We start from the raw sequence: 72089 nt of genomic DNA on the forward strand, positions 1-72089 counted from the left end.
TTCCAAAAACAGAAAGTCGCGTTGACGAAGAGGCCTCTCAGGGGCATACATATTTAGCTGAGCCAGCAGTGTTGGACAGTCAATGTCTCCCGTAAGCAGCTTTCCAGCGAACATAGCTTGAGCGACCGTCCGTCTCACCTCTAATGGTTCGATTCCCAGGAGACGGCAACGTTTGTTGGGTCACGCCAGTTGAGGAAACGAAGAGCATATCTCACAAACTTGCGTTGAACGGATTCAATTCCAGCTAGCATGGAAAGGGCACCAAACAACTAAACTTGACTCCAATAAGGATCGCACAAGCGAGCAGTAAAGTGACCTGAGGCATAGCGGGTCACGGAGCTCGTCGGCAATTTTGAAAATAAAGCCCAATTGTCGATTAGCTGATTCTGAAAGTGAGTCTGCAGTCCAAGGTAACGCCAAGATCCTTTATGTGTTTACACGAGCAAGACAGCTTCCGTAGAGAACATAGTAAAACAAGATTGGTTTGATTTTTCGATTATAGGAAATAATGTTACATTTTTCGATGCTTATAGCGAATTCGTTTATTATCGAGGTTGGAACCAGTTCCAACCCAGTGCGAAACCGAACTTTTCGTCAGTGCGAACCTCAACCTGAGCTAGGTTTTAAAAACAAACGAGCAAACTGACGTTTGTCAGAAAACAAGCAAACCCAATCCTGATACCCGATCCAGGTTGGAACTGAATAATAAACGAATTCGCTATTAGACTCATCAAATTTCTTGAGCACCAGTCAGCAAAAAATATCTACCATATTCTGGAGATCCTAACTGTCCGAGAGACTTTTCATAATTTTGTAGATTTTCGTATCGTCTGCATAGAAAACGTGGCATCCTGATGGCAAGTCGAAGGCAGAAATTGACTACACAACGTTTTAGAACTGATGACGGAATGCCGTCAGGTCAGGCGGCGAACGAGAGCTTCAGTTTGCGTGTTGCGGCTATCACCATGTCTTCTGAAATGCGCGGAATATCGAAACTAAACACATCACGTGGAATCCCAACAGTAGCATCCAGCGCTTGTATCGACGAAGCGGAGAAGTCGTGGAACACTTGCTTGAAATGACGAGCAAACAAGTCGTCTTTTTCTCTTTCGCTATTAGCCGAGTCATTCCCGAGAAACATGGAACACGGCAACCCGGATTCCTTACGTTTGGAGTTGACAAACGACCAAAAACTTTTCGGATTCGTACGAAGGTTCGCTTCAGTGCGTCTCACGTGTCGATTATAGAGAAAACGATTGTAATTTCGATAACTACGACAAAGTTGCGATGAGTAAATTCGGTCGTCCAGCCACGTTTCGGTCAGCACAATCAAATCATGGTCGGCTTCCGCAACAGCCAGGAAAAACGAGTCGATTTTAGTCAGCCCACGCACGTTCTGGTAGTAGATCCGGAAACCATTCGAGGAACAATCACTGGAAATCGAAAGGACATCAGGTACCGAAAGCTATATACTCGCCTGACGTTGCAGGCCGGAAGCCCCCGATACCATCAGCGACCACAGGACCGGGACGATGAAGATGGCGGATGTTTGCAGCAAGCGTGACTGGGTCGGGAGGTTATAAAGCTTCCTCAGTGCCTGTTTTAGGGTGTCCCGGATCCGAGGAAGAGCAGGTGGGCAGTTGTAAAAATCTTTAGTGTGAAGTCAGAAACGCTTATATGAGAAGAAACTTCCAAGCGCACCGGTAGACGCTTTCGGGGAAATTTTGAACAGACTTCGAGGAAAAGTTGAAAGGTGTTTCTGGGAGTCAGAAGACATTAGCAAAGGCGGTTACATAGATTTCGGGGGAAGCTGGAAGAAAGTTTTAGAAGAATTGAGACTAGATGAGACTCACCCTGGTGGCTCAACCAAGACTCCCGGGTAACTAGCTCAGTAGCATGAGACCCCTGAACGGTGTCACAGAGCCGGCATGTTACTGGGTAATCGGAGGGGCTACACGGAGCAAATTGTGCAGAAACTGTGGGATTTCTATAGTGATAGTGAAATTAATTGAAAGCGAAAGTGTGGGTGGAAAAAGTCTAGTAATTTATTTAACTGGAATTATGGTGTGGATTTTGAGTTTTATTGGGCTATTGTAGGGTGTGTTCTATGGGTTTCTGCTGCTTTGGTACATACCGGTAGTGTTTGCTGGACGATGGCGAGCGCTCGCGGATGGTGCTTTTGTTGAGGCCGATGTTGTTTGACCGCGATGGCGGTCCGTGGCTTGATCAGTCCGTCGACAATGGCGGATCGGTGGCTTCAACTGGTCTGGAAGATGGCTCCTGGTGACTGGAGCTGTGGTAAGAAAAATGGCATATTGGAAGGCTTGGGTGATCCCTGTGCAGCTACCGAAGCAGCCTTTTCTGTGTCAACGGGGTCTGCCATCGTTGGCAAATATCGGCTGACAGTGACAAGGCCACCTTGGTCGAACCGAGAAGGGTCTTCCACCTTTTCCAATCCCAGTTAGGACCGCGTCCGAGGATGCTCTCCTGTCTGACGATTATCAAGCCGGAGAGTGGAAGGTCCTTGATTTTTAGACCAAGACAGTCGTGACTGACTTGGTCGAAACGTGCCGATCGTGAGGATCTGTACGTGAAACATAAAAAAGGTCCTGAAGGACAAATGGTTGTTTAAAACCAAGCCATAATCAGAATTTGGTCATACTTAGTTACCTAAACGAACACCAGGAATAGAAAAAGGTCGTTCACTGCACTTTGTTCGGTTCACTTTTGTACTTAAGACTTACTATCCACTCACGTCTTGTAAGACTTTTCCAATCCAGTTTTCCATCTGTTCCTTATTTCCTCCATTTTCCTTCCTTTTAGCTTATCACCACCCATCCATATCATCTCCTTCTCCTATTCAGTTTTCCTACTACAGTTCATCACAACACCCTTTCGATCCTGTCTCGTCCAATTATGGTTATAAAAAATATCGATTTCAAACTAATCCAAACTAACACAAATTTATACACTTTTCCGTTACAACAATTGTACCAACAATCCTATTAATCCTACTAACCCATCACTGTCACTAAAACAAACTACAGTTTCCTAAAACAACATGTACACATTGAAATCTAGGACATTGTTACTAAACGGTTACAGAATTCAGAAGAAACTTCCGTGGGAAGTCAGAGGGAACTTTCGGGTGAAATGGGAAATAATATCCGCTTCCAGGGGAAGCTAGTAGGACTTCTAAGGGGATGTTAGAATATATTGTTGGAGTGTTGAACTGTTGACTGTTGAAAATTTTATCGGGTAAATATGGAAGATTTTTACAGAGCAAGTTGATAAAACTTCCGGGGGATGTTGGAAGAAATTTCCGAGAGAAATCGATCAAATTCTTCTAGGGAGGGATGAGTTGGATGAAACCTCAAAAATATGTAAATTGCAGAAATTGACTCCCAATTTAATATGTGCCTTAAGGCTATGGAGGAGGGGGGGAGGATTTGCATGTGATCCAAATCCAGTTCACACCTTGGAATAATGCCCAGGACAGATTCAATTACAGAAATTCCCCGAATAGCGTTGTGGGTGGCGTCGTCCATCCACCGTAATTTCTCGACTGTCTTCCAACCAATTGGGATAATTCACACTGAAGAAGATTGCAAATTAAGTGGAATTAAATGGAGGATAATTTTTATTTTTGCTGTTGTCGCATTTCGCGCCAAATCGTATTCGGACCTGGCAGCACCCTCTCAGATGTCAATGAAACTTTCTGGATGTGTGGACCTTGACTTAATAAGCCACTTTGCATATACTTAGTTTTTTTCCAAAATTTATCTAGACTAACCTTTGAGAAGGGCCAAACTTCTTCTGCCGATTTTCAATCAAGTTAAATATTTTTGGTTCATCATCTGAATTATACATCAATTATACATTTTTGCCGTTAGTTTGTCATCAGTTATAGGCACACAACTGTGGAATTTATGTGTGCCAGATATTGTCTCTGTGCTATTATATTGTTCTTCGAGTTCTTATGACATTTCGATGTACTCTTCAGTGGATATGTACTCGAAACGTTGTTTTGTGATATTTTTATCTGTTTGTTCAACTGCCCAGTTATATAATTCTCCTGGAGTTGTTATGGTGTTTCCATAATCTCGAGCAAGACTTTCGCTTGAGAGAGCCACCAATGGCATCACAGGGACCTTTTCCATGAGACGTTGCCAAAAAAAAAATGCCATTCTACTTCTTATCTATGCTTTGACTGAAATCTGCACAGGCTAGCAAAGTCTGACATAAAAGTAATTTTAGAAAAATCTATCGATTGTTTAATAAAATCTATCATTTTTGAGATGAACAACTGAACTGCAACTGTTTCGGGAGTCATTACTTCTGATATGATAATGAAGCTAACATTTTCAAGTTTATTGTATTTCTTATAATAAACTTCAAATGGATCTATTGTAGCTTGAGAATTATTCCAGTGATATCCTTGAGCAGCGTTTTGGATAATGAATGAATAATTTTCAGAAAAATCACAAATTGCTAGGATTCCCCCTTCCTTTGATGATTCTTTTTTTTTCTTAGAGAAGATGACTGTTGTTTGTTAATAAAGTCATGAGTTATAAGTTTGTTAATTTTATCAACGAGATATGGAACAAATACATCAACAGGCTTGATATTCGTTTCCAAATTACAGCAATCAGTATTCAGCCACTGTTGAAACACAACATCTTGTTTGTAATTTGATTCTAATAGCACAGTAAGTTCCTCTTCAATATGTTCATTGGAAGCAGCACACTTTTCGCAAGCATGGAAAAAGCAATCAGTTATTCTAGTTGAAATATTACAAAGCATTTTTTTTATTATTGCATCTTGTGACAGCGAGTTTGCGTTTGGCTTTCAACGTTAGCAGTTAAGCTCGTGCCGTGTTCTGTGTGTGTACATTTTGTCTTCCATTTGTTTGTGCGTGCTGGCGTTCCGCCTCGCGGACGAATGTTGTCATGGTCGTGTTTGTGCGTTGAGGTTGTGTTTCAGAAATGCAATCGAAGTGTGCCGTGGCCGCTATTAGACGCGTGGGTTTTCGGTCGCTGAAGTGTATGGTTCTGATTTCGGCGTTGGTCGCGAGTTGATTCGGCCGGTGAGGAGTGGAAAGTGGATGCAGTCCTTGTTTTCTCTGATGAGATCCCTCTAGTTGGAGCAGCAAGAGTGTGTTTCGTGGTTGATGGGGTTTGCGCTGCTGTGTGAGAACCGAAAGGTGAGAGTGCTGTTTTTATTATCGGTTGAAGAAGTAGCGGCAGCATATCTATTGGAACTCTTCGAAATCATCGTGACGTCATGGATTCCTTTGCAACATATCGGGTGAGATCTTTCCTTTATTTTTCTCGTAATCCCATTTTATTGTCAGTCATGTTAGTTATACATCACACTTTACACTTTACATTTACATCCTTACATTATTTTATTTATCCTACCGATTCGATTGTGGTAGTGTGAATTCTACTTCGACAGTTTGAGTGAGATTCACGCGCCCTTCTTTACAAACCATCCTGTAGGAAGCTTAATAAGTATTGTGAATTGTGTTATTCGATCTGTTGGATCGTATCCATTTTGGCCCTTCATTCATATTGTGGATTCAGATCGGTAGCTCAAATTGATCTTGCTATTAAGTGGAGCTGCATACAAGACAAGATCTTTGAAGGGATGGTGGCTACTGTAGGGTTCATGGTGAAATACATTCATAATTTTAAGCTAGCACAACTTATACATTAATCTTGTGAGAGTCTTGAACTCGCTATACCTGCGAATACGGATCCTTGGTGATGGAGGGCTGATTGGATGGGAGAGTGAAGAAGACTGCGAGTGAGAAAGGAGTTAGAAAATATCTGGGAAAGAAATGATTAGTTTTGTCTGCGGGATCGAGAAGTTTGAGAAGGCAAAACCCTATAGCTACCTTACATACATTATTGCATCTTGCGACATAATTTTTAAACTGTTGATCATTAATTTTACATTTTCATGATAATAATCCATGCTCCTCATGTCCCTCGATGAAATTGGAGATAAATTCAACGTTTCCATAAGGCCATTAAACTTCTCAACACTGTATTGGCGTTGCAGATCATCTGCTGATGAAACTGACTCCAATGATGGAACCGATCGTACAGTATCTGATGGAAAGAAGAAAATTTAAAAAAAATAATTAGTGCAATTAGGATGTTGCAGTTAAAAGTTGATAGAATCATCAGGATGACTGATCTTACCTAGCTCATCTACGGATTGATGGCCACTCGTTGATGGACCTGGATCATCACTATGCTGCTGCCCACTAGTTGACGGTTGGATATTTACTTCATTTCCAACCGGTCGGTGTTTTTTTTTTCATAACTGGACTTCTATTATGAGATATCACGCTACGGCATGACTCAAAAATGCTCATCGTTTCATCAATTTCGTGGTTATATCCCATAGAATGTATTTTTCTACCATCGTTGACGATATGGCCCGTAACTTATTTCAGTTGCATCTCGGATTATTAATATTTGCACAACATTTCAATCCTTTGAGCCTTAATTTACTACTGTCGTCTATGATAATAATTTTACTAAAACTTGTCTTCACAACTGTCGTTATCAGATTGGCTGCTGCTTGTATGAAATCAACCTTAGTTTTATAGTGCTCATAGGTAGAATGATGTGGTGGGGTTAATGGTTAAGGTATAAATAACAGAAGGTTCTATAGAATTATAATGCGATAGGTTGGCTTCCCAAATCGTCGTTGGTACGAATAAAAATCTAAATTTAAATTTTATTCATACCTAATTCTTTATGGATAATTTCAGCTAAGAATGTTAAATTGCTATAGAAGTATCGGATTTTGCCTCAGTAGCAGACAATATAATCAATTATATTATTTTCTAATGATATAAGCCCTTTTGATATGGAACTCTCGATTGATCCAAAGGATTAGTTGCTGATTAGACAAAATTGAATCACAAATTGAGCCTCATTGGGTTCTGAGATGATTTTGAGCTTCACTGGTTTAGTTTTGTGTGAAAATGGTACACAGCAAAAAAAAAAATCTGAATTATAATTTTGATGAAACCAATCATTCACGGAAACTTATATTTCATTTCACGCAAACGAGGAACTTTTAAGCAATGTTGTTTGCATACATGGGCTTTTGTATACAATATTTGATGAGATGTCTCAGAACTTTACATGATTTATAATGTAAATTTAGATGAGATGTGACGCTCCTTTTATGTGCACCATCTTGAATAGAAATTTACACTGCTTTTTCAAACTGTGTACGTTAAAAAAATCAGTTCAGTTTTTCCTTAAAAGTGCCCATCTCGCGATGTATGGACGGATGGTAGTAAACATACTTACCTATCTTGATGCAAAGTTTCATCCAAATCGAACAAGGCCATTTTTAATCGGCTTTAAATTTTAAAAATCGATTTTTTTTCAGTGTAGGTCTCAAATGGAATTTTTTTTCAGTATTTTTGTTTTGGAAAACTTGGACGATTTCCTAATAGTCATCAATAGAACACAGTTGTCTTTTTCCCATAATATTTTTTTTTAAACAATCGGCGGAAAATGTTTGGCCCTTCTTAAATGTTAGTCTAGATAAATTTTGGAAAAACTGAGCATGCAAAAGTGCTTATTTAGTCAAAGTCTATACATCCAGAAAATTTCATTGAAATCTGAGAGTGTGTTGCCAGCTTCGATTCGATTTGACGCGAAAGGCGTCTGTTGTGAGTATTCCACGAGGGGTGAGACAGCTTTACTCTGAGTGCCGTTTTTGCTGCGAGTAACTCACGAGTAACTCAATGTACCTCGAAATTAAATCGACGTTCATCGATTTACTGTCTGTTTACTCCTCGGCTTACTCCGTTTACCGCCTTCATTTCGACAGTGAGCATGCCGTATACGGTACGATCAATTCGCTTCATCGATTTCCTCTTTGCATTGCTACAGTTAAGCGAAACAATTTTATAGAATTAGTTCAATACAGAGTTGTAACAGGTTGTATTGGCTATCAAAAGCAACAGCAAACGCATCGAAAAACGTTAAATCTAGCGAGATATTAACAAAATAGAAAATCGATGAAGAGAATCAATCATCGCGTTTACGCCCTTATGCATGCTCACTGTCGAGTTATTTACGAAAGAGAGAGTCAATGAAGAGAATTGAGAATTGAGAGAATGCAGATTTGTATATTTGAAATCGTAAGGTTAGGTAACCAGAATGACACGACGGGGCCGGGTACTTAGGTAGCTGGTTAGTCTAGTTAAGACAGCAGCCAGAAAGCCTCCATCGCGCGATTTTCGACTGTGCAGGGAATATCGGTCACTTGAAGACGGAATAAAGTGATCTGAAGTTGCGATGAATAGATCATCATAACAACCCAATTTAACAAATTGAGTTCTCCAAGCAGGATCTCACGAACACTACACTAATCATATAATTTTACACACACTAGCGTATACTATCACGTGCACGATAAGAATCAAACTTGCATTTATGAGTAAAAGTGAACCCATTGTCAGTCAAAGTGGCACTACTAATAAATGAGTAACTTATTATACCAATTAGGTAGTAACTGTTAGGTACTGTTAGCAGAAACTCATTGTTGTTAAAATAATTTACTCATTAATGAGTAAAGCCACTTTGATTAAAAATGGGTTAACTTTTACTCGTAAAAGGGTATTTGACTGTTACCGTGCAAGCGTAGGGTTTTTGTTTTGTTTTGTTGTTTATTTTTACTTTAGAATGACAGAATATATCTCACAGCTAACAAAAAAATTCATCTCACTAACACACGCAAATCGCACCAATACGAACCCGTCTGGAGAGGACTATTCATAAAATAAATTTATTTTAATGCTGAGTTAAGGGAGGGGTACCCTGAACAATAAAATTGTGTCCTTAGGTGGCGCGTATTACCTCATCTTCCCAAACATATTTACAAGTCTGAGAACATTAAAAAAATGCAATGTTCTGTCATCAACTCGCGATTCTCTTCGTCGACTTTCTCTTTCGTTAATAACTTGAGCACATAACCGTTTCGTGTTGTGTTTGTCGTATTAGAGGCTGGATAACAGCTTCTTTTATCGATCTGTGTGCTGAAAACACCTGACAATGTATCTACATGGCCGTGGGGATACAAAGAAAAAGTCGACGAAGAGAATCTGTCAATGTTACTTAGGACCTAATGCAATGTTCAGCTTGATATTTTGTCAATGGTGCCTCCTTCCATGTTCGCATGTTCTCCTTTGAATTTAAATTGTCCTTCTTTGTGAAGCACTTCAAGCCTTCATCGAGTCATTAGCGACAAATTTCCACTTTCAAATTACCTCCAAATTTGATTGGTTTCGCTCAACCCATCGTCGTCGTTGGCCAAACCTCTCACCTAAGCCAATCACGAAATCGTGCATGTGCAATCTGCAAAACCTACATCCCAAAACCCAGAAACAAAACACCCAACTGTGAGAGGCTCGACTGCAACATATAGGCAGCATTGACGACGACGACGACGACGACGGACGACGACGACGAAGGAAACCTATAAAATTATGTCATAATAAAAGTACCATTTAAAATAAGATAAACATAAGTTTTATTTTTCGTTGTTGTTGTTGTTGCTCTCCACTGGGACCACCACATGCTGTGATGAGAAGAAGGAGGTGAAGATGAGTTCGTTTTCCTCTACTCGTTGTCCCATCACAATCTGCCTTCACCTACAACGATCGATGACGTGGGCAACAGGTGACGACATCTCGTAAAATTTGCCAAGAACCCACATTTGTTATAAAAAAAAATCAATTATTGCTTATTATTACAACTTCGTCGGAGTCGACGGTAATTATATGTTGAAAAACGTGCTCCTTCCGCCAGGAGGGTAGGCACTTAAACCGAGATGACAATCTGCAAACAATGGACAGTTTTAATTATAACCCCCTTGGGACCGTTCCATCTTATGGTGAGCTGCAATTGACAGAGCCCACGAGGCGAAGAACGATGGGGGAGGGCTAAAGGGTTCCAGTCAGATCGAAGACATCTTTTACAACTGCATCTAGTTTATGGACGTCCTTATCGGAATCGGGATTTATGTTCTCCACTGTTTTGTGTAATTTTTTAGCTCGGGTGTCCTCTCTGAACACATTTACTATTATACACTCTCGGAAGAGTCGTTGTCGCCGTCGTCGTCGTCGTCGTCGGTTGTTGTCGTATGCTTTACGAGCTGATGGTGTTATCTTATCTCTAAAAGTGCAATTTTCCTTGTCAGCACCGAGCAGGGAGGTTTATAAATTGCACTTCACCTTTACCACCGTCCCCTCGCAGGCTGCTGATGCTGGTGCCAAAACCTGGAATCGGACAAAAAAAAAATACCCGGTAATTTAAGCTTCTTCTGCGGTTGGCTGCCTGCCTACCATCGTCAATAGTTGTAAGAAAATCAACAGCAACAAAAAAATCTGCTACAACACCGTCGTCGTCGTCGTCGTCGTCGTCGAGAGCAACAAAGGCCATAAATCGGAAACAAAAAACCATAAACAGTAAGGTGGAGGATAAGTCAGCATTCTTTTTCCTGAGCTGGGTGGAGAGGATCGACTTGCGCTTTGAAGTTTGTTCTGAGCAGCAGAAACAAAAACAAAAAGTTTGATTCGACCACAAACCGGTGCCGATCAGTTGGGGAATAGGGTTTTCTTCGTTCAGCTTTTTAAAATTGAAAAGGTATAAAAAAAAGCGCCAACACCCGTTCTCTCACTTATAAATTCTGAGCATTCTAGCACCAACAAACCGACATGACACTTAATTCTGACTTATGCCCGAAAATTGTAACGGCCGATTTAAATGTACGGTGATCCGAACTGTCAAAACCATAGGATTTTTTGATCTCTATAAAAATGATTCGTCCAGAATAGATCAGGCACGAACCAATTCAAAACTTTTACATGCGGATTAACGGCTTAGCTAAATATTTCCCGGGAACACGGAGTCAGATGTTAGTAGTGTGCTTTGGTCAGAAATTTGATTGTTTTTGCTATGGTCATTCATGTCGGTTTGTCAGTGATTCTAGGGCCAACGTTTTGTCGCCTCGCTTGATTTCTTAGGATTTTGAACTGGGTCCATGCTCAGGCAACACAGAAAATATAATCAATTTATTATTTTTTATTTAATTTGCTCAGAAATCCCTGAAATGGTATAATAAATGCATCTTGATACAAAAATGTTTTAAGTTTGTTGCTTGATTTACTTTAGGTCTCATTAACGCAACTCAACTGTTTCAATGTACTGCTTGAATGACCTCGCAAATCATGCATCAGGGGCTTACACTCAAGTTGGTATGAAGTTATATGCTATGTGATATTTTATGAAACACTTGAGTAACAAATCTAACTTGTGGAGTGAATTGTTTACATGAGCAACATTTCTTAACAATCGGTTCAGTGGTTATTGAGATGTCATCGAAACAAGAAGAAAATCGCCGGAGAATTTTGCGCACCGTCATGGAAAATCCGACTGTGACCATAAGATGGATCGGAAGACAACTGGGAATCACCCATACAACTGTGTCTCGGGTGGTAAAATCGTTTAAGGAGTCCCAGACGACCGAGCGGCGGGCTGGAAGTGGAAGAAAATCGAAGACAGCTGACCCTGTGAAGGCCCGGAAGGTGTTGGATTTTTTCAAGCGTGATCCGAACCTTTCGATTTGCGACGCGGCTCTGAAGGCAAAGTGTTCCGCCTGGTTCGTTCAGAAAACCATGAAACGAGCTGGACTTCGTGTATTCAAGGTTCGGAAGACACAGAACGTGATCAACAAAACACGGCGGCCAAATCCCGCGCAAGGAAGTTGTATCGAGAGTGGTTAACGAAACCGATGTGTGTGGTTATGGATGACGAAACCTACATCAAGGCAGACGCAAAGCAGATACCGGGGCTGGAATTCTACGTTGCCAAATCACGGTTTGATGTTCCAGGAGACATAAGGAAGAAGAAAGTGGACAAATTCGCCAAAAAATACTTGCTCTGGCAGGCCATATGCCAATGCGGTAAACTGAGTAAACCGTACATCACAATGGGTACCATCAACAGCGAAATTTACCGCATCGAGTGCCTACAGAAGTGTCTGTTGAGGCAAGACATTATTTTGGCCGGATCTGGCATCATGTCATTACGCGCGATCGACGTTGGATTGGTACAGAGACAATAACGTTGTTTTTGTACCAAAAACCGCCAACCCCCAAAATTCACCATAGATTCGTCCGGTGGAAAGATTTTGGGCCATAATGAAGGCCAAAGTTCGAAAATCTTCCAAGGTGTTTAACAACGAGCTGGAGTTGAAGAAAGAACGGATGAAAGTGACCAAAAAGGTCGGCTCCACCATTGCACAAAATTTAATGGGGCGTCTTAAGGGAAAGGGGCGGGCTTTCAGCGATGGAAAGGAAATTGAATAAAGTAATTATGCCGAAACATAATCCATATGTATTCCCTGAAAGTTTCAAGAAAATCCGACTAGAAATAATTTTTTGGCGAACACTTTTGTCTGGTGCATTTTTTTCGAGTACAGGCCTTAGCTTAATATGTTTAAATTGTTTGAATTAAATTCCTTAGTGTAGGCAGTAGGAAGACACAAGCATTTTTGCTGAAATCTTTCCTAAGAGTGGACCCCTTAATTTATGGATAAGGTAGGAAAGGGACAACCGCACGATTACACGTGTGTCAAGTCAAGTTATTTTCGTGTCTTTAGATTCACGATAGGACACTAAGGGTTTCGGGAAATGATGGACTTCCGGTTCGTCCGAGCTTCACTTTTTTTTTTAATCTGAGGATTCCTGGTCTCGATCATTTCGTCCGTGACTTCCCAACAAACTTGAAGTGTGCGCTTTTGTTCGTGGTTGTTGATTTTCAAATTAAAGTATGTAATTTAAAGTAATGTCAAGTGTTTAAATTGATTAAATAAGGCCGCCACTGAGTTATTTTTGCCAGTCTAAGCCTGAAGAGCAAATAGCGCCGAGTTTCCATGACACGCTTTTCCGGAACTTGTGATGTGGCATCCGCCTGTAAAATATGTGCGCGTAAGATTTCCAATTTTGTATTCTGTGCCTTTGTACGATATTTCTCTACAGGCATGGAAAAAAGTAGATGGCAAGTTTACTGGTGACTTTATTGAAGTGTAGTATGGCAATTCCGAAACATTCAAACGTATAGCGTTCTTAAATGAAATGTGTTGTTCAGACCAGTTTTTCATATTGTGCATGAAGAAGAGATTAGCTTTAATACATAAAGTCAAGCATATATTTCGGCGTGATGTTATGTTTCGACAGTACTGTTTGAATAACTGATGCATAGCCTCGAACCGAAAACTCCAAGTATACCTAGGAGGTCCTACTTTCTTGATTACTTCGATGTAATGTAATAATATATGATATTTTGGTTTCAAGGTCGTGTTAAATAGCTTCTGATATAGTGTATGGTGATATTTAATTTGCTCTGCTAATACATCCAACATCGCAAAATCATAGCTTGGAAATGTAACCATATCAGCCAATTCTACTAATGACAACATAAAATTTCAGACTCTATCATTTTGTGGAACTAAATCTCCAAATATTAAAGGGAAATAGCGAACAAGGAGCATCATTTCTCTAGCAGTAATTTTAAATGATGATGATTTTAGTTGATGTTTAGTAATAGCCTTAAAAGTATTTCGTTTCTCAGTATTCCCGTAATTGAACATTTTTAAACGATAATTAATTACATCCAAAGAAATTTTTAGCGTTAGAGTCATATAATCAAAAACAAATGAAAGGTCGTAGGCGCAGATACCATGCGAATAAAAATCATGCATCACATCAACTATAGCAAACTCTCCAGCATGGTAGTTCTGTAATCTATTAAAACCACATGCTTCTTTAATTCCCGTATCTTTACAACTTTTAGTTAAATCTTTTTCATACGTTTCCTTTGTTCGATTCAAATTTGAGTTTAATTTGATGGATTTCTGAAAATCGTACTTATTTAGGCTGCAAAATCGGCAGTAGAAAAGGGCACTGAATGACGTTACGTATCCCATCAACATGTTGATACCTAAATTATCTCCCAGAATTCCCATCAGCACAAAATAGACCCTTACTACACGATTTTCTACGTTCAAATCCACGCCATTTTGTTCAAGATCAATTAAAATATTAATTAGTTCAACCAAAGCCTCGATGGTCCTCGTTCTAGAATGTCGGACGCTTTTATAAATCCTGCGATGAATATGCAACTCAAACGTGACAGATAATGAGAAGGAATAGTCGGAAAACTCCACATACTTTGTGTGTTCCCGGATGAGCACCGATTGCGTCGTTCATTTCTGCTTCATCAGAAAATAAAAAATATGGAATAACTATTTGATTGGCGTACGTTGGTTTTACTGTTTGCCACAGGGTGCCATTAACAACATTTGATATCTCATCGTTCTGTTCTAATCTGGTCATATTCTGCATTGTTTCCTTAAAAATTGTTCCAGTTTCAAAAAACGTTTTGATTTGAAATTTGATAGGTGTAAGACACCCTTTCGATACAATATTGGAGTCATTGTCCTTAAAAGTTATAACTTGAGGAGCCTGTCTAAGATTCAAATGTTGAAGCTGACTATTGAATCTTTGCTCTGTGCATATGAAATTAAATGGATCACGGATGTCGTTGACTAAATCTAGATACTGTGGATCATCGGGTATACATGCTATTTTGCATAGAGTGTTAATGATTGGCATAACAATATGTTCAGTAATATTATACTGTAATTCAATTACATCTTTCCTGCTCAAATTTTTCTTACTGTATAAATTCATAGTAAAGCTTAGAAAATCTTCTCTTAACCTACTTCTTATATCTAAAATGTCTTCTTCTCTACAACTAGCTTTCTCAAGTTTTTCGATACTGCTACCCGCATTATTGAATGTATCTTCAGTTGTTTCTCTTTGCAAACAACGTTCCTCTGGAATCGTGCTGGATTCGTTGTTATGGATTTCCTCGTGTGTTTCAATTGGTGTGCTGGGGTTTTCAAATAAGGCAGAATGTCGAAATTTGACATGCCGTTTGAACCGGTAGATATCCTTGAACTGAGCGGCTGGTTTGCATGCTGTACACTTGAAATTAGAAATGGAAGGAGCCCCATGCTCTATCCGAATGTGGTGTAATAGGATATCGATTGCAGGAAACGAGTTATGGCACAGATGACAATCCATTATCTCCAGTTTCCAGATAGGCGATCAATTGTAGAAGTTGATTGTTTTTCGATTTTCTTTTGTAGTCGATATTGTAAAAGAATCTGGTCACGAAGCACCAGAATAACTCACAGCTCTCAGGAAATTGGTAGTTCAGCACGTACTTCAGCTTAACAATGACATCCAGGCAACGAAGAAACGTTGGAAGTTTGTACTCAATCTTTCCTGTCACAACGTAGAATCCTTCAATTTCGTCGAAACTTCCAACAATGAAGATACGAGGTGGGAGTTGAAGTTTTGCTGTCTCAAACTCTCGACGTAGTGAACGCCACTCACTTACGTATTCCTCGTGGGTTGCGCATATACAACAGACATCAGTTTGCGCCTGCAATATTGTGGGTAATTTACGTGTGGAAGTCCGTGTTGGTTTGATGAGTGCTTGGAATACCATACATACGATAAAATCCCGGCCGTCTATAATGAAACAATATTATTAGTTATTTTCGTCCTATGTACGTTGCTAAGTTACTTCATACCTTGAACAATAGCGGATTCGTCCAGTGCAGTTAGTAATTGTCTTGAAAAATCATCTTTGATTTCGTTGTTTCGAACGTAGTCAAGGAATTTTTGTGAAAAAAAATCCCAGTTGTTGAATAACTTATCTGGATTACCAAACAGTTCAGCAAAATCCGAATCGATCTGTGGACATATAATAAGACAGGTATACTATCTCGCGAATACAACACATAGTTGTTATGAGACAGGTAACAAAATAATGTAATTTAAAACTGGTACAGTATAATTTTCCTTACCAACAAGTACCCATTATCGTCCAGGATTCTTGGCCACTCGCTAAGCACACCACCTTTGTCGACATCAATCTCATTTAAAATTGATCGTAGTCGCAATGAAATTGTTTCTTTCCACTTCTGTTGAACTTCTTCTGCTGGGGCAGAATTGTTACGAAGCCAGTTTTTTACTAAAGTAAGCTTTTCGATTTCTGTAATTTAAAATATCAAGTGTTTAAGATTTTGCTGATATCACTAAAATCTTTTAAACCCGAAACAAACATGTGAAATGGGAAATCGGCATTTGAAGCGGATGTCTACATGTGGCTCATTGGCCCTTTTCACTTGCTTGTCGAGAAATACGGTTTACTTACCATCGTGAGAAAGTTTTAGAGCTACCGATTTTGCATAAAAAAACGTTGTTTCCTTGTCACTTGATGATCTGGATTGGACGAACTTCTTCTTGTTCCGATTGTGGAAACGGTCATAAATTAAACCAGTAGGGTGTTTCTTATGTACCTTCACGTCTCTGGGATTAAAGAACGTTTCCTGCACGAAAGATGAAAAAACGTATAAGAAGTGTGTTAAAATGGTTGAAATGGTTGGAGCAACGAACTTAATTTACGATTAGCTCGTTTGGAAATCTTTCCGCAATTAACTGAGCAAATTTTGACATATCCGGAAGAGGAAAATATAAGTCGTTGGCTATATAATAGTCGACGACCGTATGGGCCAAGTATTTCCGGTGAGCAGCATCGAGCTTCTTATTCTGTAAAAAATGTCAATTGAGGATGTCATCCAGTACCGCAGCTGTCACGGAGGTGGGAAGCAATCGATGCTTGAGTGGATTCTGTTTGCATAGCACCGTAGCTGGAGGAGCTGTAACTTCGGTCGGAATAGAATTGATGGTTTTCGATGTTGTTGCTGTATGATATAGAACACTTTCCGGCCACGAAACTAATTTTTGCCGCAGCGCATATTTGTGACCAGTCCATCTCGCTACGGAAAAAATATCATCCAAGGCTCTGTCTTCCACTAGCTTGAGATATTGGACACAAATTCCATGCTCTAAATTAAGATTTTGCACATTCAATATAGTATTATTTGTTTACACATACTCATACTTACGGACAAGGATAGCATTAATGGCCGGATCAAGTTTCCATTCAGAAATGATTTCTTCCAGTTCCGGAATGTGATCTCTTTCTGCAAAGAAAAAAAAAAAAGCATCGCGGATATCCCAATCGGAAACGTTTTAGATTAACGCTTTACCGTCAATATTGTTTGGGTCATCCAGTCTGTTATCCACGATAATACTAATTTCCTCGATCGGATCATCATTTATCATTATGAAACACTTTTAATTTTCCACAAAAACAAGCAAAACTGAAAAAAATCTCAACCACGCGCGGACCTCTTCGGAATAAATTTGATGCTATCAAAATGGCGAAGTGCAAGTTTTCGATGTACACTGAAAATTACTATGCAGATGGTAATCCTAACATAAAATGTAGTTGGTAAAAAATTGTCGGTGACATGTTTTTATTTTAACTGCGTGTATGGTAAAATGAGATGTTGGATGAAAATTGTGCATCCACTATGTTTAGATAATGTTGTTGAAGTTACCATATCAATAGTAATTTGACCATAATAATTTATTTGTAAGGACTACAAAAAATGCTGAAATCTACTATGACATTTTTGCTATTGGCTTAAGATTTTCTACTATAATACGATTATAATAACAGTATGGTCAGTGGATTTTACCATTATATGGCATGGTAGAAATAAACGCTGGATTTAAGAACAATTTACTACATAATTAATTTCAGTGTAGGGTAAGTACACGGCGAATGAGAACGACCCAAATTTGAGTTTAGTTCACTCAAAATCGCCAAAAGTGCAGGAACTCAGCGATGAGTAAAATTTGTCTTGGTGTTGGTTTGCGTAGGTGGCGTTTGCTTTGTTAGGAAAGGGCTTTAGAACGATTTGTTTACAAATACTGAAGTTACAGTAAATACAAAGTTTGACAGATAAAATGAGGGGTTCGTGGATTTTCCTATGTTTCGAGGGGTGCATCGATTAGCTTGGGACCGAAGATAGTACCAGAGCTGAGCCAAAAACTTGAGCACGTTTCTTCGGGACTTTATGGTTACCTCTATGATAGCATAGGTTCCGAAGAAAAATGCTCAATTTTTTGGCTCAGCTCTGGTACTATCTTCGGTCCCAAGCTCGATCGATGCACTCCTCGAAACATGGGAAAATCAACGAACACCTCATTTTATCTGCCAAACTATCATAAATAATCAAAACAAACATAGTTTAGTACTAGAATTCCGACTATAATTTGATACGTTAATCGTTTGCTTGGGACCAATAGGCTAGTCAAGTAGTGAACCAATTTCAAATCGATAGTTTCGTATTGATTGTTGATAGTACGGTGATAGAAGAAATGTTTCACCAAACCCGAGCGTGTGTTCACCATGGAGGTGCGGCTCAAAACAGCGTCTGATCTCCATGATGATGATGGTCCCACCTCTAACCCCTACAATGGTTCGAGCTGGACGATTTATCTCTAAGATAGTTAAATATGACAATTTAACCAGGTTTCCAAACAAAATCGAACTGGTTACAGTTACAGATATAAATTCCCTCTAGAGTTTACAGTTGCTTCACAGCGATATAAATGTGGAAAAGCTCAGGCGTCCACCTCTTAGTTAGCCTTTTTGTCCACCTAAAATATTCATAAGTATTACAAGCAATCAAGAGTTGATGGACAATCAACAAAGCATCCTATTACACTAGTAACCCCGCAATCTGATGCTATCATAATTTTCAGCAATGTCAGGAATGCTCACGAACCCCTAACATTTGCCAGAAAACTTACTACTAACTCAAGGTATCTTTCAAATAAGCTTCAAAATTGCATTTTTTTTTATCAAATGTTAAATTCAGTCCTCTATATCCGTAATACGCGCGCGAGGCTCAAACCTTTGTAGACTACTTTTTTTTATTAATCTACTATTAAATAAAATATTAAAAATCCATCATCGCCCTCGTGGCGAACAGAAATAGTTTTTGCAGTGCTACAATAATTATTAAAAAGTCGTTATGACAGCTATCCATGTAAAATAATCCGTTAGAGATAACTTCGTCAAGATACATAATTTGTCAATTCATAAAAAAAAACACTGGATAACTGTTCAAAAGACAGTTTTAACGTGTGAAATGCAGTGTCTTTTAAATACAAGTAAGTAAGTGTTGCTGAACGTTTGATATGTCTAGGCATCGAATTGAAAACATTTATTCCTTTATAATATAATGAATTTTGTGAAGCACAAGTCAAGAAATGTGGTGTTCTTATTTCAACCGCGTTTCTAGTATTATATCTATGAAAGTCACTTCCTCTTTCAATTCGATCACACAAATATCGAGGCAGCAAACCGTTAACTACTTTAAAAATGAACACCATAGTCAAATATACGATTGTTTGCTTCACCGACAACCATTGTAAGGCGTCTAACATCAAAGTTGAGGAAGTGAATCTATTACATCTCAAAATCAAACGCATTATTTTACTCTGCAAGCGCTGTAATCTCGATATTTGTGTTGCATTGGCCAGAAATAAAATGGAAGGGCAAAAGTCAAGATGAGGAGAGACGATTGATTTGTATAGCTGTATTTTACTGGCAATAGTTAAATCGTTTTTCAGTCGACATAAAATTCCATACTTCTTGGCAATTTTTTTGATGACATTGTCAATGTGAGAGTTGAACTTAAGTGTGTCATCAATAATCACGCCAAGATATTTAATCTCCCGAACGCGATCAATAGTCTCATCATCAATTACAACAGAGACGTTCTCATTTGCTCGATTCTGCGAAATTACCATAAATTTAGTTTTACTTGTATTCAATTTTAACTGCTTATACTTCAACCATCTACTTAGAGAACGCAAATCTTCATTCAAGTGTAAAACGGCATCATCTAAATCCTTAGCTGCAATGAATAGCACAGTATCATCTGCAAAAAGATTAATGCCGCAAAATCGTAAAACACGTCGCAAGTCATTAATATAAATAATAAATAACAGGGGCCCTAATACACTTCCCTGGGGCACTCCAAGGTTATTCCCCACGGGACTGGAAACAGAATCATTGAAGACAGTCCGTTGAGTTCTGTCAGACAAATAGTTTTCAAACCATTTATATGCTGTACTCGTAATTCCAAAGCGCTTAATTGGTCTAACAAAACGGGCCTAGAAATTGTTTCAAAAGCGCGTTTTAGATCCAAAAAACAGCAACAATCGTATCCTTTCACTCAAAGTTATTTTTCCACTTCGCTAATATCAGATTCAACGCGATTTCACAAGAATGACCTTCCCGATATCCCGATTGTTCTGGTATCAATAAACTTTTACTATTTAAATACTCCAACAGCTGGCATTTAACAACAAGTTCAAAAAATTTTCTCTAATGTGTGCAACATGTTGATGGGACGAAACTCTTGCTTTAATCGTTCCAGCAACTTTTTGAACAGGGACCACTAAGGATTCCTTCCAAATTTGTGGCACATGTCCAGTTTGCAATGGTTCATTAATAAGGCCCAGCAAAATGTGGCCAATGACATGAAAGCAATCTTGAATAACTCTAGCATTAACATTGTCTACTCCAGCCGCTTTTCCTAATGAAAACACAAATAATTCTAAGTTCATGTAATGTAATGGGCTACAAAATGGTGAGTTGACAACCTGGAAGGAGTGGAATACCTAGCCCTGGTCCTCACAAGATCCTATTTCATTATCATTGATAACAAAAGACTACCAGCTGAAACATGGACACTAAACTGATGCGAAATCTGAAATTTTCGCTCCACAGTGCTCAAACGGTTCCAAATTGGGTCCTGATTAGCCTCCCAAAATTTGAACTACTTTAGTAAGAAACTGACTTGGCACAAACCATTTCAAGTTTATATGGGAATTACTATGGGAAAACTTATGTTTTTGTTGATATCTATCTAACAATTCACCACATCACTATGCTTTTAAAAATGATAGCAAATTTTCCCAGCTACAATTTTGTCGAAAACCACTTTTCAATTAAATATAAGGAACAAAAGTTATTAATGATTCAAGTCACTGATGTCTTATGATTATGCTAATTCAACTGTTCATCAGGCAACATTGGTGTTTCTGGTGCAAAGAATAGAGCACAAATATCATGGTTACTATGTCACACTGCAGAATACAGTGTTGCCTACAGAACAGCTGCTTGATCATGCCATAAGATTATCAATCTCTTAAACAATTAATAACAATTTAATTTGACATTTGGCTGAAAAACAATATTCCGTAAAGTTGTAGCTTAGAAAATTTCCCGTAATAATAGTTATAGAAATTTTCGAAAAAGCAATATGGAAAGTGGGTAGAAGCCAATGAACAAAAAGTTTGGTTTTCCTATAGTAATTTCCATATAAACATTGAATAGTTTGTGCCAAGTCAGTTTCTAACCAAATGAGTTTAAATTTTGGGGGCTAATCAAGACATGATTTGAAACCGTTTGAGAACTGTGGAGCGAAAATTTCAAATTTTGCATATCAGTCTAATGGACACAGCTGGGTGGCGTAGCCTGGGCAATGTTGCCAGTCCAGCAATAGCAAAGTGAAGAGGTGCGACGCGAACACTGGCGCGGTAACCATAGTACGGTGATAGAGGAAATGCTTCACCAAACCCGAGCGTCTGTTTATCATGGAGGTGTGGCTTAAAACGGCGTCTGTTCTCCATGTTAGGAGCGGCTGATCACCGTCCTAGTGCCAGCGTGGGACTCTAAACAGAGCTGTTCACGATGGTCCCCCGGCGAGACAGGGGGATGGGGCAGGCTCAACAAACCACCCTTGAAAAAAACATAAAGTTGCAAATACTGAAGAAAGAAATACGGATCTGAACAATCGGCACAGACCTACGCGACGGAAACGGAATAGGAGATATTTGGAAGGAGAAAGAGACTAAGGAGAGAGAGATTTCATATTTAGGAGAGAGTAGTTGTACAGCTACTTGCGTAGAGCACAGTCGAGTAGTGCACGGTGTTATGACGGGAGTAGCACTTTTCAATCGGGAGAGACGTGGCTTAGAGATTTACAAGAACGGCTGCATATTTTAGGCTGGGTGCAGAGTATTTTTACACTCACATAATATATGTTGCAGTGACTGTATGGTATTCAAACGCGAAGGAAAATGCAAATTTTGATGCTTTTCCTAAAGAGATTTTTTTAAGATCGATGTGTAATTTTCTTCACAAGGGGGTTAGCTCTGGTCGACATTCCGGCGAAAAATCTAAGCCAACCCGACACCAACCTGACTTCTATCAACCCCCAAGCTGATGTTGACCCGACATTGACCCGACATAAACCACAAATTGACCCGACAACAACAGGACATTGGGTTGACATCGACCTTAAATTAGCCTTACATTGATCCGACATCGGGTCGACTTTTCTGTTCGGGACCATGAGAAAGGGGCTCTTCAAATGATGGGTACGATAGAATTTTTTTCACAGAATCAATTTAATAGTTGTATTAGTTCATCTTCAATCGAATGATATGAAAATTAAAAGCACTGATGCTAGCTGTCCTACAACGCTCAGTTATAGAGGAAGTACACTGTCGGAGAAACAAAGAGAGAGAGAAAGAGATTTAACACCGTTGGAGCGGCAGCTCTACAACACAAAAAGAATGAAATGTGCTGCACGATTTAAAATGCTCTTTCACTCTCTTTGGAAATGAAAGTGCAGTCTCGCAACAGCGTGTATTTTACTCGCAAACAAATTGAGTAGCACCCGATCCCTGCCCGGGAGGCAATGAAAATCAACACCGAAAAATGGAACTGAATCTGCGCTGTATATTTTGGAGGTTAGATTCAAGTTCAACCGAGCCACTCAAGGCAAACACAGGCAAAACACTAATGATAACTTGCAACTAAATTTCAGCACACAAATCAACAAATTTAAAGCCAAAATGTGTTTAATTTACTTCCGAAAAATACGCAGCAAAAGAAAAACGCGTTAGCTTTCAAGCGCGGCCTACTGCGATCTCCATGAGACGTAAGCAAACATGTCATGTCAGATTAAGTGCTCCGAGACTGAAAAGTTCGAAAAAACGTTTGATAGAGCTGAATTTCGTGTCTATTATGACTCAATTTTATGTCAATCTCAGAGCACCTAAATTTACATAATTTTTTCTAAGTGTGTATTAAAATACAGTGGTGAAGCACTGACCCAAATTTTGGCAATTACCCAGAGCGCTGCACTGGATAATTGCCAAGATTTGGTAGGAGGATATATTAATGGAAGAGTGGATGGAAGGTGTCGTATGCCCAATCTACAAAAAGGGCGACAAGTTGGATTGCTGCAACTACCGTGCGATCACACTGCTGAGCGCCGCCTCTCCCAAATTCTATGCCGCCGCCTGTCACCATTTGCAAGAGAGTTCGTGGGGCAATACCAGGCGGGATTCATGGGTGCCCGTACTACCACGGACCAAATTTTGGCGATTCGGCAGGTTCTGCAGAAATGCCGCGAATACAACGTGCCCACACATCATTTGTTCATCGATTTCCAATCCGCATACGACACAATCGATCGAGATCAGCTATGGCAGATTATGCACGAGTACGGATTTCCGGATAAACTGACGCCATTGGTCAAGGCAACGATGGATCGAGTGATGTGCGTTGTTCGAGTATCGGGGACACTCTCGAGTCCCTTTGAATCTCGAAGGGGGTTACGGCAAGGTGGTGGACTTTCGTATCTGCTATTCAACATCGCGTTAAAAGGTGTGATCAGAAGAGCTGAGATAGATCGATAGACGAGTGGCACGATCTTCAGGAAGTCCATCCAGCTCCTTGGCTTCGCCGATGACATTGACATCATGGCACGGAACTTTGAGACGATGGCGGAAACGTACATCAGACTGAAGGCTGAAGCTAGGCGGAGTGGACTTGCCATCAACGCAGCAAAGACAAAATAACTACATGAAAGGAAGAGGTTCTATGGAAGGCAATATTAGCCTCCCACCCCGAGTTCAGATTAACGGTGACGAAATCGAGGTGGTCGATGAGTTCGTGTATTTGGGATCACTGGTGACCGCCAAAAATGATACCAGCAGAGAAATTCAAAGAAGCATTATGGCAGGGAATCGTGCCTACTTTGGAATAAAATTCGCCGCCACACGAAGTTGACTATCTACAAAACGCTGATTAGACACGTGTTCCTCTACAGCCACGAGACCTGGACGCGCCCTTGGTGATTTCGAACGGAAGGTGTTGCATACCATCTACGGTGGAGTGCAGATGGATGACGGAACGTGGAGGAGGCGAATGAACCACGAATAGCACCAGCTGCTGTCCACATTGCAAAAATTGGGCGACTACGGTGGGCTGGGCAAGTCGTAAGAATGCCACACGACAACCCTGGAAAAATGGTTCTCGAAAGCGACCCAATAGGAACAAGAAGAAGAGGCGCGCAGCGGGCTACGTGGATCGACCAAGTAGAAGGCGACCTGCGGACCCTTCGCAGACTACGAGGCTGACGAAGTGTGGCCATGGATTGAGTAGAGTGGAAATTACTTCTTCGGACAGCATCATATGGATATGTCCTTGGAATATGGCTATGTCCTTGATTAGGCTAGAAATTAATCATTGAAATCCCATAAGATGCAGACGCATTTGCCAAGCAGCTAAAATTCCCAAATACAATCGACCCTATTATCACCCTTCCAGCAGCAGTAGCAGCAGCAGCAGCAGCAGCAGCAGCAGCAGCAGTAGTGAGTGTGTAAGTGGTTTTTGTGTCCACCCGGGGACGACTGCCAGCCAGCACCGCGTCCGACATCATCGATATGTTTTGTATGAGCGCGCTCATGTTCTTTTCAGAAGTCGAAGAAACAGTTCGGCTTTGGATTTGCTAAATCTCCTCTTGCTTGCAGTTGCAGTTCGAAGCACACCGTTTTTGCGTTGTCTCCTGATGGTCCTGCTGATGGTTGATGCTAGTGCAAAACATAACCCACTGCTTCTGCTTCTTCTGCTTCTTATATGTATGTGCAGTGTTATAGCTGTAGGGACATGGAAGGCGAAGGCGGCGATGGTGGTGCACAATTCCCGCTTCTTGCAACCGCGCGCGGCTTTAATGTCAGCACAATAAATTGAATCAGATAAGTGACATGAGCTTGAATTAAATTGTCACTCAATAAAAGTTCTTCGATTTGCAAGCGCGAGCACGGGGGGATCCTTGTGCTTTGCTGGGGTTGTTGGTCGTTTTTTTCTTCTTTTTCCGCCGTTGTCATTCGTGGCTGTGGTTGAGGTTAGGACCTGAAGGGGTGGTGGAATCGCGTCTATCGCGAACATGTTCATAAGCGAAAAGGTAGAGAAGTTGGGTTTGCGAAATTAAACGGTATGTGTCGCAATAATATGAATATGCAATGCTGCACGGGGCATGCATAAATTCCTTTATTAAAGTGGTTTGATCTGGTCAGGTGGGACTGCCGCTGCTGCAAGAATGTTGTTGTTGTACCGGTGGAATCGTGTTGTGCGGGTCAGGTGGTATATGATGACTTGATTAGGTTGGAAAAGTGCACTTTTTTTTTTGAAGTCGAATTCCACTCCCACCATTCGGTGACATTTTCTTCACCACACGACACAGTGCGATACATGTTCGGTCAATAAAAACCTCAGTGAAGGTTGTAAAAACGGCCACAACATTTAGGAACCGTTTATTACTGCAGAACCGACCTGCAATCTCTTATTGGTACACCAAATTTGCATGTTTCCCCCCGGGCCTGTCCGATTCTCTCACCCGCCAAAACCATCTTCACATCTTGAACCGCAGCCATCGAAACGACAACTTTATTTCAGCTAATTTAGCGAGTGCAACACGCAAAAACACTGCACGACATGTTTTTCACTGCAATAAACGATAATAAAATATGACCGGAGCATCCGGGCGGTTACAGGAGAAGTTGAATCGTGGTCGCAGCAGTGTTGCCAAATTCACGGGGAAAATTTGGTCAGCTCCCACATGCAACCTTCTGGCAGCCCGTAAGAATCTGATATCTTTATGAAACCGACGGCCATGTCCCACTCGCACCGGGGAGACGGCCCACGAGGTTGTGGCTGTTGCCATCCCATCCGCGTCATAACCGAATGGCGGCATTCCGAAACCATCATCGCCGCAACGGATATCATCTGCTGCTGCTGCACCAGCACCAGCACCGTCGTCGTTTTCTGTGATATAAAAATGATTTTACGAGTGCGGTCAGTCGTCGTCGTCGTCGTTTCATTTATGAACTGCGGAGGAAACCCAAAACTTTTCGTTATTGTAGGTGAAACGAAAAAGCATCAGACAGTCCCTGCGGGATGCGGAGTTTGTGTATGTGTGTGTGTGTGTGCATGATGCGACCATTACTTCGGTTGGATTTCCGGAGGAAAATTGAACAAACATCAGACAAACCAAGCCGGAGAAAGAGACGATGATGCGTTTTTGCATGGCCCCTTGGCGTTCCGGAGAGCACTTTGCGGTTAGCGTTCTGATGGCTTTTGGGCTTCTTTACGGGGAGCTATGGTTTTATGGCTTTGTCGGAGTAACGTTTTTGTTTGCTTTTGTTCGCTTGTATCCGGAAGATTACCCAAAGAGTGGATTGTTTTCCAGCGGGTTCACCGATGTGGATTATTACGCAAGTCGGGTTCTGCACTGCTCCTTTCTAATTCGTCTTTGCTTCTTCAATACTCCCGACATTTGCTTTTATCGTACAGCTCACTTTTTTTTAGATGACTGAATTAATTTAGGTCCATCCAGATGAAGTTTATTTTTTTAATTTTTGACTGGTAAATCGCGGGATTTTCCGGGATCATAAAAATCCTGGATTTAGGAATTTTTCCAAAACTTCTGGGATTTCCCGAAAATTGAGAAATTAATTCTGTAAGAACCGGATGGAATTGCACAATGATAAACAAAATGCTGGAGCGTTTTATCAAACTATAATCATTTAGTTAAGGAAGAACACAATGAGAGAATATTTTTCACTGGACGAATATTCTTCTTCGATGCTTTTTTATTTATTTTCTAGCTGAGTGTGCCTCTGCCGAGCACTTATTTGTACCTACCAAGTTAATCCGCTACTGCTTCTGTCGATAATGATGCTATTACCCTCTACTACCAAAGCACACTGACTACTATACACACTATCGTATCCGTGATAATGTTTGCACCATCGTACAAATAAGGTTCCCGTTTCACCTGTGCATACAATGCCTTGGTTTTCTTTGCATGCACGTAACCTATAGCTCATACCGTAGTAGGCTGTGCATAAAAGAAAATGATTTACTTAGTTTGACAGTTGCACCCTGACGAAGTGGCAGCGTATTCGTGATTTGCCCTACGCGCAAATGTCGCAAAAAGACATTTCAATCGCCGTGGGAGTGTCCCGGTGGACCATCAAAAGGGTTTTAGACCGAGAAAAGAAAGGACAACAACAGGTCGTCCGAGGTCAGCTCGGGTTCCAAGGGTTATCGCTGCTATCAAAAGGAAGATTCGGGTGAATCCAGGGAGTTGAATAAGGAAAATGGCAAAGGAACACGGGATCAGTGACTTTACGGCACGGAAGATCGTAAAGGAAGATTGCGGGGCGAAGTCGAGCGCACGGCAAAAAAACTCACATGATTACCAACCGCATCCGGGAGCTACGAGTCGAACGATGCAAGAAAATCTTGAACATCCTTAAGCGAAAAAATCCTGTACTCCTGTTCACCGACGAGAGCATGTTTACCGTCGATCCCGTATCAAATTCCAGAACCGACCGGTATATTAGTTCTCTTCCGGTAAAAGACGTGGCCGACGTGCACAAGAACGTCTATCTGACCAAGCATCCTGCTAGCGTTATGGTGTTTGGATTGATGGCCTCCGATGGCAAAAAAAAATGGACCCGGTGAAGGCGACAAGGTCAACACGGAGGTCTACATCGGGATTTTAAGTAAGTATGTTCTTCCGTGGATCAAAGAACAGTACGGTCCGAAGCCAAATGTTGTATTTCAACAAGATGGGGCTCCGTGCCACACCTCGAACCGCACTCAGAAGTGGTTGCAGGAACATCTTTCGTTCAGGGCGAAGGATATGTGGCCACCATCCAGCGCCGACCTTAATCCGCTAGATTACTCAATATGGCGCGTCATGAAGGCCAAGGCCTGTTCTAAACGCCACCTGAGTACAGCAAGCCTCAGACAAACATTGACCCGTACCTGGAGAGAAATGGATCCAGACTACATTATTAGAACCTGCCGTGCATTCCGGAAGTGCGTGGAGGCCGTGATTGCAGCAAGTGGAAACTCGATCGATCATTAACATAGTTTAAGACTCTGAGAAACATCCCCTCTTTGAATAAATAAAAAAAAAAAACCGAAAACGAAATTTTTGAGCATTTTTTAAATTTTGACATTGTTCAATGGTGCAAAAATTATCACGCATACGGTAAGTGTATGCACGAGAAACACACCAAATCAAAGAAACGTTCTTATCATGGTGGGAATAGCATCTCAAGTAACATTGTAAGTTTTATCGAGGATTTAAAGCATTCTACAAGTCTGAATCATGGTCTACAGAACCTTCATAAAACCAAAATTGTTGCTCGGGATGGTGATGCAGCTTTGTTAATATATGGGCGAAGAGATCGCGGGAGGAAATAGGGTGGTTTTAGAGCAAATTGTAAACAAACTCGGTCACTCCTCCATACAGAAATTCAACATGACTGAATATGACTCATTTAAGCGTCCCTCTGAACGACTTTTCAATTTCGAAAAAACTATAAGGGACAGCCGTATTGGGTTGTACGGAATGGTGACGTAGGACTACGTGGTCTTATGTAATAAATCTTATTTGTTAACTGCAGCAGAAGCTTGTGTTTTGTGTAGGAATAGGAATTTGGCCGGGGTTATCTCTGTTTATACTCTTTAGTATAACGCGCTTGGCATAGATGCCCCACAGCGACTCACGAAGAGCTACTGATTTCGATCAATAGCGGTGTGGCTTCTTCCTCCTTCTATGAATGCTCATGAGGGCTGTAGCTCGCTGCTTGCAGATAGCCTTTCGTTGTGTACTGGACAACAATGTTCAACGCCACACACCGAAAGCACTGCTGCTGCTGATGATGCCGACGACTGGATACCACCACACACGATTATTGGAACTGAATCCCATAAGTGGTTGAGGCCAGCCTTGGTAGCTAGCTGCTAGAAGGAGCCTTTCGTTGTGTACTGGAGAACACCACCACTCACCATGGGGTGATTTAATAAACACCGTTTGGTGAGACCGGATGGAATTAAAATTTGAAATCTGTGTTAGGGAAATCACTTTTCCTAAAGTGATAATAATTAAAGCAACAGTTGCACACTCGTGCCATTTTCAATAGTGACATTTCGAAAAATGATAAGTTCTTAAATTAAACAGATGCGTAGGAATATATCTGATCAATTGGTGATAAAATTATTAAAATTGGTCCAGGGGCAGCTGAGTTATTAACGTTTAAAATCTTTCATAATTTTGTTACATGTTCCATTTTCGGTTTTCACAAAGTGTACCCCCATATAGAAATCACAGACGTAGACCTACGTCAAAATAAAAACAGTAGGTTCACTACTAGAGGTAACTTTCCGGAAAGAGCACTTCATTCTCTGCTTGACCATCAATCTGTACAGTCCGATTTTCTTTTCGCTCGCTCTCTCGAGTCGTTCGGTGTTTTAAGTCGGTTGTTTGGTCGTGGTACCCGTCGCGAGTTTCCGCTTTGGCTAGAAACGTGCCGTCAGTTCTCGTCTCTCTTGTGGCAGTCGCTAAATCAGGGGAAGTGGAGCAACAATTGAATGCCTTCACTCACCCGTTGAAAAAACAAAGTTTGGATGCAACCGCATCCGTTCAAGATGCCCCAAAAAGGCCTCGCAAGCAAGCTGGTGCCAGCAACCACATGGAAAGGTTGCTTCAGAGTAATCCGAATCAGATATAGATCCAGTTTAGAAACGGAAAAAAGCTCTCCCACTGTTCACCTCGACGAAGGAACTCGCGTTGCTTAGGAATGAGCTGGCTAAAAATCAAATCCATCCGCTGTTCAAGCTGTGCCGCACGGGGATCAAAATCTTGTGTCAACGCTGGCGGACTACAAAGCCGTTGGCTTATTTCTTCAGCTGAACACGTTTGAGTTCTACACTCACGACGCCCCTGGAAGCAAACCACTGAAAATGGTGATCCGTGGTCTTCCAAATCTCCCTGTTGCGGAGATTAAAGCTGAATTGGAGCACCCTCATCTGCAACCAATCAACATTGTTCCCATTGCGAGACGTGATTAAACAAATGCATTCCGGGACCAGTTGTACCTGGCAGTGTGGCTGCTCTGCGGCAGATTCACGTGCTGTTCAGCATCGTGATTCAGTGGGAGCATCGGCACCGTGAAGGCTCGTTGTGGCAAATGTGCTGGGGCTAACAATACTACCGCCTGCAAGAAGGAAGAAAAAGCTGAACCTAAGTGCGTGAACTATGATTCCAACCACCTGGGCAGCGATAGGAAATATCCCAAGCTAGCGGCCTTCATCCAGATCCTACAACAGGCTTCCACGAGGAACCTGGTCACCACCGCAATAATTGTGCTCATATTGTCAACATGGACACGTTTCCAATACTTCAGGCTCGCCGTATGGTTCCGAATCTAGCACCGCTTCCACTAAACCAGCGCCCCCCCCCCCCCATGTTGCGAATCCACCATCAGATCAAGCAAGTCCCAGCCACCGTTCAGTTCAGCATCGCCTCAGCACTGCTCATGGCTCTACTGCCCCGGGATTATCGTAAGGCCGTGCTGTGTCAGGTAAGTAAGAAGACAATTCTCCACTCACAAGTGACGAACTAGTGATCCTCGTGACTGAGGTGATCATAATCTTGCGCACCACCAAGACACTACTTGAACAGCTTCGTGCAGTTATGTCCCTCGTGCAAAAGTATGGACCGTGAAGCCAGCAATATAGCCAACTGGAATGCTTGCTCGTTCAAGAGCAAAATCATTGAGTTCGTTGATTTCCTCAATAGACATAGCTCGTCAGTTGGGATCAGTTCCAACACTGTGTCGACTCCACTGTCGACTACGGTGTCCTTCCGGAGACACCCGACGACGTTGACCGGTGTCTGCGTTCCATCGAGGAGGTGATATCCCGGGCCAGGGAACAAGGTGAGCAATACTCTGATCTGAACCTTGATAAAATTACCAAAAATCTCATTAGACACCGTAACTCCATTTGAAGGCAATACCAGCGTTCTGGCTTGCCTGTCTTGAAGACCCACTGTAATGGCCTAACAAAAATCATCCAAGCCAGGATAGTGGACCCCACAAATCAGAACTTTGCTAACAAGATCCGCTCTCTCCCAGATTATGGAAAACCCTTTTGGAAACTAACCAAAATCCTTAAATATAAGCCAAGACCCATTTCACCACTGACTCCACTGGATAGTCCCGGTGACCCAGTGGTTTATCTGATAACTCCTGAAGAGTAGGCTGCCCCGATAGGTCAACACTTCGCCAGCTCCCATAATCTCGGACAAAAGCTGAAAACGCAACCAACCTCCATCAGATTCCCAATCTTTTCCCGAGAAATCCGAGATTACGGCTGACGAACTGTTGGCCTATATCAAATTATCTAAAAACATGAAGGTCCCAGGTTTCGACAACATCCTGAATATGGAACTCAAACACTTGAGTTCCACATTCTACAACCATCTGGCACTGATTTTTAATCAGTGCCTCAGACTTGGCTACTTCCCCTCGTGTTGGAAGTCAGCTAAAGTCATACCCATCCGGAAACCTGGGAAGGATCCGACCTCTCCTTCAAGTTATCGACTAATAAGCCTTCTCTCAGGGTTATCAAAACTGTTCGAAAGAGCAGTCTATCAACGGCTCCTAACATCTACCAAACAGAACAACATCTTACTCGAGGAACAGTTTGGTTTTCGGGAAGGTCGTTCGACCGTCCACCAGCTGACTCGAGTAACAAACATTCTCAGACGGAACAAGCCTGTTTCGAAAACATCTGCCATGGCGTTGTTGGACGTTGGCCTGGTGTTCAAATTGCAGCAGTACGGTCTTGCAATCTTCCTAGTGAAGATAATGAACAACTATCTATCGGACAGGACGTTCCGAGTCTCTCTGAATAGCATCACATCGGATGCTTTCAACATCGGTGCCGGGGTTCCACAAGGAAGCATCCTTGGCCCCATTCTATTCAACCTGTTCACCTCCGATATGCCGGCTTTCCCTGATGGTGGATCGTTGTCTCTGTTCGCAGAAGACACATCCATCGTCTAAAAGGGTAGGGTCATCGGAGCTCTGACTGCCAAACTTCAGAGAGGCCTGGACGTCCTGTCTGTATATTTCAACAGCTGGAAGATCCGTATCAACGCGGCAAAGACCCAGGTTATTATATTTCCACACTCTAAATCTCCCAGACTTGTTCCGTCGATGAATAATAAGATCTGCCTAAACGGCACAATCTACCTTGGCTCAACACTAGACAGCAAGCTGATTTTCAGGGAGCACGTTGACAAAACGAAAACCAAGTGTAACATCTTGATAAGATCACTGTATCCACTCATCAACAGGAGGTCCACTCTATCCCTGAAAAACCGAGCTTGCTGTCTACAAACAAATCATTCTTCCCGTAATAGAATACGGGATGCCAATCTAGGAGAGTTGCGCCAAATGCCATCACCTCAAACTCCAACGCCGGAAAACGGGTACTGCAAGCAAACCAGTATGCGGTACTCCCGGAAGAAAATGGCGATGGTGACGCCGTTCCCATTTCTAGAAGAGAGCGGTTTCCCCCGCATTTCACATCTCTCAACATATAACATCTCTCAACCTGTCGCTTATCAGGAACTGAGCCTCGGCCAATAGGTTTCCCAGATTGTGCAAAACCATTTTGGAAGCTGACCAAAATTTTGAAAAATAAGCCGAGACCGGAGCTGTTGACCAGCATTTTGGACGCTGAGATTTGATGATTTGCGAGAGTGATTCGGTAATGAAGCAACATTCACTACCGGAAACGATAAGCGATCTGGCAACGTGTTCAGTACCGTTGTCATCCACTAGTTTGACGACTGTCGGAACGGGCCTCCATTAGCTCAGTCGGTAAAGGCGCAGCTACAAACCATGAGGTGGCTGGGTACAATTCTCGGTCCGGTCTAGGAATTTTTCGGGTTGGACTTCCCTGGGCATGGAGCATGATTGTACTTGCCACACAATTATACTAATGCAAAAATGGTACAGGCATCGAAAGCTCTCAATTAATAACTGTGAAAGTGTCTAGAACACTAAGTTGAGAGCTCGCAATAAGCTAATGTGCGATAAGCAATACTTAAGCGCTTGACCGGTGTTTGCATGGCTTGAAGATCCGGTGACGGTAGCGGATACAGATGCTTTCGGCTGTTCACGTGTTGCAGACGATGCTGTAGATGTTGATTGAGGACTTTGTTGCCTGGAGTTCGCAGTGGCAGAATTCACCCCGGAACAGAGCTGTATGTGGTGATGACCTCGACACTTTCGGCAGGAACTAGATGACGAACAGTCTCGAGTTTGGTGACCCGTGCGCAGGTAGTTGTGGTATAGTTGATGGCGGTGAGTTTCCTTTTCCTTCGCTTTGATCACAGAGAACAGACGTCCAACTTAGGTCAGAAACTTGTGACTCTGGCATGACCAAACACTCCCGGGTAACTAGCGCAGTAGCATGAGACCCCTGAACTGTGTCGCAGGGCCGGCATGTTACTGGGTATTCGGAGGGGCTACGCGGAAAAAGTATGAAATCAGGAATATTCACATTTTCTAAAACCATTTATTTGCCCTTTACTGTGGCGTGTGGGTGTGGGGTTTCACAAATATGTGGCGTGTATGCGAGAGTTTATGAACGGTACGGTACTCACTGTTGCAGCAGAATCTCTTTCGGCGTCGCGACGGTAGCGTTGGCCCACATGGCAGCTCAGCCACATACGGCTCAGCAGGCGTTGCTGGCTCGTTTGGCTGGCAGGCGTCTTCCGTCGTTGACAAAATCGGCTGACCGTGGCATGGCCACCTTGGTCGAGCCGAGACGGGACCCTCCTTGGCAATTAAGGCCAGCGGCCTGAGTGAATCGTCCCTGATGGACGATCGAGGATCATTAGCGATAAGGCTCGGAAGCCATCTTGACTTCCAAGCCGAGCCGTGTGAGACCGTTTTTTTTTACGGTACGAGGTCCTGCGAATTATTACAATTCAGTCAGGGAAATTTCCGTCATGATAATAAAAATCAATTTCCTGAACGGAGGCAGGCTTTCCAGCCCAAACCCCACAAGGGGGAGGGGGTGTTATATTATATTTGCACTGCACTTCACACTCAACTGGTCTACACGGACGCCTGATTACTTCTGCTCATTAGAAGGTTTTTGTTTTAGAAGATGGTCACTCGCATGTCTTTTTCCGATCATTCTCCATTTTTAGTTTAAGGCTACGATTTTTCTCTCTTTAGTATCGTTCGAGTGTTTTTGCAGCGGTACTAAGCCTCTCGCTGCTGTGTGTTGCCTTCTGGGTTTGTTCTTAAAATACGTGAATTTTCCAAACAACAACAACTCATACAGACGAAAATCCACGGATTGTAACCAACTGGTTACAAACTTGTGTAAAGATAAGTGGGAACATCGCCGTTACGTGGCGCTGGCATCTCCTCAACGTCTGTCCTCTGTGCTTCGACGTCATGTTTCAACAACGGCTGGCACATATAGAGTGGGTGATGATCCGAACAAACGATGCATTTCCAAGTTCCGTTGAACTTGGCTGGCCCCATGACTAGCGTTGACTGGACCTTTTCAGGTGCGTAGGGATTTGATAATGCTCAACTGGCAGATTCCAGGCCACGTGGTAGTTGGTGGCACTGATGGTAATCGTTTGAACCAGATTTAAGGCCTCTGCAGCCGGAGAGGAATGAAGGTAGTAAAACTTCTGAATGTTAGATAATTCGACAGAAGAGTTAACCAGATAAACATACAGATCATGGATTGTTGAAATAATTAACTTCTTTGGAAATCTCCAACCGAGTTGTTAAATATCCAATTAGATTCAATTAGGAAATCTCCGACTAATGTATCCAACATGAATCCAAACCTGAAAGAGAAGTCTTTATGTTACGCAGGACGGCGGCACTACCGCTATAAGTTAGAGAGCTGGTTTTAACAAATGTTGTCGAAGATTCGACCGTATATTCACACTATTTCTCAGTACACGGAATAATAAATTTGACACCAACTTTCTCTATTCTTTCCTACTCTACCGGGTCCGATTGCAATACATACGCTACAATTTGTTTTTCTGTTTATGTTCTGCATTCACTCTCTTCCCTCTTTCAAACTCGGCTCTCCTCTTTTAAGCTCCTGTCAAATTCAGCACACCCAGTGCAAAAACAATGCGTCCTATAGTTTATGCACTCGCGCAAATTGTCACTTTCAAGAGATATCTAGGATATCCTGCCAGGAGTCGATGTTTCCACTGAACGTATGGTGTCGGGCAAGCGCACATGCGAACGCGAACCATGGACTTGTGAGATCGAAGAAGAAGACGTAGTCATGGACGAGGATAGTGGAGATTTATTTTTGAAGAGCAGCAGGACTTTCACCCGGTAGTAGGCAGCTTCAAAGTCGACCCGTTCATTAATGCTGCTTCAGTGTTCACTCGGCTGTCGACAAAAGTGAGTGTGTGAGTGCTGACCACGTTTTGCGTCCATTGCTGCAATGGACGCGCTCTGACCCTCGTTGGCGTACAACAATGTGCCATACAATGAAACTACTGGAAGCGGCTTCAGTTCTGATGGAGGAGACTTTTTGGATAGCGGAAGAAAAAGTGTTTATTGTGTTGTACCTTTTGACTATAGTTTTAAGATGTATTGTATAGTGACCAAGAATCCTCGGCTCTGTAAAGTTAATTCGGTTGAGCCTTATCAAATAAATCAATAAAAAAAAAAAAAAATTAATGCTGCTTGTCGACCGGCTGGATTCGAGCTTCGATTGAGTGCTCTGAACGTAAGCCCACACTTTGTCGAGGCTCGCAATGCATACCGGTATCTCGATGACATCTCTTTCTTCCTGGTAATTGTTAACGAACGTTTTGATCAGGTTGAATGAGACGGTCAGGCTCATCTGCTTGGTCTTCAATCCCTTGATGCGATGTTCCGTTGATATGATGAACGGCGACAGTGGTCTGCAAAGCGAGAGACCGCGCAGATCAGATGAGAAAGGATTGAGGAAATAGGACATCTAATTACCTTTGAAAAGGCCAAATGTGCCTTGTATAGTTATTCAATTAGCGAAAGTGATGCCGGTTTCTCGGACTATAATGGCGGACCGTTCGCGAGGTGACTCGTAGTAGCAATGGCGGTTGTCTCACAACGGAAAGGTACCGGCATGGACGGAGTTAGACGGCCGTGATCCGGCTCGAGTCACACAGTATAAAAACGCGTTTCTGTGCTCAATTCTGTATTCACCGTGATGCGAATAAATAGAATCGTAGTTTTGTCAAAAGGTGTTTTCAGATCGATTTGCAGAAAACCCCACATGAATGCATCCATCCAGCCGATATTGAAGAGCAGTTTTCAAAACAAAAGCCAACACCTCTCCATTTGAAATCGAACTCAAACCCGCCGACTGTCAAATTGTGGTTGCTGAGCCTATGGTTTGCGCTGTTTGCTGTCACACATTCCAAGCGATTTCCACTTAACACTCCTGCGCTGTAAAGAGGTGGGACGGCAGTCAACAGCAGTGCAATCGGTTACTTCTCTGTTCAGATTCACTAGAGGTGCCTGATTCGTTTTCCACATCCGTTCCATTCCGGGATTATTGGGTGGTTGGGTTTGGGAGTGTACACACAAAAGCAGTCTACACATCATGATTTGCACAAATTTTACACCCGTTTGTTTGTAAACAAATTGGACATTCTGTCAAATAGATGCACAATGGCTGACAAATACTATACACGCTTACTTGCAAGTACTCATTAATGGGTGAAAGTTCAAAAATTTACCCATTTAGTGAGTAACTGAGTAACTGATACCCATTTAATGGGTGAAGATTTTACCCATATGAGCTAAGCCACTTTTCATCAAAATGGGTGAAATTTCACTCAATTATAGGTTCTTTCAACTTAGCGTGTACGAAACCTGGCGATCTGTAGAATGACGACAGATTGATTCCGGGTGCTCTGAATAGGGGGTACAAAATCGGTTGACTGAAAAAACAGATAAATATTTGCTAATCAAAGTGAAAATTTATCATATCGGTAAAAGCGGTAGTGCAACCGATGATATTTCGCTGGAAAAAGGATCCAACAGGACAGCGTCAGATAGAGCGCGCGCGCGCAAGGGTGAAACTGTTTTTCTTGCCCAAGTTGACGTCGTGAGTGATTTCCTAACCTTTTTCAACCGGTGACTGTCCGGATAGTAGCAAGAACTGCAACCGATGTGCTATGATTGTTGGTAGATGCGGGTAGCAGCAGCATCAGCTGTTGGAACAGAAAACATTCACCATTTGCCGGAACAAGTTGATGCTGATGCTGGGGGGGCTGGGTTGGGGGTTCCGGGTAGGAATGCTTCCGCAGCAGTGAACAAGCTTCAAACCAAAGATAAATGTTTGAAGAACATGGTTTCGAGGTTGTGCGGCTGTGGTAGCTACCTCTGCATACCTATAGCCTCTGTGTACGGTGATGCATGCTATTGGGCAGGTGGGTTGCATTCTTGGAAATGGAAAAATATGCCATGGTTATGATGGGGATTGCTAAATCGGTTGTGTGTGAAATTTTTAGCTGGTGCGCTGTGTTCAGGTGAATAGGAGTAATCCGTCAAAAGGGTTGCTTTATTGCAGCTGCAGTAGCGTCGAGTAGTCAACGAGGCCAAGGATGATGGACCTGATGAGCTTTATGGAATTTGAGGTATTCTTTGGATTACTCCCGAATGATTTCCAGGCATAATCTTGGATTCTATGGATAGCTTTAGTGCACATCAACATCACTGATTGGGAACTGCACGATGCATTTTCACCAAGCCCCTTGAAACAGGAGAGATAACTTCGAGAGACACCACACGCTCGGAAGGATTTCGTGGCCCAATTCCCGTTCGTGTGTATTTATTTATAACCGCAGCCATAAATCTCGATCGCGTCTACTCGTGTGTCTCCTTTTACGAATTCGACATTTATTAGCTCTCTGATGGCACAAATTTCGTTTCATGTGATGGTAACCAGAGCTCGCTCGCAGAGATAACCGTTGTGACACGTCTTCGTCTTCTTCTTCTTGCCAGGAGACGGAGGGAGGGACGAAGTCGGTACTTCACGTTGCCCAAACGGAGTTTTACTGACGGAGTTAAACAAAAAAGTGTCAAAGTGTATATCTTTGCACTGATATATGGCAGCTAATTTACGGTTCGGTGGTGAACGGAGCGCGATTTACTTTCTCCCCTCTTGTGGAAAAGGCAGTTGGTTTCTACCTTGGTTTTGTTTTATTATCCTCGCTTTCGTATTTTTTTTTATCATCTCGATGGTTGGTTCCGGTCGTCCATAGGGAAGTGGATTTCTGTCTGGTAAGGATCGGGGCGTGGTTGACTGCCAGACGCGGGAGATAAAGTGAGAAAGAATGGAAGTAATTTATTAATTTGACTGTTTTCAGCAAATTAAACGTTGCCTGATTCCTGTGTTGAACAGGAAACTCTCTTTCTCCCTAGGAGATAAGTGCCGTAATGAAAGTTGATACGACTTATCCGTTACGGTTGGCGTGGTGTAAATTTATGTCGACTTCAGTCATTTTAGTCCCGCATTGTAGGAAGATGTTTACAAAAGGAAATCCAAATCATGATCATACTTTCGTCCGAGTTCTCAGAATTCTCCTAAGGATTCATATTTTTCATAAGAGTTCTCTTATGGGATTCCCTTGATTCTATTCATGAATTGACGTCATAAATCGTTTCCCTTGGTACTTATATCAGAATTCTTGGAATTTCTTCAGAATTCACTTGGAATTATTCTTAGATCTTGATGGAATCATTTCATGGCCTCTGCCATTTGAGCAATCCTTATAATTGGAATTACATACATTCCAAATTTTCATGAAGCTATCCTGTGAGATCATTTTGACTTATCCCCAGAATTTTATTAGAACTCATTGCAGATTTTTCATTAACTATTCCTAACTAACTCGTAACACTGCCTGAAATCCCTTGAATTCTGCTTCAAATTTGCCCTACAACCCATGCTATCGGTTGTATTGGAATACTCCTAAGAATACCCGGAAAATTATACTCAGAACCAGACCAGAAAATTTAGACCTGTTTGGCATAACTTTCAGGTCTTTTATTTTAAATGCGTTTTAAAGAGTTCGCGCGCGTATGGACTTTGGACTTTCTTTACTTGATGCGAATCCAGCAGGGTCGCAGAGAAAGAATTGAACTTGATTTCAAAGAGTCGATAGGCTGCATCAGTGTCTGTTTTTATCATTTACCATCACACGCAAGGAGTTGCGCTTCAACCCAGTGTAGATTTTTTAACCAGTATGTTTATTTGGAAGGCTCAATCACGTTAGCTTTACGGAGCCGATAGTTCATTGTTCTTTGTTTGTAACAAAATTCACTTAATTCTATGTCTAGTAGGAGTTGGGCCGAATACTCGCGGCTTACTCGAGGTTAGAGAGGTACATTGTCGAAGGATAGGATCAGGGGAGGAGCTTGGGGGTAAGGTTTCGTTGTCTCATCAGAGCGTTGTCGCCAGTATGAATGGTTGTGCGGTTCTAGTTTCGTCTGGAGTTCGACCGGCTATGGTGGGTGACCAGTGGGTGACGATGAGACTCATCGAGACGGGGGGACAATACAAACAAAAACTAATAAAGAGAGACAAAAGACAAAGGAATTAAATTCTTATACTAGACATTTGAAGAAATACATAAACCGACTGCATATAGCAGATATCGCGAGTTCCCAACACGTCTCTGATAGGAACATAGGGTTGTCTTCCTTGGGCCTCAAGGGTATTCAAAAGTCGCTCTCTGGCGGCGTAATTATCCGTAACCCAGTGTAGATGAATTGCGTTCGTTTTGAATATCTTCGCTGTGAAGTACGAGCGAAACGAACTAATGAGTTCAATATACATCAACGAATACGCGTTTCTTGATATTAACCACTGTTTGATTATTCGACCCAAAGTGGTCAAAATCAGAAGCGATCCTCAAAAGCAAAATAATCAAATTCATTTTGGGCGACATTATTATTGTGAATATTGTCGAATCCAGAGCCTTAAACTTCGATATTATCATCAATTCAGCACTAGGCAATAATTTCCCATCAATCTGTGTCTACAAATCATCACAACACGTTCTACAGCGCTATATTTGTCTAAAATGAAAATAATCATTTTGCATTTGATTCTCAAAAAATCATTCCCACAGAATATTAATATTGACAAGAACAGATGCAATAATGATTAGCCACGAATGAAGAAAAACAAATGTTAGATGCATGAATTGACGGCATAATTCGTTTCCCTTGGTACTTATTGTTGAGATAGTAGTGTAATTGTGTTAATTGAACTTCCTGGAGAAGACGAAAGAAACTTCCAGGAGACACTAGGAGAAACTTCCTAAGGTAGATTGGAAGAAACTTCTGGAAAAAGTCGGACTCCAGAGGGCCAAGTCGAAAGATTCTTCAAGGAGAAGATGGGAAAAAATCTGGAAGAAATAGATTTCTCGAGGATGTTAGCACAATATTCCCTGAAGTTCCTCACATGCTCTATTGATCCAGCAATGTTCCTGGTATTCATAAAACATCCCTGAAAACCCCTCAATGTCCCTGAAGTTTTCGGAACATTCCTGAATTGCTTTTCGGTATCTCTCATAATTCCTCGAAACTCCTTGAAAGTTCTTGCAATTTCCTTTAAGTTCTCTGATCATCCTCGAACTACTCGAGACTTCCCTTATTATTATGAAATTACCGAAAAATCTCTTATCTTCTTTAAAAGTCCCTTGATCTTCTTTAGCGGTTTCATTTTTTTTTGTTCATTAACGTAAGCATTAATGTTCTCTGATCCCCCTTTTTCAAGTTCTCGAAACTGCCTATAAACAACGCAGAACTACCCTTAAAATGTTCTCACAATTTTCTAATGTTCATGTAATATCCCTTGCGTTTCCAAAATTGGACTTCTCGGAACTTTACTGAAGTTTTAGGAAATTTCCTGAGTTTATCGGAATTCATTTAAGGGTTCAGAAATTTCCTTGAATGTATATGTCGTGATGTTCTTAGAGCTTCTTAAAGATATCTAAATTCTCCTGAAACAAATTAAACTATCGTGAAAACCATTTGTTTGCGAGTAACATAAATAATAAAGGATGCAGCCAGCCGAAAACGCACCTGCTGGGTTTTAGGTACTCCAAGGTGCTACCATTCGATTGAGTGTTAGTGGCTAGTGGTAGTGAACCGGTTCGCCACGGTAATTCACTATTACCTACGAGTTGCACGGAGCGGGAGAGGGATCGTCGTCGTACAGTGTGGGAGTAGGAATAAGTAATAGAAATGTAAACATTAGGAAATTAAAATTAGTCTAAAAGGTACACCGTCGCGAGTAGTCGACCGGGGGCGAAATTATTGTCTAGTTTTTAGTAAGAATAAATGTAGTGTTGTTGTAAATAAAATCAATGTTGTGCTTTTGTAAAATAAACGGTATTTTGTGAATAAGGGTGTAGTGTTCTGTATGCGGTGAAGGAAGGTCTGCGGATGACAGAAGGATTTGGTCGAGGAAAGGATACAGATTCTACAAGGAAGGAAGGAAGGGATACGTTCGCCGGGCAAGTAGAAGTCACCATCAAACGGTCGGGACGGTCCCCGACATAAATTGTTTTTTTTTTTAAGTTTTAAAAACGGTTCGTGATTCTAAAAACGAAACATTATACACATTTGCCAGGGTAAATTTTACAATATCCCACGATTGGTGGATATCGCTACTTTCGAGCTTAGAATATGTAGGTCTCATCGACCCACCGAAACTTGTCCCGTTGCGTTTTGATGAAGATTTTTTCGATCGGGACGTTGAACTTCTTGCACCATGCTACGGAAATACGGGGATCGAGATAGTTCAACTTGGACGTGCCGAGGGCAATCGTCTTGTTCTCGTCCCTATCAGTCTCTTGTAGTTCGAGCTTCTGTAATTGCTCCTTCAGGCGTTCCAGCTGTTTCTGCTTCTTATCGCGGGTGACCTTGTCCTGAACCGAGCTCTTCTTTTAGTCCTTCAATTCCCGCTCGCAGGTATCTAAAGGGTGTCCACGATAAAATTGCCACACTATGAAATTGCTCTAACTTTTTAACCGTTGGGTAGAATTTAATGAAAATTTGGGTGGATTTAGTTCATAGTGCATTATTTACATCCTGCAAGTTTTAAAGTCCTGTGATCAAAACTCGCGGAAATGGAGTCGAAAGAACAGCTCGTGCGTGATAAAATCTTGCGCATTCATCACGAGAACAAGGATCTCTCGCATCGTTCCATCGCTAAAACGTTGGGAATCGCGAATTCCACGGTGTCGCGAGTGATTAAGCGGTTCGAGGAACGGTTGACCACCGATCGGAAGCCCAGAAGTGAAGGAAAAAGTATTCCGTACAACACCAAAAATCACAACCGCGTAGTTGGGGCCTTCAACCGAAATCCGAACGCCTCCGTTAGGGATGTGGCTAAGAAGCTGCACCTAAGCCGAAGTTTTGTCCAGAAGGCCAAAACTAAGGCTGGGCTTCGAACGTTCAAGGTACAAAAGGCCCCTAATCGCGACGAGAAGCAGAACAAGTCCGCCAAAACCCGTGCCAGGAAGTTGTACCTCAACATGCTGACGAAAGTTGAATGCTGCATCATGGACGACGAAACATATGTGAAGACCGACTTCAAACAGATCCCCGGCAACCTGTTTTTCACGGCCAAGGATAAGTTCAGCGTTCCGGAGCATGTCCGCACTCAGAAGATGTCCAAATTTGCGAAGAAATTCCTGGTTTGGCAACCCATCTGCACGTGCGGGAAGCAGAGTGCACCTTTCGTGACCCAGGACACGATGAACGGACAGGTGTACATAAAAGAGTGCCTCCAGAAGCGGCTGCTTCCTCTCCTGAAGGCCCACAACGTCCCAACAATCTTCTGGCCGGATTTGGCCTCATGCCACTACTCCAAGGACGTGCTGAAGTGGTATGTGGACAATAAGGTCAATTTCGTGCCGAAAATGTTCAACCCTCCCAACACTCCGGAGCTCCGCCCCATCGAGAAGTACTGGGCGATTATGAAGCAGCACCTTCTTAAACGACCTAAGGTAGTGAAGACAGTCGAGGAACTGAAGAAAGTATGGGTTTACATGCAAAAAACGGTTGATTCACAGGTTGTGCAGAATCTTATGGCCGGGGTTAAGGCCAAGGTGCGGGCATTTGCGTATGGACTGTAAATAAAATACGAGTAAAATGGTAAAATGAAGTTTAATAGTTATTTCTCAATCCCTGAAAATTTGATGGCAATCGGATGAAAACTCGAATTTTGCGAATCAATTTTGTGTGTGGCAATTTCATCGTGGACACCCTTTATCGCATCGTGCTTCATACGAATCTTCTCCTTCAGATTGCTCATGCTCTTCTCGTGCGTCTTCGGTACGGCCCGTTGATGGTCACAGAGAATGGCGACGGCACGGATCGCTCGGTTATACGCTAGCAGCATCTCCGGCACGGTCATGTCCGGATCGGTCAGCTCGGCCAGCTGATTTTGCAGCGTGAATGACGCGTTGAATGTACGGAATACCTTGGCGGTCAGTCCTTCCATCAGTTCTCGCAAATGCTCGTTCAGTACGGATGTGATCAGATCGTCGCCCGGTTTCTTGTTCTCCTTAAACAGTTCCAGATTTTTAAAGACTCGCTTCTCGACCTCCACCTCGTTATAGTACCGAATGGAATCCTTACCGAGGAAATCGAACGCCACCACGTTCTCTTTACCGTTGAGTTCCTTGTGCAGCTCGATGTGTTCCACGCGGAGCGAACAGCAACCGACGGTATCGGCTTGATCTTCGTCCTTTTCGTTACCCGCTCTCAGCGCGAGCTTATCGATGAAGTACATAGCCATGGCACGCTGTCGTATTCTCATCTCTTTGCTCTTCCATTCCTCGCGGTAGGTGCCTCGGATTTTGTCGATGTGCTTCAGGAGTCGTCGAGCGGTTTCGTACTTTTGCCAATCCTTCTCGCCCTTCAACTTTGAGCTGGGATTCAACATGACATACTTGACCTGACCTTGAACGTTCTCCGTCCAGTACGCCAACCACGAGACCGTATTATCATGACGGACCTCTTTCCAGCGATTTCCATCCGGTGCCTTTGGAAACGTACTTTCCTTCGAGCAGTTGATGATCACATCCCCGGGCATTACACGCCTCTTTACCATACCCATGTTCGGATGCTCACCACGACCACGGAACAAACCCGGAAGTTCAATGCGGAAGTTGGCGATCTTCTCCTTGTGCCCATCGATGATACACGTGCCGTATTCCTTCATCAGTGCTTCGTTCTCTTCCTTGATTTTCAGCTTCTGTTCCTTGGTACGGTTCCGGTTCTGTTCGGAAATTTCGGAAAAGTGTCTGTACATGTACCGGTAGTTACACTTTTTGAGATCCTTGATCTTATCGCGCTCGGCCGAGGTCATCGACTTGCGCCAGTCTTTGAAGAAGTTGTCGTTGAATATATCCTTCGAGGTGTACTCATGCTCCAACATGCGGGCGTAGAAACCGGCAATCTCCTCCGCATCCTGCGACAGCTTCATTACCTTGCCGTCGTAATCGAACTTGATGTGGTCCGGCAGGGGCTCGTACGGTGGTGCAAAAACCGGGCCCTTCTTTGAAGTTCTTTGGACTTGTGAGGTTCCAAAATATTTCAGTTTCCCTAAGTTTATTGGAGTTCTATGGGCTTTCCTGAGTTTCTCGGGTTCTTGAATTTGAACAGAAGATAATGAAACTGTCTTTAATTTATCGGAACCTATTCAAAAGTCCGAACTATTCTAAAGCTTCAGAACTTCTGAAAAGTTCCTGAACTTTTCCTGAAGCTAATGGAACTGCAATAAAACTCTGGAAGCATTCCTGAAGCTCCGGGGAAGTTGAAAAAACTGACGGGAGAAGACGGAAGAAATCGGAAAATAACATACAGGGTAAGGTGGACGGAAATTCCTAGGGAAAGTAGGAAGAAACTTCAAAGGGAAGATTAAAGAAATTTCAGGAAGTTCAAAAATTAACGTTTTTATGGACCTATTTTTCCACTGAATAAAAGTATTTCCCGATTTCCAGAAATTACCGGGATGAGCCATCAGCTGTTTCTCGACTCCTTGGTAACCAAAAAAAGGCGAGAAAATGGAAGCATTAGTCGAAAAAGTATCAAGCATTAGGTATTTTTGAAGATGAAATTTTTTAAGATAAGGCTCAAAAATTTTAATTTTTAAATATATATAAAAGTCTGACACAATAGTTTCCATTGACAATTTAGTGCGGGCAGACAGTAATCATTTTGATTATTAAAAAAAAATCGGTATAAATCGGTATTAAAACTCAAAATTCGGTATTCTGAGAAACCTTATCTGTATATCGGTATCAAGTTTGAAAATCGGTATAAATACCGATAAACCGGTATATATGGGAACGCTGAGCTGTATAGGAAACTGGACACTCCTATTTTTTTATTATTATTATAGGCACTTTAACACACTTGGGTCATTCGTGACTTGTCCGGGGATGAGATTTAAACTCGTGACTTACCAAAACCGTAGAACATCAACTTTTATTAAAAAGTGTAATTTTTTCTTCCGCAAACAATTATTATTGTTTTTAGGCGTCATTTGCTAAGATTTATTGAAAAATATCGAATACGCCATATTGAAAAAAATAGGCGTGAGTCAAAATGGTCGAATTGAAGATACTAATATGTTTAATTGCCCCTAGCGCGGTGTTTCAATTCTGAGAGGTAAAATCTAAAATTTGTTTACATTTCCGCTGTTAGACCTGGATCTGCTCAAGGTGTGATTTAAATAGATCGGCAATCAACACGGAATTGAAAGGAAACTCACCAACCCACTCCAAAAAACTCGTATTTTCTGTTTACTTATAGCCCGACTGAACACGCTTCCAGCGTGTTATTTCATCCCTCGAGGACGAGGAGCTAACACTTCCTTGCTCGAAATGGAACCAGCAATATAAAATTTCGGAAGAATTCTATTCCCAACGATGCTTCAAAATTCATCAAACGAAGCTCCCGGCAAATTTCTCAACCCGGCTCGCTCCCACCACCAAGTCAAAGTGCCATCAAATTCCCGGTCACGCATTTCTAAATTGGATTACCGCATCTTGCCCTGGTCTGCCGTTCCGCCGTCGTCGCTACCGGTATAAATGGCAAACCGTTTGGCTCCTCCGCCGCGATGCATTTATTGGGAATTCTCGCCGGTCGTCTCTAAACAGCGCGCAATTCCGTTATTGATGACAGATAATCCCATCGCTAATGCTCTCCTCCCGGGACGAGATGCGGCGTGTCATACATAACTCACTGGAAGCGATTCCGGCTGAGCCACCGACCGCGGCCGCGGTTCCCATTTATCTTCCGAATAAGGACACATCGCTCTCTCGACGGCGGCAGAGCAGAGGAGAAATCCAGCAGCTTTCGAAACTGCACTCCCGGAATAGTAGAGTTGATTACGCATTAATTATCATTAATTTCACTCATAGTCTCCCGTCGCAAGCGAACGACAAGCAAACGGACTTTCCCAGTGGTCCCCATCGCTTCTATGATCTATGTCCTGCTCTTAAATACACACACACTCACAGAGAAAGATGGTGGTCATTCGACAAGCGAGAGGTAGATTATGAATCGATACATCGGAAAACAATCAGATCATTACCTTTCCCTGGTGTGCGCGGGGAGATGAAGGTAAAGCAAAGACACACGACGACGCAGCCCATCTCCATCAGGTCATGGGGAGACACGCGGCAGGGACTAATCCAATAATCTGGCTTCTAATCATAAAATATTGCGCTTCGCTTTGGTCAGCATAAATCACTCTTCGAGTTCCACCAACCAACCAACCAACGCAACGCAACGGCTTGACTTGGCTTGGCTGGGCCTGGGAGACAAGCGACTGTTCGTTGAGCGCGTTCCCAGGTTAGAGCCAAGTGCCAACCATAGTCTTTGGTATGATTTATCACTCATTAGTATGCCGAAGCGAGCGACATTCAGTGCCGGGAATAAGAAGCTGAATGAGTAAGTAATTGCCGGTACAAATGGGTACCGGAGTTTTGTGGGTTTTCAATCCGAAAGGATGATGAATATGGCTTGCTTTGTTCCGTAATTTGCCGATGAAAACGATTTATCGGATTATCCGCGATTGTCATCGGAGAGGTTCAGAAAAGCTCTGAAATGACCCAATGGTAGTCAAATCGGGCCCATTCTATAATTCTTATTTTTGAAGTTAATACAAATTTTGTCAAAGTAGGGCATGGTTTTCGGAGTTCGATTCCTGGTGTGGTCTAGAAAATTTTCAAGTGAAAATTAAATTTTGATAAGCTCCAAGAACACAACCAATTTTATAAATTTCAGCATTTGGATAATTTTTCGAAGGCTGAGATCTTGATAGTATTTGGAATTCCTGCAGTCTTCTAAAAAAGTTATTATCACGATAGATGACATCCTTAAGAAAATTTTGCATCCGGAAAGTCAGAAGTCTGGTCTTCTGGAAGACCCGGAACATCCGTAAAAGTGGTAATTTCATGAAACTGATCATGTATAGAGCTCCGTGTTTTGTTCGAAACCGTTTATAGACGTTTTATTACAATTAATTCAGAGCTATGACCAGAATTTTGACTCTTGGGACTACAAGATGGTCCAATTAAAGACCCGGAACTTCCGTAAAAGTGGATTTTTTTTTAAACTGATCCTGTAGCTCTGTGGTTTTTCTCTAAACCACTCATACACGTTTTATCAGAATAAATTCGAAGTTGTGATCTGAATATGGTCCCTGCAGACCACGTAATGGTCAACTGAAAGATCCGGAACATCCGTAAAAGAGGCAAATAAATGAAACTGATCCTATAGATCCGTGGATTTTTAGAAACCACTCATAGACGTCTTATCAGAATTAATTCGGAGTTGTGGCCGGAGTTCGAACACTGGGGACCACAGGATGATTCACCGGTAGATCCGGAACATCCGTAAATGTGATCAATTAATGAAACTGGTCCTAGCGCTCCTCGTTTTTTCGAAACCACTCATAAACGTCTTACCAGAATGAATACGAGGTTGTGATCGGTATATGAACTACGGGATGGTCCTCTAGAAGATTCGGACCATCTGTGAAAGTGGTCAATTCATTAAAGTGATCCTCGTAACCACTCATAAATATGTTATCAGAATAAATTCGGAGTTTTGACCAGAATATGGATCATGGGAACTAAAGAATGGTCCATTAGTAGATCCGGAACAACCGTAAAAGTGGTACTACAAACGGAAGCGTATCTACTTCCCTTGCGAAGGAAGGCGTGATCAGAGATTTTGATGTCTCAGAAAATCCCGGCGATGCCGACTTGGATTGAACTCAGGCTTTTTAGGGTGAGAAACAATCACGCTTACCACTACACCACCGGCGCCGTTCATGAAACTGATCCGCGTTTTTTTCTAAACCTCTCATAGAAGTCTTATCACAATTGATGTGAAGTTATGACCGGAATTTGATTACTGGAAACCACGAGGTGGTCCACTAAAACATCCGGAACATCCGTAAACGTGGTCAATTCATGAAACTGTTCCTAGAGCTCTGCGGTTTTTTTCAAAACCACTCATAGACGTCTTATCAGAGTTAATTCAAAGTTGTGACCAGAATGTAGACCCAGTTGGTAGCAGAACGAAGTTTGAAAACTTATAGATTCATATCGCTTAAGGCAAGACGATCCAGAAGCCCGGGCTCTGATGCCACTTCACATTTCCAGGGGATAATTATCAGCAAATATGGCGATACAATTTTGGCAAATTTGAGTGTAACATGTTTGCACGTCCCATTTGATACATGACTTGAGAGGTCATCCAAGTAGTTCATCGAAACAGTTGAGTTTCATTATTGAGACCTAAAGTAAATCAAGCATCAAACTTGAAAAAGTTTCGTATCAAGATATATTTCTTGTACCATTTAGGGGATTAAATAAAAAAAAAAAAAACATAGTTGAAGTTGCTTGTTTCAAATAACGATGGATGAGGAGATGGAAGTATAGAGTCGATAGTTCCGTTAGAGTACGGCAATGTGAATATTGTATACAGAGAGTAGAAACCGACGAAGGACAACTTTGAGGAAGGTACGAATCGGAGCAGCTGGAAGTTGCACTGCCGACGGAAGAGCAGCTTGGCACAGCTTCTCTTGAATATGGCTGGAGGGACACCCGTTCCGCCATAGGTAGTACTGCTGCAGCGGCACTAGGTACTGCGATCCCGAACCGAAGAAATGACTGGTTTGACGGCTAATGCAAACTGTTAGTAGAGGAGAAGAATGCAGCACGGGCGAGAATGCTGCAACACCACACCAGATTGAATGTGCGCAAAGGCTTCGTGCCGCAAGCCGATATGTGTAAAGACTTGGACGGTAACCTTCTCACGAACGAGTGTGATGTGATTTAGAGGTGGAAGCAGTACTATGACGAGCACCTCAACGGTGATGCAGCAGAAAACGAAGGTGGCACGGCAACAGTCCTTGGAGCACGCGCAGAAGACGACAGGCTACCGGCCCCTGATCTTCAAGAAGTTGAGGAGGAGATCGGTCAGCTGAAGAACAACAAAGCAACTGGTGTAGATCAACTACCAAGTGAGCTATTAAAATACGGTGATGAAGCACTGGCTAGAGCACTGCACTGGGTAATTACCAAGATTTTGGAGAAGGGGATATAACCGAAGGAGTGGATGGAAGGTGTCGTATGCCCAATCTACAAAAAGAGCGACTAGTTGGATTGCTGCAACTACCGCGCGATCACACTGTTGAGCACCGCCTACAAGGTACTCTCCCAAATTATATGCCGCTGCCTGTCACCATTTACAAGAAAGGTCGTGGGCCAATACCAGGCGGGATTCATAGGTGCCCAAGCTACCGCGGCGATTCGGCAGGATCTGCAGAAATGCCGCGAATACAACGTGCCCACACATCATTTGTTCATCGATTTCAAATCCGCATACGACACAATCGATCGAGATCAGCTGTAGCAGATTATGCACGAGTACGGATTTCCGGATAAACTGACGCGATTGGTCAAGGCGACGATGGATCGAGTGATGTGCGTTGTTCGAGTATCAGGGACACTCTCGAGTCCCTTTGAATCTCGAAGGGGGTTACGGCAAGGTGATGGACTTTCGTGTCTGCTATTCAACATCGCGTTAGAAGGTGTGATCAGAAGAGCTGGGATAGACACGAGTGGCACAATATTCAGGAAGTCCATCCAGCTCCTTGGTTTCGCCGATTAAATTGACATTATGGCACGGAACTTTGAGATGATGGCGGAAACGTACATCAGACTGAAGGCTGAAGCTAGACGGATTGGACTTGTCATCAACGCATCAAAGACGAAATACATGAGAGCAAGAGGTTCTAGGGAAGACAATGTTAGCCTCCCACCCCGAGTTCAGATTGACGGTGACGAAATCGAGGTGGTCGATGAGTTCGTGTATTTGGGCTCACTGGTGACCGCCAAAAATGATACCAGCAGAGAAATTCATGCGTCTTTGAATATGGCAGGGAATCGTGCCTACTTTGGACTCGAATAAAATTCGCCGCCGCACGAAGTTGACTGTCTACACGACGCTGATTAGACCGGTGGTCCTCTACGAATACGAGACCTGGACTATGCTTGTGGAGGACCAACGCGCCCTTGGTGTTTTCGAACGGAAGGTGTTGCGTACCATCTACGATGGAGTGCAGATGGATGACGGAACGTGGAGGAGGCGAATGAACAACGAATTGCACCAGCTGCTGGGAGAACCATCCATCGTCCACACTGCAAAATTTGGGCGACTACGGTGGGCTGGGCACGTCGTAAGAATGCCGCACGACGACCCAGTGAAAATGGTTCTAGAAAGCGACCCAGCAGGAACAACAAGAAGAGGCGCGCAGCGGGCAAGGTGGATCGACCAAGTAGAAGGTGACCTGCGGACCCTTCGCAGACTACGAGGCTGGCGAACTGTGGCCATGGATCGAGTAGAGTGGAGACGACTTCTTCGGACTGCAGAGGACAACAAGGCCTTAGCCTGATTGGTAAGTGGTAAGTATGAATTTAATGTGACTGAAGCAACAGAGGGCGCTAGTGGTATTTAATTTAATTGGATTTTTTTACTTTGATGCTACATATGTATGCTTCTGGAGGGCGTTTAAAAAATGATGATATTGGATGTGTGGTTTTAAATATCTCTGATGCAATAGGGGGCCACTAGGGGTCTTTTATTGTACCCCTCACCATCCCTCTCCAAAGGGGGAGTTTGGTAAAGAGAGATGAAAAAGTCGATTTGTACCTTCCTTAAAAAGTTGTCCTAAGCTCGCTATCTACTATCTATACGCAATTTTCACACTGCCGTACTCTAACGGAACTATCAACACTTTCATCTCCTACATCTATCGTATAAAAATTACCACTTTAGTCTGTTATTTGAAATTAGCATCTTCAACTAAGTAACTGTTTGTTGATACCGAAACACTTGGGATACCAGGAAGGTCATTCTTGTGAAACCGCGTTAAACTTAGTGTTAGCTAAATGGTTAGGTTTTGGTGCATTGAAAGTTTCAAAGCTGCATCTAAAATCTCTTGTACTTGGACGTGGAGTTCAAAACATAATTCAGTGGATGAATTATTTTACAGAGATCTTCGTCTCAGTTTTAAATTATTTACTTAATAAACTAAATTTTTTATAAGATATGTGTCTCACAAACAACAGTTTTTAAAAGTTTTCGTTAAACCTCGAAATTTTTCAAAAAATATCTTGAAAATCTGGAAAGCAAGGAAAATGTAAGTAAGTAAACATTAACTCTTCAAAATTATTGATGCCCTCAAAGCTATGAAGCGCCCCCTTTTGGAAGGTGGGCCTCCCCTGCACACGCTAGTGGCAACCAGTAAGATATGATCGAAACCAACTCAGAAGATTACCGCATACACCGAGCCTGCCGAGTTTAGCAATCGCAATAGCATGGTTCAACTTGTCGAATGCTGCGGATAGGTCTGAATAAATAACGTCCGTTTGAACCTGATCCGACATGGTTTCGGTTCAGTGAGACACAGCAGATTGGTGGTTGTAGAGCGGGCGACAGTAAACCCATGTAGATCAGCACTCAAATACTGCTTGCAATGGGACAGCAATGGCTCCATAATCACTAGCTCAGTACTTAACGCGGTAATTCTTCGATAGTTATCCACAGCCTTCCTTTTTTGTGGACGGAAAACATGTGCGCAAATTTCCAGCAGGATGGAAATATGCCACTGGAGAAAGACATGTGGAACAGGCGATGGAGCAGAATTAACAAGCTAGCAATATGTCTCTTCAAAAATACAGATGGAACTTCATCAGGTCCAGGATTGAAGTATGACTTGAGCAGAGTTGCGGCCTTAGGATTCATCTCGGAATTAACATCAATTGCACCCAGCGTTCCATAGTCGATGGTAGGCCGGAGCCCCTGCGTTGCTCGTTCACCCAAAAGGATTTCGGGTGCAGCTTAAGTTTGAGCCGGAAGATCTTGTGTGGACCATATTGTCACGCTCCACATCATCCTGGAGCAGGTCAATGAATTCCAAGAGTCCCTTTATTTGGTATTCATGGACTACGAAAAAGCTTTCAACCGTCTCAATCACGAGAATCTGTGGGCGCCCTGAGACGCAAGGGAGTCCCGGATAAAATCGTCAACCTCATCGTAGCGCAGTATGAGGCTTTCACGTGCAGAGTTCTGCATAACGGAGCCTTGTCCGACCCTATCCGGGTAGTCGCTGGTGTGAGACAAGGATGTATACTATCACCGCTACTGTTTCTCATCGTAATCGACGAGATCATGGTAGGTGCAATTGACCGTGTACAGAACCTTGGAGCATCTCAACGACTTCGATTTGGCTGATGATGTTGCTCTACTAGCACAACGGCGCTCTGATATGCAGAGTAAGCTCAATGACAAAATCGTTGTATATCAACACCGGTAACCCTTCCAACTTTACGGTACCGGGGCAAGCAGTGGAGAAGGTCTAAAGTTTCCAATATCTTGGCAGCCAAATAGCGTCGGACGGCGGGACCAAGAGTGACATAGGTGCACGAATCAAGAAGGCTAGGGCTGCCTTTGCGAGTTTACGAAACGTATGGAGATCCAACCAGATAAGTCAACGCACCAAAATCCGAATTTTCAACTCGAACGTGAAATCTGTGTTGTTATACGCCAGCGAGACGTGGTGAGTATCAGCGGAGAACACTCAAAAGCTGCAGGTCTTCATCAACCGATGCCTGCGGTATATAATTCGTGCCTGGTGGCCTCACAACTGGATCTCGAATGCCGAACTCCATCGTCGATGTCATCAGAAGCCGATAGCAACAGAAATTCGAGAGCGAATGTGGAGGTGGGTCGGCCACACACTTCGACGGGGCGGAAACGAAATCTGCAAGCAAGCGCTGGATTGGAATCCGGCAGGACATCGCAGCAGAGGCAGACCCAGGGGCTCATGGCGGCGGAGCCTCAATAAAGAAATTAAGAAAGTCGATAGGAATCTGAGCTGGGCCCAGGTCAAGGCAAAAACGAGCAGCCGCCCAGGATGGAAGTCTTTCACGTTGGCCCTTTGCACCGCTGATGGTGCACAGGACCCTTAAGTAAGTAAGTTAAGTTTAAGCTGGATGCCTCCTTGAAAACTTGAAAAGCATTCACGACTGACTCGCTGGTACATGTCATTCAGCCTCACATAATGTTGTTTCAGAGGAAGCGTGCAATACTTCGTAAATCTTCTCAATACTTCTCTCTTAATTGACTTCAACCTACGTAGCTCTCTCGTCTGCCAGGGAGGGTGAGACACTTTGTGGTGAGTTCTTTTCGGGACGTGTCTGTCAATGACATATGCCAAGACATGTGAAAAGGTTTGCGCTGCAGCCTCAACGTCCTCTGGATCAAGGATGTTCTCCCATGCCATGCTAGACAATACATCTATGATGCTACGGTGGTCAGCTTTACGGAAATCATAAGAAATCGTAGCAGGATAATCGTCGAAATCACACACGAGTTTGTCCTCAACAGTGACAATTATAGGAGGGTGATGTGGAACCAGCTTAGCTAGTGCACAAGGAGCCGTGGAAATTAATGGAGCCGTGTCCTGTGTGCTCACGAAGTAGAGATCCAAACAACGATCATTTCTGTTAACTACATGGTTAATTTGAGCAAGCGTTGCTACGCTGTAGTTGTCGAGAAGGCTTATAGCTCCTGCGTGAAATGTAGAGCTATCAGGATCTGAATACAGGAATACACTATGAGATGGACTCCACGAAACGCCTGACAGATTGAACTCACCCAAAATGAATATCTCATCAACTGGAGTGACACTTTCGATAACTGTACTGTCGACTCAGTACAAACCTCTGCTAACACAACGCCCTCTGATGAAATTGAAGATATCAACATCACTGTAAACACCGCGCCTTTCGGCACTGGGCATTTTGGTGCATATCACTCGGTTGCACTTCCTGTTTCACCAGGTATGCTAAACAGTGGTATATGTCCCGCCGAAGCCGGAAAGGATACTGCACAATCTCTTAATAGCAACCACCTATTTCAGCCTGTCCGAGAAGAGTACACCATCTCTTTGCTTCAGCCTACTACTACCACCTGCGTCGTCGAAACCCACGAAACTGGTCGCCCACGCTGTGTTATTCGTACCGACAACATCGTAAGCTTCTACTACCAGAACGTTAGGGGCCTCTGAACCAAAATAGAAGACTTCTTTCTCGCTGTCTCGGAGATGGAGTACGACATCGTTGTTCTCACAGAAACCTGGTTAAACAACGAGATCTCATCGCCTCAAATCTTTGGGCCACAGTATCAAGTGTACCGTAAGGATCGCGATTCCATACGATCTGGTAAGTCAAGAGGTGGTGGGGTACTAGTAGCTGTGCACACTCGATTGAGCTCCAGCATTTGTTCTGTCGCAGTGGATGCAGATATAGAACAGATTTGGGTAGTTATAGATGCATAGACATATTTACTTAGGGTCCGCTTACATTCCTCCTGATCTGGCAGGCAACGTGAACATTATTAGTAAGTTCGTTGAATCAGCTGATAGAGTTCTAAACTCGGCTCAAGAGCTGGATTTGCAAATGGTATTTGGAGATTTTAATCAACCTTTACTTGTATGGTACCCAACCCCGGATAGATTTGCCCTTACGGATCCCCATGAATCTTCGTTTCCACAATCCAGTATTGCTCTACTTGACGGAATGACAGTACTTTTTTTAAAGCAGTTGATTTCGATCAAAAATGTAGGAAACAAAACCTTAGACCTTTTGTTCGTTAACGCAGACACCAGACCATTACGTGACGTCTCTGAGCCCCTGAACCACTAAAAAGCGTGGATCAATTACATCCGCCATTCCAAGTTCTACTGCAGTGTTCTCCGTCCACCAGGTTTGAAGAACTTAACGACGACAGAGAGTTCAAGTAAAACTGACTTTGCTGCTCTGAATCTGGCTCTCTCTTCCATCGACTGGTCCCGACTGTATGAGTCTGTTGACGTTAATGAAGCAGTTGATGTGTTCACCATCACCTTGCACCAGTTGTTCCGTGAACATGTCCCTCCACCACGTTCTCGCCCATCACCGCTATGGTCAAATAGCCATCTCCGACAACTCAAACGTGAGAGAGCAGCACCACTGAGGAAATACTCGAGGGACAAGAACCCCTTCTCCAAGAGAAATTTCTGTGTTGCTAGTAACAGATACAAAAAAAGTATAATCGCTTTTTGTATGCTAGACATGTTCGTCGGCTTCAATCAGATCTCAAAGAAAACCCGAAAAGATTCTGGACGTTTGTTAACAACAAAAGAAAGGAAAATGGCCTTCCAACGAACATGTTCCTGGGAGACGAATCCTCTGACTCTATTGATGGTATATGTAACCTGTTCGCTGAAAACTTTACAAGCGTATTTGACGAACTTATGGTGGACGAAGATCAAATAAGAATTGCTCTTTCGGATGTTCCAGCGAATGCTCTCAACTTCCGCGTAGGTGACATCGCAGATACGGATGTGCTCACAGCTCTGAGGAAAATGAAGTCTTCGGTGTCAGCTGGACCAGATGGAATTCCTGTTACCGTTCTGAAAAAATGTGCTGAGAATGTCTGTGGGCCCTTGAGATTTATCTGCAATAAATCACTTTCAGACTCTGTATTTCCCTATAAATGGAAGGATTCGATAATGTTCCCGACGTTCAAAAAAGGAGACAAAAGAGATATCGCAAATTACCGTGGAGTAACATCATTGTGTGCTGGGTCGAAGCTGTTGGAGATACTGGTGTACAACATGCTAATTCGTGCTGCTAAGATGTACATATCCCCGGATCAACATGGTTTTTTTTTCCAGGGAGATCCACTGCCACTAACTTGATTCAGTTCACATCTAGCTGCCTTCTAAGTATGCACGATGGTCATCAAATGGATTCCATTTATACGGACTTAAAAGCCGCATTCGATCGTGTCAATCACCGAATCCTGCTCGCAAAACTGGAACGCTTAGGAGTTGAAACTCGATTTGTCAAATGGATGGAATCTTACCTTGTGAACCGTCGTCTTTGCGTGAAACTTGGCACATTTGAGTCGCACACTTTCAGCAACAGCTCAGGAGTTCCAGAAGGAAGCAATCTTGGACCACTGTTATTTTCCCTGTTTTTCAACGATGTCTGCTCTCTCCTACCAGACGGGTGTAAAATCTTGTACCGTGCCGATTCAAATTTCGGACACTTAAACTCGAATTTCGGACACTTTTAAAAGTTGATTACCTCGGTCGAATATGATCCACATGTCTTGTAAATTTTAAATTTTTTTGACTAGTGCCCTCCACGATCATCTAACATTATTACTTTGTTTCTAACTGGATGTAATATTTAATTAAAAATGAAAGTGTCCGAAATTTGAATCGTCCGAAATTTGAATCGGAACGGTATGCAGATGATCTAAAATTGTACTTGATAATACGATCTATAGAAGACTGCCAGAAGCTTCAACAGTATATTGATCTCTTCGAAGGCTGGTGTGGCAGGAATCATCTCGTTATAAGTGTGAACAAATGTGCCGTGATATCTTTCACCCGCAAGAAATCTCCAATCTGCTGGCCATACACGATTCGTGGAGAAGCATTGGAAAGAGTCACAAGCATTAGGGATCTTGGAGTGGAGCTTGATTGCAAAATGACGTTTCGGGATCATTACTCCAACATCATCGCTAGGGCTAACAGAAATCCGGGATTCATCTTCCGCATTTCGAAAGAGTTTCGCGACCCGTACTGCTTACGATCACTGTACTACTCCCTTGTACGTTCCGGGCTAAAATATGCTTCTGTCGTGTGGAGTCCTCACCACGAGGTCTGGATAAAAAGGATAGAAGCAGTTCAATCACGATTCGTAAGATACGCGCTCCGGTTCCTGCCTTGGAAGAGTCGCTGTCGCCTGCTAGGAATGACAACTCTGGAAAACAGGCGAAGCCAACAGCAAGCAGTATTTGTTGCGAAGCTGCTGTTAGGAGAAATTGACGCTCCCTGCATACTCTCTCGAATAAACCTTGGTATTACACCCAGACAACTCCGTCAACGGCAGATCTTGAGGCTTAACTTTCAGAGGACCGATTATGCTTAGAATGAACCTATTAGGGCAATGTGTGTTGAATTCAACCAAGTTTTTTTTATCTATTTGATTTCAATGTTAGTATTAATGTTTTCATTCAACGACATCGATCAATGCTATAGTGTTAAGGGTGCCTAGTGTAAGTTAATTCATGTAGACCGTGGTTTGTCCGATGAATAATAATAATAATAATAATAATAATAATAATAATAATAATAATAATAATAATAATAATAATAATAATAATAATAATAATAATAATAATAATAATAATAATAATAATAATAATAATAATAATAATAATAATAATAACTGTGAAAACTGACCGACAGTGAGTATCGATGAGTTCATTGTCCCGGACTCGATCAGGTGGAATGTACAGAGCGCATAGAAATAGTGTGCGATTACCCAGAATGATGGTTGTCCAAACCTGTTCCACATAGTTCCATGAATCGTTTTCGATGGCCTTTGCCTCCAACCCACCACGGACAGCTACAAGGACACCTCCACCAGTAGATTTACGGCTGATGTTTGGATACCGATCGCAACGAAAGACCTCGCAGTCAGGACCGTAAACTTGACTGGAAAGCGTTCAGCAACAATCCGATACAGCTAGGCGGTACTTTTCAACATCAGAATTTATTCCACCGGCGGTTTGGTAGAATATCACGACGTCCTGCTTGCGGCAAGAAATCGAACGACTGCTCTCCCTGGAAATCACAAATACATCAGGCAATAACTGACCATCATCAAGTCTGATTGAATACTCGCCATAGTGAGTGGGTTGGAAGACCCCCTCTCCACATCCAACAGCGGGTCCGGAAAGACTATGATGCTGATGGCAGGACTGAGATGGAGGGATTGGGGGCTTTCATTGGGCGTTCCGGGTTCCCAGGATTGGGAGTTACAGAGGCATCATCCCAACGACGGCATCAGGCAGTGAATAGTCAATATATTGATAGTACGTGCCTGTACAGGCAAGGTGGAAGACTCCTGATTCATATCCAGCCACAGGTCCATGACGGCTATGCTGAACGCTGGCAGGAATCGGCCTGACTGGGCTGGAGGAACCAGGAGCTTCCAAAGAGCGGTCTATTGTGTGTCCTGGAGATGAATAAGGATTGTTTGAACAGTAAAGCGGATGTTGTGAATGAGCAGTATCAGAAGTGCTTCTCAACTGGAAACAGCCGGCAACAGTGCAACAGGAACACGGAAGCCGATCAGGACAATTACTATAACTAATGCATGCATACTTGCATGAAGACGATGGTTGGGAGACCCACCACGGAACTCGACCGTAGGTCCAGAACGCCGCTGATGGCAGGAAATAGAACGACTTTGATGACGGGAAACAGCTAGCGCGACTGGATCGAGTGGTTTGAGGTCTCCCATAATGCGGCAGGCAGTGCGTTCTGGTTTACAACGTTCCAATTCACAACGTGCCATCCAATTCTGCATCAGCATACTGGGTCTAGTCCGGAGATGGGAGTTGAGAACTCGGAAGGTCCCGGAACAGGAGAGATCATGATGGCAGGCGTGTTCGAATTCACGGAACAAAATTCGTTTCGGCCATGTATCCGATGACAGCAACTTCACGTAGTTTGGGAATCAATCTGACTTTGTACGCTATTTATTTATGTATTTTATTTGTTTTTCTTCATCGGATATAACGTGTCTAAATGAAGCCTGATGGGTAAAAGCCTAGAAAAGGCTTAAAAACCCCATATCTTTTCGAAATACATGAATCACAATAATACAATACAATTACAACGAACATTAATCAAGTCTATAGCATAAAAAAAAGTTATCCTCATATGGCATAGAGTTGTCCGTGAATCATGTAGAAGTCCATGTCATGCAGTTGAACCGGAAACAAAAAATAAACAAGTAGCACAATCCTTCACGTGTACATTAAATGGACAGCTACTCACCTTCTCAGGAGTCTGCGTTGAATATGGTGACGAAAGGTTTCCACTGCACAGTTAAAGTCGAAGAACTCGTAAAACTCGTTGAAACGCCCAGACATGAACCGTATTGGGTCATGCAAGCTGTAGTTCGCAGCACGAGGTCCAAGATGCAGGAAACTCCTCGACCAAAGAACTCGTTCGGGTGCGTAAATTTTGAATTCAGCCAAGATTCCTGGAGAGTCGATATCACCAATAAGTACTTTCGCTGCGAACACGGCCTGACTAATCGTCCGTCTATGTTCTAGTGTTTCAAGACCCAGGAGTTGACAACGATCTTCGTACGGCGGAAGGTTCACAGGGTCATTCCAAGGAAGGTGACGAAAGGCATACTGAACAAATTTCCTTTGAACAGATTCAATCCTCGCTATCCAAACTGTTTGTAACGGGCACCATACTACCGAGCTGAATTCCAAGATCGATCGCACTAGAGAGCAGTATCGAGCTTTTAGATATATGAAACTCATACGGCTGACGTCGGATACTTTTTTAACTAGCGGCACAACCTTTATCGGACCATCGCACTGTACACAACCTTTGACCAGCTTCTCGATTGATTCTGATTTCACGCTAGGATGCATACGAGAAAAGTACAGCCAAAACAGCTCTGTTGGTTCAGGGACAGTAAGGACCTCGGAAAAGACATTGTCATCCGTTACAGCTTTAGTTCCACCAACAAGTGGTTTGCTGGCGAGCGAGTCTTCATCGCGGCGCCGTTTTAATGGCACTTGACACATAAGATCGCCGGAACTCAAGTGTGTTGGAGTTGTCAATGCGATTCGTTTCGACAGCTGAGCGATCTGCTGTCCTTGCTTAGTCATTTCAGCTTCGCGCACTCGTTGCACATCCAAAACAAGTTCGGGCTAATGTTGGCAATATACAGAAAACATGAAGCAAATTAACTCATCGCTGAGTTCCTGCACTTTTGGCGATTATGAGTGAACTAAACTCAAATTTGAGTCGTTCTTATTCGCCGTGTAAACATGATATGATCAATACATACCAGTAGTTTTCCGTTTAGTTTGACCAATACTAGGTTGCTCACCCGGCGTGAATGCAGTGATGAACAGTGCGTCTATGTGCATCTCATCGGAACAGGAACAGAGCTCACTTGCGGAATTCAAACCTTCTGAAAACAATTTAAAAAACACAATCAATCTATGAAAAAACCTATTCATCTTCAAGTATCCATGCAAAACTAATACTTCCGGCAGCGCACCAGTAAGGTAAATCTCACCAACCACCCAGAGGGTATTGCAAGCGATCACTTCACAAACCCTCAAACAACCGGAAATGAAAACTGACTTTCATTCGTGCAATCGCTTTTCCCACTGCCTGATGACCATGAACGCGGAGAACCGTTCAGGATTCTCACATATCCTTTTCCAACTGTGTGTGAATTTGAAATCGACACCCTATTGCAGGAGTCAAACCGACACAGAATCGTTCGTTCCTCCTGGCCGTTTGGGACGGACGTTAATCGGCATCGCAGACACAAGAGTCGCCCTGTGCACATAACAATCATTTCCAAAGAATAGCGGAAACGGAGCGAAACTTTCCTCGCACCTGGGGAGAGTGTGTATTTATTTATTCTTTGTAGGTGCTTACCTTAGGCCTCTGCTGACGGTCTTTGATTTAGAACGACTCAACAGCGCGCCGTGAGGGAGCGGACCCGGAGAATCAAGGAAGAAGAAAAGTTTTTATTTGCTCTTGGCACCTCTGCCTGCTGCGCGACTGCCAAGTCCCGGATCGACCAGAAGCGTGAAAACTTAGCCAGGTAGAGGAGACAGAGAGGAAGGTGTGAAATTACACGCTCACCTTACCTTATGGCACAATAGATTTCCTTTTTCCGGTTCGGTCCGATGTCCGACTTGCTCGAGCGGAGAGTTTTGGCTTTCTTTTTTATTACGAGGTGCATTGTGATTGGCGGCATCCCTGGATGCTGTCTGCTGCTGCTGGTGATTAAGGTTTGGCGAGGCTTCACGTTAAGCGATTATTCGGGTTGATAGAGGTCCAAGGAAAATGTAATTCGGTTTATTTACTTTCCCTGAGTACGAGCAAGGTAAAATGAAACTGATCAGCGAAATAAGTAAGATTCCAACAAACGGCTTTAGCTGTAGATTAGCTTATACCGGTAAGAATAAGCTGCTTAAATCATGTTTTGCCTGTATAAGCTGATCTGCAGCTAATATTTTTAGTTGCGATATCACATTGAATCAAACACTAGATCGAAATTCGAATGGTGTTCGGTCATTAGGCCGGGGGTTAGTAGGCAGAAGGTCAGGAAACCAAAAATAAGTAGGCCGAACCACAAACGAAGTGACAGACGACTAACTGGCGAAGAAATCAATTAAAATAATGTGGTTCGCTGTAACAGTATTTTCATAGAAGCTAGTGCCATCAGCCACCAGATGGGCTAGTATTTTTGTTTTGATTTGAAAAAAGTTGATCTAGTATGCAATGATCTTTGACAATGTGCAAAGAGTGTATCATTTTGTCATTTTTTTTATGCATTGCAGTTTTGAGTAGAGTGAAAGAAATAGAGCCAAAAAATCCTAGTTCATTTGGTGAAAATGCTAGTACAACCCAGTAGTAGTGTTGCCATGTGGTACACTAAAAAATTGCAATAGCAGGTTCGTCACCAAAGTTTTCGAGCAGATCCGTCTGTCACTTCGTTTGTGGCCGAACGGTTATTAGGTCAAATAATTTCCAGCACGTATGTCTTGACGAGCTTCCCTTCACAGTTTTTTTGACGTAGGATTACGTCTTTCGGCAACATATTGGGGGTGCAATTTCAAAAAAACCAAAATCAACCGTGGGACGAAAATAGGTCAGGTTTTGACCACATATACCACTATCAATAGCCAGTGATGGAAAAAATCGCATCGCATAACGTTCAATTTGAAATCATTTACAAACATGTTCTTGGAAATATTTCAATCTCAGTTACCATCTCTATGGAGAGTAACGCATTCCCGTGAATGAAGGAGAGAAAGCAAAAGAAAGATAAACATACGACAGCGATCATTGATGTTTTTGTTCATGCGTTGGTTCATTCCTACAATGCATTCATCGTTCTATGAATGACAGACAGAAGAATCGTTTATGAATGCATTCATTGATTCACAAAGATTGTTTACAAAACATTCATCTGGATCGTTCATAAGTTGGTTTTGTTTTTCTCGGCTTTGTTCACTGCTATTTCGATTAATTTTGCGATTTCAAGGTGCTATTTGATACCAGTGTGATATCACAGGTAAGTACTATTCAGGATGAAACTGAGCTAAACTGATACTTTTTTGCATTTTTAGAATGAAACGACGATGCACACAGAAATACACCATGCTGCAGGTCATTCAGCAGGAGGGTGGCAAGTTCTGCTGCAAGGCTGAGGAATCATGCGGATACAAGCAGGACACACTGATGCCCGGTAATTTCAAACGGCACTTATTCAAACAACATGCTACAGTATATGCTGCGCTGAATTTGCCGATGCCGTCAGCCGAAAGTGGATCAGAGCCGGTCAAGAAAAAAACAAAGAAGCTTCAAGTGGACTCCTCAAAGGATGTTATTCTTCTCGGCACATTACAACTTGCCACCGTAAACCACCTGCCATACTCGTTCCCGGAAATGAGTGGTTTCAAAACGCTTCTGGATCCGTTGTATAAAGCTGCAGGTATTACGATGAATCGTAGAATTGTGGCAGGAATGGTGGATGATTCCGCTATTAAAGCTCGGCAGCTCATTGCAAAGGAATTGCAGCAACAACCACTGCTAACGATTGAAGTCGATGGAGCTTCCAGAGGGAGTCGTCACTTTCTTGGCATCAATGCTCGAATCATTGTTGATGGTGAAGTTATCGTCCGCAATCTGGGTAAAGTATTAGCTCACATATGGGATATTACATAAATAATACATAAATACTCGATGAACGCCGTAGTTCCGTATAATCACCGCTATTTCTCGATTGATTTTCAACCGATTAAGCTGATTAGCTGATTAGCATTTGAGTAAGGTTAACCGTCAACTTGTAACCTCCAGAAAATCAGCTTAGTGAGAAAAAGTGGTGAGTTGATGGAACCTCCTGATTATCAGAAGGAACGGGGTGTAAGTCAAACAGAAATTTCAACTATTGTAGTATAATATGAGCTGTAAATACTTATCAGCATACCCCTCCCCCTCTAGAAATGTCTACGCAATATATGGGCAGCCCTTAACGTAAATGGAGTATGTATATAAAATTATGATCAAAGTATCGATAACTGCATTTAACTCATGTCATGTGGACTGATACTTACACCACTTTCCTTCTAACCCCCTCATATAGCCTCAATTGTATGTAGGCAACTTGGTTAATGGCTCATAACTTGTTTACCAAGTAACCATTGCACATTCCGACTTGATTAAGGGAGGTCCTGAAAAAATATAGTTTTTTTTTGCTCTTAATTTGAATTTTTATCATTTCTATGAACTTTTTAAGCTTAAAACGATTGTTATTTTTGCCGTTTTTAAATTAGGGTGTTCTTAAAATTATCGATGTAGAAAATCCAGCTATTTTGTTTTAGAAAATAAAGACGTATGCTCTCCGAAAAAGTTGTAGCTGAGATAATTTGAAGCTATTGTTGTTGAATTTTTTTACCTTTAATTAACCATGTTTTTATTACTTCATGCGTGAAGTTAACGATTCACATAGTTGGAAATGTTGAGTAGCTAAGATAATTTCAAGCTACTTTGTTAGTACGGCTTAACGTTATCGTTTTTATTTTTTCCTTGATTTGTTTTCCGTCGATCTTATTTTCCGTGCTGAGCACCAATGCTACCGACGCCAGGGAGGCAACTCCCACACCTGGACCCTACCTATCGACCCATCAACTCATGAAGCGGGGACCAACGGCTTTACTTCCCTCAGAGATGTTATGCCTCTGAACATCCCGGCGACGCCGACTGGGATTGAACCTAGGCCTGCCGGGGCTTAACGTTCTCATTTTAGAACAATTTTACTAGAGCATGCGCCTTTATTTTGAAAATGTAGTTTTTCTATGTTAATAATCTGAGGACCACCCTAGTTAAACAAACTACAAAAAAGGAGCTTATCATGCTTAAAAAGTTCACAGAAGACACTTAACCTTTCAACATTAACATAAAGGCACTTGTTCTTTTGTCTTGCTAAATTGCCATCCCAAACCATTGTGCATTGGTGTTATTTTTGTTATATTTTTATTATTTTTTTTAGCATTCATGTTTTATTTTGACAATGTAGTATTTAATACTCGATTTTTTTTATTTTAGCAATTAAAGAAACACAAGAACGGCAAACAAAAGAACATCTCAAAAAGTTGATTGAGGACGTTCTGAGCGACTTCGGCGTTAAACTTCAACAAGTCTACTCGGTCACTCATGACAATGGAGCTAACATGGTAGCCTCAGTCGGGGAAATCAAAAAGATGTTCGAGTCTGCTCACATCAAAGTCTATGATACGTATCTCGATAACGCCTCGCAAATAGACGATGACACTTCTGACTCGGAGGACCAGCGCATGGATGAAAGCATAGATGAAGATGATAACTCCGACGATGAGAACGACGATTTCGTAAATGGGAAAGATGGTGACAACGTTATTTCTGAGGCAATTCCCGTGGCAGATGACTCTTTCGACGTTAATATGTCTGATATCTTAGGCAGTGTACGTTGCGCTGCTCATACTGCTCAACTAGCTGTTTGGGATGTGGTAAAACCATACGAAAAACGCATTTCGAAGATTCAAAAACTCGTTGTAAAGATGCGGCAACGAGAATATTATAAATTTACGAAACTTCACGATGCTCATTTACCACCGTTAAGCAACAAGACACGTTGGAACAGCACCTTTGTCATGTTGAATTCTCTGTTGACACAGAAGTCATTTTTCACCATGGTTAAGAAATCGTATCCAGAAGTTGGTAAGTACCTAGATACGCTACTTGTTTTTAATAAGTATATAGAGAAACCATGAAGAATTACTCAACTACAACCTACAACAGGTAGCCATTACCCTATACAGGGTGATTCGGAATAACTGTCCCTTTTTAAAATGGTCATAACGATTGAACGCTTGCATGAATTTTTGATATCATTATATTCCAGATATTCTACATATATTATCTTTAACTAAGCATAGTTTATTTCAAATCTCTCTCCCTTTACCTTAATTATCAGCCACATTTGTCATGAAAATTAACCACAGCTGGCACGCACGCTTTAGTTCCAGCACTTTTTGAGTCCTGGTGATGCGTTTAAGCTCTGATATCCAGCATGCTTCCTTTGTACCTCTATAATGATGCAAAAATAAATGTTACATTCTTGCGAAGAGATTTCAGTTTCTAAAAGATAACACGATTTTTTTAAAGATTTATGCCATTCTCCATTTTAACGGCAATGGCTGCTTGAAATCACAAACGAATGAAATTTCAAATCCTACTATCAATACAAGCTGATATTTGTACACACTTAAAACAAAAATACTTGAACATATACCCATTTTACCCATTGAGAATTGCATATTTGTGAAATCGGTGACAGTTATTCTGAATCACCCTGCATTAAAAAAAACACTTGTTTTTTAATCTATTGAAATACACAATCCACGTTTTACATTTTATTGCAGATTTTACTTCACACTGGAAGTTTATCGAGAAGTTTTGTGAAGCATTTGAAGCACCATTTGTCCTTACTTTGCAGTTGCAAAAACAACATGTCGATCTGAGTGAGTTTTACGCATGCTGGTTGATATGCCAGGCTAAGCTAACGAGATTGGCAAATAACTCTTTGGCCCAAAAACTTTTGAAAGCATTTCAAAAGCGTTTGCAAAAACTCACTGAGAGCATGCAGTTCAAGGCATGTATCTTCCTTGATCCCCGCTTCAATTTCCTGGGATCCAAGAGAATTTCTTCGAATGATAAAGAACAGATCCAAGTATGTATAAAAACCATATATTGTTTCTAGATGAAGTTTTAGGCATAATTCTTTGTTCATTCCTTGGTAGCCGATTTTTGGTAATAAATATACCATTTGTGGTCAGTATTCTTAATATCAAAAACCAGGAAGCAAAGAATTCGTAAAAAGGGATACCGGCTAAAATTTCATCCACAAACAACGTTACCACTCTATTAAAAAGGCAAACAAAACGAGAATTCTTGCAAGAGCACGGTGGGTGGTTCAGTTCTCCCATAGTTATTTCTTGGCTATGTTCCATCCAATTAAACTGATTTTTTCCTACGTGATGAGTATCAATCTAATATATGCTCATCACTCATTCATTCACCGTGCTATTCGATGGCTTTCTGTAATAAATCTATAGAAAAGCACCTACTGCATTACAAATTGAAAAAAAATATTACTCAATATTCTCAAAATCCCTTTAATTCGATAGTTCATAGATAGAAAGAAATTGCGGTGGGTGGACGGCACAACATACTGTGTAAATTGGGGGTTCCTGCATATATATTTTTGCTCGATTTTTTGTGCCATTTAATATATTCAATATGTTGACTTCATGTTGAGCATTTAATTGTTGCTATCAGACCATAACAATTCTTATGGTGTAATATAATGTTGCAGGAATTTCTCATCAAACTCCATGGCTGTGTAAATGGAAAAGCCGACGATTCCAGCGATGTTTCAAACAACGACATAAACGAAGATGATCTGGAGATAATCTTGGCAGGATTTTTTAATGAAGATGCACAAGGAAACTCATCGATGACCAGCAAATGTTCCATCGCACAGAAAATTAAGCAGCTCGAAATGAGGGAGAAGGTACCTATTATTGAAACTTCACGTCCAGGATCATCTAAGAGCAATGAACCACCAGCTCATTTTGATCTGGTTAAATACTGGGAAGCTCAAAAATTCATCAATCCCGAGCTTTACAGAGTTGCGATGATCGTTCTGTCAAGTTCAGCTACACAGGTTTCAGTTGAACGTGGATTTAGTGCACTGAAGCTTATGCTATCTGATCGCAGGATGAACCTAACAGCTGGATCCGTCGAGAATTCTCTCTTGCTAAAACTCAATCCAGACCTTCTCCCTAAGATTTCTCTGTTGATGAGTGAGGAAGACGACTGAAACTGATGTGATTTAGGCTGCTTTGATTATGGTTCTGTTGAATATAAATAAATCTTTCGAACTGGCTGGAATTATAATTATTTTTTTTTAAAGTTGCTCCCCTAGCAAAGTTAGAAGTTTTATCAAGGTTTGAAAGCATTCTACAAGTCCAAATCATGGTCTACAAAACCCTCATAAAGGTAGGGAAATATTTGTTGGTGATTGTGAGCTCTTATTCGCGAGAAATAAGCAATTGAAAACATTGTTTACAAAAGCATTTTCGCTCCATTTAGGGTAGGTGTTCTAGTCACCCAAGTAAAAATTCAGTAACTATTGGGCATCCACTCTGATTTATTATGGTTTTTAACGGTAATGAACAATCCATTTAGTTTAAATTCAGCATTTCAAAGTGAAAAACATTCCTGTAATTCAGCTTTTTTGCTGTTTTAAAAACCTTTTATAGTCTAGCAAAGAAGTCATAAACAGTATTGTTTTAAAAATAAATTTAAAACAGTTCTTAATCCCTCCTTTAAACTTACATTCTTAGTTTTTCAATCTATATATCCTTGGATTTAACTAAATTTTGGTAAATTTAGCAATGAGCAAACTTTTAAATGCGAAAATCCTAAAAAAAATCTCGGCCAAGCTCGATCTGAAGAATAATTGTTATTTTCAATGTAAATTAATTAGTCAAATCGACGTTTTACGAGGGCGGATTTATTTTTTTCGATGTTTTCACGTACATCTCACATAATATCTAATAAGGCACTTAACTACAATGAGAACTATTGTAATAAATTTGGATATTCCACAAGATGTTTATACCATCAGTTTCTATTTTAATTATTTTGATAAGCTCAGATTCATAAATCCTCTTCTATCTTGATTGATGCTTTCCTAGTGGAGCGGCTAGGGGAAATGGCTCGGAAAGGGTTTTTATTGTATATTATAGTTTTCAAATGGTTTTCAATGCGTTCGAGAGCTTCGAGAATACATTCTTCAGAACTTTCTCCAGGGTGGGCCAACTAGACATATTCTAGTTTTAATGAGGTTTTGGTGGATTCATTAATGATAAAATAGCCTTGACCAGGGTTTTATGAATGTTGTTTTATAGTTGCTTTGTAGTATTTCATAAAACTTAAAATGTTACTTGGGCATAGTGGTGTACCTATAGTTGCGGTTTCGGGGTTGTGCCGGAATGGTGAGTAATACACGGATAAGATTATTTTTTATCGGTAGCTCTCCTAAAATAAAACATATTTGCATATTTCAAACTTAAAATTAGCCCAAAAATTTTGGAAATTTATTAATTTTCCGTAAGATTTTCACTACTTTGCACTAATAGTTGTGGTAGTGTTTTTATAATAAATGAATCCATAAGAACCTAACGCATTCCACTATTATATGAACCAAAGATAGGAACTATCATTACTACTGGAACAGTGTTCCTATTAATGGAAGACGAGTTTTCAAAAAAGAATGAACTTTTATTATAATTGACGTATAAAAGCTTGTGTGTACATTACGTAACATTATTCCTGAAGAAATCAATTCAGGAGAAGACGAATGAATAACAAATATAATTGGAAAAGTGAGCCAGTTTTTATTTATTTATTTATTTATTTATTTATTTATTTATTTGTCGTCAATCAGTGTAGACCGTTTTACAATTGTTGTCTTAAGTGCTATTTTTACAATTTTGTCTTTGTTTATATTTTAAAGTTAAAAGTTAAAACATTACTTCTAGTTGACGTTATGCGACGAATTAAAATATTGCTTTAATTTAGTTTTTGTCATTGTAAAGTCAATGTTATCGCAGTGCTTATTATATGTATCCATCATTTGGTTCAAGGGTCCAAATTTGGCATAATTCGTACGATGACGATTTGTAGCAAATATATTTCTGTTTCGTAAATGCCTAGATGGTGTATATAAATTTAAGGATGACAATAGTTCTATTGAATCAATTCGATGTGATACGATATCGTTTACGAAAGAAATCATAGCAAATTCACGACGTTCTTTTAATGTTTGGATATTTATGAGCATACACCGAGCTGTGTAAGATGGCAGAGGAAATACAGTCCAACCTAACTTGCGGAGTGCATACAATAGAAACTGCTTTTGAACGGACTCTATTCTTTCTTCGTGTGTGATTGAAAAAGGTGACCAAACTATGCTGCAATATTCTAATATCGACCTTACATAAGCAATGTACAATGTTTTTATCGTATACGGATCGTGAAAGTTATAGCAGAAACGTTTTATGAAACCAAGCATGTTGTTAGCTCTGTTAATAATTGTGTTATAATGATCGGTGAAAGTAAGTTTTGAGTCTAAAATAACACCTAGATCCCTGACTCTATCACACTTTTCTACGATCTGGTTTCCTAAAATGACTGTTATATCGGGTAGCTTTTGTTTTCTACTAATGGTAATGGAGTTACATTTTTTTATATTTAATTGTAGCAGGCTTTTTTGACACCAAGTATGGAATATTTGAATTTCTTCTTTGAATGTGATGATGTCTTTGGCATCTTTTATTTCTAAAAAAAGTTTGATGTCGTCAGCATATATTAAAACTTTCAATTTCTTAATAATGAAAGATATGTCATTGACGAAGAGAATAAATAAAAGTGGTCCTAAATGGGAGCCTTGAGGAACTCCTGAAGTGACATCAACGGGATTTGATATCTTTCCTTTGTATTTTACTATTTGATGACGGTCAGTTAAATATGATTCAAGCCACTTGAGGAGTGCGTAATGAATTCCCATTTTTTGAAGTTTAAAAAGAAGCATGGGTATGTCAATTCGATCAAACGCTTTGCTGAAATCTGTATACAACACTTCTACATGGTTTCCGTTATCCATTGCATTCAAGGAATAGTTAATTAATTCGAGCAAATTCGTAGTTGTTGAACGGCCTTTAAAGAAGCCATGTTGCATAGTAGTTATGACCCTACCGGTTCTCTAATTGGCCGTATCTTAATTACCAATATTTTCATTATTTTCTAAATTTATATCGATACAAGTTTGGAACAAATATGTTACCATTATCTATGAAATTGAATCCATGAAAATTTATTTCCAATTTGATTTAACCCTATGGCCGAACTCTGAAACTTTAGTACCATAACTAGCACACTTACCCTGTTTTGTTATCAAAACAGTTTCTCAAGCATCCCTCATGTCTTGATATCGCGAAATTAACGATTTCCGTATTTTACGTCTCGCAGGGGTTTCCGATAACCTCGTCAGTAAAGGCACGATATTAGCAAGCCGGAGGCAGCGGGTTCGGTCGAAGGAATCTTTCGAGTTGTTGGTTTGCATAGAAAGCTCTCAATTAATAACAGTATGTTGAGAATTCGCAATGCGCTCCCTACAGATGCGTAAAAATTCTAGAAGACGGATACGAAGTGCATCTAGAAAACTTTGTTACGGACCGAAAAACAAAACTTGCTAAATAAGCGCAAACAGCTACAAGCCTAGAAGAATAGCATTTGCGACTTTACTTCTTTTCCATTCTACACACAAATTCATGAATGCAATCTTGCATTCATATGGATTCAGAAATTTGATTCACGAATGATTTTTTAGAGAGCAATCCTATGACTCAAATGATTCCTAATGAATGTGGATAAAGCGTATGTTGTTTTGTTAGAGTCATTCAGGCGCTTCATTTGCTGATTCATGAATTCATCGGTATAAACAATCTACAGAGTTCATTGGGAGAGTTTTTATGCGGCTGGGAATGATCGAAAAAGAAACGTCAAGCAAAGCATACAGTCAGCAAGAAGAATTCAAGTGAATGAAATTTTCCATCCTTGTCAATAGCAGATGAATTTTAATTCTAAACAAGCCAAAGAATTGGGAATTTATCTACCAATCTGCTAAATTGAACACTTTATTAATTTTCAATAGGTCACTATTGAAAAATACACAAATGTCCAACTGTTGCCATGGTGATCAAAATTATAACCGATTACCTGCAAATAGCGCATTCCCTAACACAGATTTAAAAATCGAATTCGATCCTGTCTCACTGAACGGTGCTCATTCAATCACCGTGTGTGGTGGTGTCCGGTCGTCAACGTCAGCAGCAGCAGCAGTGATTAGCGTGTAGCGTACCC

The 72089-nt window shown here is 41.8% G+C and overlaps 2 protein-coding genes and 1 pseudogene across 2 annotated transcripts; 1 reads left to right on the forward strand and 2 right to left on the reverse strand.

Moving 5' to 3' along the window:
* Positions 1 to 15167: 15167 nt before the first annotated feature.
* On the reverse strand, positions 15168 to 17305 carry LOC135705535 (uncharacterized). The gene is made up of 6 exons (XM_065227310.1): positions 17230 to 17305; positions 17090 to 17163; positions 16332 to 16506; positions 15982 to 16169; positions 15706 to 15868; positions 15168 to 15643 (listed from the first exon to the last, which is right to left on the reverse strand). The coding sequence occupies exons 1-6, from the start codon at positions 17303 to 17305 to the stop codon at positions 15168 to 15170; spliced, it is 1152 nt and encodes a 383-aa protein (XP_065083382.1).
* An 8689-nt stretch (positions 17306 to 25994) lies between these two features.
* Positions 25995 to 44903, reverse strand: LOC135705536 (DNA topoisomerase 1-like; annotated as a pseudogene).
* A 17861-nt stretch (positions 44904 to 62764) lies between these two features.
* On the forward strand, positions 62765 to 67980 carry LOC135705537 (uncharacterized). The gene is made up of 4 exons (XM_065227312.1): positions 62765 to 63750; positions 65166 to 65816; positions 66521 to 66828; positions 67474 to 67980. The coding sequence occupies exons 1-4, from the start codon at positions 63189 to 63191 to the stop codon at positions 67978 to 67980; spliced, it is 2028 nt and encodes a 675-aa protein (XP_065083384.1). The 5' UTR covers positions 62765 to 63188.
* Positions 67981 to 72089: the final 4109 nt, after the last annotated feature.

This window comes from Ochlerotatus camptorhynchus, unplaced genomic scaffold (assembly GCF_037179485.1).
Source record: "Ochlerotatus camptorhynchus isolate MF236.1 unplaced genomic scaffold, CSIRO-AGI_Acam_v1.1 ptg000268l, whole genome shotgun sequence".
Classification (NCBI taxonomy): Eukaryota; Metazoa; Arthropoda; class Insecta; order Diptera; family Culicidae; genus Ochlerotatus; species Ochlerotatus camptorhynchus.

Excerpts from the sequence above, each read along its gene's own strand:
- LOC135705535 (XM_065227310.1), bottom strand. The coding sequence starts at position 17,305 with ATGATAAATGATGATCCGATCGAGGAAATTAGTATTATCGTGGATAAC. Across the intron at positions 16,507-17,089 it reads CGGCCATTAATGCTATCCTT|GAAACGTTCTTTAATCCCAG; the intron begins GTCCGTAAGTAT and ends TCTTTCGTGCAG. Across the intron at positions 15,644-15,705 it reads CGAATCCGCTATTGTTCAAG|ACGGCCGGGATTTTATCGTA; the intron begins GTATGAAGTAAC and ends GTTTCATTATAG.
- LOC135705537 (XM_065227312.1), top strand. The coding sequence starts at position 63,189 with ATGAAACGACGATGCACACAGAAATACACCATGCTGCAGGTCATTCAG. Across the intron at positions 63,751-65,165 it reads AGTTATCGTCCGCAATCTGG|CAATTAAAGAAACACAAGAA; the intron begins GTAAAGTATTAG and ends TTTTTATTTTAG. Across the intron at positions 66,829-67,473 it reads ATGATAAAGAACAGATCCAA|GAATTTCTCATCAAACTCCA; the intron begins GTATGTATAAAA and ends ATAATGTTGCAG.